Source organism: Aptenodytes patagonicus, chromosome 1, assembly GCF_965638725.1.
Source record: "Aptenodytes patagonicus chromosome 1, bAptPat1.pri.cur, whole genome shotgun sequence".
In the NCBI taxonomy this organism is placed as follows: domain Eukaryota; kingdom Metazoa; phylum Chordata; class Aves; order Sphenisciformes; family Spheniscidae; genus Aptenodytes; species Aptenodytes patagonicus.
The window spans coordinates 98,736,638-98,805,802 of record NC_134949.1 but is presented as its reverse complement, the minus strand read 5'-3'; the positions used below and the strand labels follow the sequence as shown (position 1 = coordinate 98,805,802).

Here is a 69,165-nt window from a genome sequence, read left to right as displayed (position 1 = left end):
CGAGCGTCCCCCTGTGCTCGGCACTGGTGAGGCCGCACCTCGAGTACCGTCTTCGGGTTTGGGCCCCTCGCTACGAGAAAGACACTGAGGTGCTGGAGCGCGGCCAAAGGAGGGCAACGAAGCCGGTGAAGGGTCTAGAGCACACGCCTGCTGAGGAGGCAGCTGAGGGAACCGGGGTCGTTCAGTCTGGAGAAGAGGAGCCTGAGGGGAGACCTTGTCGCTCTCTACAACTACCTGGAAGGAGGTTGTAGCGAGGGGGGTGTCAGTCTCTTCTCCCAGGTGACGGGCGATGGGACGAGAGGAAACGGCCTCAGGTTGCGCCAGGGGAGCTTTAGATCGGCTCTCAGGGAAAAATTCTTCACCGAAAGGGTTGTCAAGCGCTGGAACAGGCCGCCCAGGGAAGTGGTGGAGTCACCGCCCCTGGAGGTCTTTAAAAGACGTGCCGACGCGGCGCTTAGGGACATGGCTTAGCGGTGGACTTGGCAGAGCTAGGTTTACGGTTGGACTTGATGATGTTAAGGGTCTTTTCCCACCTAAAGGATTCTATGAGTCTAACTGGCAGGAAGTTTCGTAAGGTGAAGATAGGTAGGTAGGTGGTTTACGCGGTCTGCTGCACGGTCATGGTTAAGTAAGCACGACTAAAGGAGCCCAGCTCATTGCAAGGAGGAGAAGGACGGCCCCCCCCACCCCCCTACCCCCCAAGGAATAAGGGACACCCCCAGACTACCGAGAGAAGGCCAGCGCGCCGGCCCCTCCAGCACCTCTGCAAAACCCTCCCGTTACCTGGCATCGCAGGGAAGTAACTGTAGCAGGACAGACGCCAGGGACGTTTCGATCAAGAAAGGAGCAGGTGGATGATGACGCCACAGGCTTGGAGTTGCTTTGCAAAACAGCAGTACGTGTGTGTGTGCGTGCCTGCGCGCGCGTTGAGCGGCGAGGGGTCAAATCCTGCCGTACCTGAAGCGCTCGAAAAGCATGAGAACCAAGTGTAAAAGCGCATTCGGAGCGCCCCAGCTGGAAGGGGCCACCTCGTGCCCAGGAAGAAAGAACTCCTCTTGCCCTGCTCCCCTGCGCAGGGCAGCAGCCTGTCTCCGGGGTGGGCACGGGCCAGCTGGGAAATTTTGGTGACGCTCCGAGGCCCCGAGCGCCCGGGTACCTGGCAGCAGCAGGAGGTGTTGGGCTCTGGCAGCAGAGGAGAAGCTTGCCGGAGGGGGAGGAGCGGGCAGGGAAGCGGCGAGGAAGGCGAGGGGCCGTGGCGGTGCCGCCCGGGTGCAGCTGGAGGCGGGGGGGAGCGGGGGGGGTGGGGGCAGGTGGGGTTGGTGTGTGGCTCGAGGTCCCGGGCAGAGCGGGAGAAAGGGAGGCGGGTGCGGCGAGAGGCTGTTGTGCGCGGGGAGGGTGAGGCTGGTGCGCGGAGCGGGGCGTGAGGCGGGCGGCGTCGGGGTGCCGTGGGCGCGGGAGGCGGCGCGCGTCGGCGGGGCGGGCGCGCAGGGCGCGGGTCCGAGCGGCGGGGCGCAGGGCGGCGTGAGGCCTGTAGGGGTCGCTGTGCGGCCGCCGTCGGTGGGGATCTCCGTTAGACGAGCGGCCAGGTCGCGGGACGCTGGGCCCAAGGGCACCGAGTTCGATTCCCCACCACCTTTTGCCCCGCGGGCAGCCCGCCCCGCGCGCCTCGCCTTGCCCCTCGCCAGCGCCTCGCACGCACCTGGGCTCGCGCTCCGCGGGCAGCTCTGGCTTTCCTCGGTAACGTGTCGTCGTCCTGAGCCGGCAGGCTTTTTGCCCTCTTTCTCTTCCCTCCCCTTCCCACGGGAGAGGGCGGGGAGCCACAGGCAGGAGGGGCGCCTGGCTGCTGCCCGGCCTCAGCCCCACGCCAACGGGACAGGAAAGGCTGACGTGGAAAAGAAAGGCAGCGGCAAGGCAAAACCCCGGGGGCTCTGGGCGCAAGTGGAAACCTGCGGCAGCTCCGATCCTCAGGCTGCCTTCCCGAGGTGGGGGGCTGGAAGACTCAGCATGCCCCAACCACGTACCCCTCCTCTGAGCAAAAGCCTCCCTCCCTGACTATTGTACCAACTGGTCTTTAGCTACTGTACCAATCCCTCTTTAAGCTACGGCATGCTGCAGCCGACACCAAGCCGGGCGGGAGCGTTGATCTGCTGGCGGGCAGGAAGGCTCTACAGAGGGCTCTGGACAGGCTGGATCGATGGGCCGAGGCCAGCTGTGTGAGGTTCAAGCAGGCCAAGTGCCGGGTCCTGCACCCGGGTCCCAACAACCCCGTGCAACGCTACGGGCTTGGCGAAGAGTGGCTGGAAAGCTGCCCGGCGGGCAAAGGACCTGGGGGTGTTGGTCGACAGCCGGCTGAACGTGAGCCGGCAGCGTGCCCAGGTGGCCAAGGCGGCCAACGGCATCCTGGCTTGTATCAGAAATCGTGTGGCCAGCAGGACTAGGGAAGCGAGCGTCCCCCTGTGCTCGGCACTGGTGAGGCCGCACCTCGAGTACCGTCTTCGGGTTTGGGCCCCTCGCTACGAGAAAGACACTGAGGTGCTGGAGCGCGGCCAAAGGAGGGCAACGAAGCCGGTGAAGGGTCTAGAGCACACGCCTGCTGAGGAGGCAGCTGAGGGAACCGGGGTCGTTCAGTCTGGAGAAGAGGAGCCTGAGGGGAGACCTTGTCGCTCTCTACAACTACCCGGAAGGAGGTTGTAGCGAGGGGGGTGTCAGTCTCTTCTCCCAGGTGACGGGCGATGGGACGAGAGGAAACGGCCTCAGGTTGCGCCAGGGGAGCTTTAGATCGGCTCTCAGGGAAAAATTCTTCACCGAAAGGGTTGTCAAGCGCTGGAACAGGCCGCCCAGGGAAGTGGTGGAGTCACCGCCCCTGGAGGTCTTTAAAAGACGTGCCGACGCGGCGCTTAGGGACATGGCTTAGCGGTGGACTTGGCAGAGCTAGGTTTACGGTTGGACTTGATGATCTTAAGGGTCTTTTCCCACCTAAAGGATTCTATGAGTCTAACTGGCAGGAAGTTTCGCAAGGCGAAGATAGGTAGGTAGGTGGTTTACGCGGTCTGCTGCACGATCATGGTTAAGTAAGCACGACTAAAGGAGCCCAGCTCATTGCAAGGAGGAGAAGGACGGCCCCCCCCACCCCCCTACCCCCCGAGGAATAAGGGACACCCCCGGACTACCGAGAGAAGGCCAGCGCGCCGGCCCCTCCAGCACCTCTGCAAAACCCTCCCGTTACCTGGCATCGCAGGGAAGTAACTGTAGCAGGACAGACGCCAGGGACGTTTCGATCAAGAAAGGAGCAGGTGGATGATGACGCCACAGGCTTGGAGTTGCTTTGCAAAACAGCAGTACGTGTGTGTGTGCGTGCCTGCGCGCGCGTTGAGCGGCGAGGGGTCAAATCCTGCCGTACCTGAAGCGCTCGAAAAGCATGAGAACCAAGTGTAAAAGCGCATTCGGAGCGCCCCAGCTGGAAGGGGCCACCTCGTGCCCAGGAAGAAAGAACTCCTCTTGCCCTGCTCCCCTGCGCAGGGCAGCAGCCTGTCTCCGGGGTGGGCACGGGCCAGCTGGGAAATTTTGGTGACGCTCCGAGGCCCCGAGCGCCCGGGTACCTGGCAGCAGCAGGAGGTGTTGGGCTCTGGCAGCAGAGGAGAAGCTTGCCGGAGGGGGAGGAGCGGGCAGGGAAGCGGCGAGGAAGGCGAGGGGCCGTGGCGGTGCCGCCCGGGTGCAGCTGGAGGCGGGGGGGAGCGGGGGGGGTGGGGGCAGGTGGGGTTGGTGTGTGGCTCGAGGTCCCGGGCAGAGCGGGAGAAAGGGAGGCGGGTGCGGCGAGAGGCTGTTGTGCGCGGGGAGGGTGAGGCTGGTGCGCGGAGCGGGGCGTGAGGCGGGCGGCGTCGGGGTGCCGTGGGCGCGGGAGGCGGCGCGCGTCGGCGGGGCGGGCGCGCAGGGCGCGGGTCCGAGCGGCGGGGCGCAGGGCGGCGTGAGGCCTGTAGGGGTCGCTGTGCGGCCGCCGTCGGTGGGGATCTCCGTTAGACGAGCGGCCAGGTCGCGGGACGCTGGGCCCAAGGGCACCGAGTTCGATTCCCCACCACCTTTTGCCCCGCGGGCAGCCCGCCCCGCGCGCCTCGCCTTGCCCCTCGCCAGCGCCTCGCACGCACCTGGGCTCGCGCTCCGCGGGCAGCTCTGGCTTTCCTCGGTAACGTGTCGTCGTCCTGAGCCGGCAGGCTTTTTGCCCTCTTTCTCTTCCCTCCCCTTCCCACGGGAGAGGGCGGGGAGCCACAGGCAGGAGGGGCGCCTGGCTGCTGCCCGGCCTCAGCCCCACGCCAACGGGACAGGAAAGGCTGACGTGGAAAAGAAAGGCAGCGGCAAGGCAAAACCCCGGGGGCTCTGGGCGCAAGTGGAAACCTGCGGCAGCTCCGATCCTCAGGCTGCCTTCCCGAGGTGGGGGGCTGGAAGACTCAGCACGCCCCAACCACGTACCCCTCCTCTGAGCAAAAGCCTCCCTCCCTGACTATTGTACCAACTGGTCTTTAGCTACTGTACCAATCCCTCTTTAAGCTACGGCATGCTGCAGCCGACACCAAGCCGGGCGGGAGCGTTGATCTGCTGGCGGGCAGGAAGGCTCTACAGAGGGCTCTGGACAGGCTGGATCGATGGGCCGAGGCCAGCTGTGTGAGGTTCAAGCAGGCCAAGTGCCGGGTCCTGCACCCGGGTCCCAACAACCCCGTGCAACGCTACGGGCTTGGCGAAGAGTGGCTGGAAAGCTGCCCGGCGGGCAAAGGACCTGGGGGTGTTGGTCGACAGCCGGCTGAACGTGAGCCGGCAGCGTGCCCAGGTGGCCAAGGCGGCCAACGGCATCCTGGCTTGTATCAGAAATCGTGTGGCCAGCAGGACTAGGGAAGCGAGCGTCCCCCTGTGCTCGGCACTGGTGAGGCCGCACCTCGAGTACCGTCTTCGGGTTTGGGCCCCTCGCTACGAGAAAGACACTGAGGTGCTGGAGCGCGGCCAAAGGAGGGCAACAAAGCCGGTGAAGGGTCTAGAGCACACGCCTGCTGAGGAGGCAGCTGAGGGAACCGGGGTCGTTCAGTCTGGAGAAGAGGAGCCTGAGGGGAGACCTTGTCGCTCTCTACAACTACCCGGAAGGAGGTTGTAGCGAGGGGGGTGTCAGTCTCTTCTCCCAGGTGACGGGCGATGGGACGAGAGGAAACGGCCTCAGGTTGCGCCAGGGGAGCTTTAGATCGGCTCTCAGGGAAAAATTCTTCACCGAAAGGGTTGTCAAGCGCTGGAACAGGCCGCCCAGGGAAGTGGTGGAGTCACCGCCCCTGGAGGTCTTTAAAAGACGTGCCGACGCGGCGCTTAGGGACATGGCTTAGCGGTGGACTTGGCAGAGCTAGGTTTACGGTTGGACTTGATGATCTTAAGGGTCTTTTCCCACCTAAAGGATTCTATGAGTCTAACTGGCAGGAAGTTTCGTAAGGCGAAGATAGGTAGGTAGGTGGTTTACGCGGTCTGCTGCACGGTCATGGTTAAGTAAGCACGACTAAAGGAGCCCAGCTCATTGCAAGGAGGAGAAGGACAGCTCCCCCCACCCCCCCCCCGAGGAATAAGGGACACCCCCGGACTACCGAGAGAAGGCCAGCGCGCCGGCCCCTCCAGCACCTCTGCAAAACCCTCCCGTTACCTGGCATCGCAGGGAAGTAACTGTAGCAGGACAGACGCCAGGGACGTTTCGATCAAGAAAGGAGCAGGTGGATGATGACGCCACAGGCTTGGAGTTGCTTTGCAAAACAGCAGTACGTGTGTGTGTGCGTGCCTGCGCGCGCGTTGAGCGGCGAGGGGTCAAATCCTGCCGTACCTGAAGCGCTCGAAAAGCATGAGAACCAAGTGTAAAAGCGCATTCGGAGCGCCCCAGCTGGAAGGGGCCACCTCGTGCCCAGGAAGAAAGAACTCCTCTTGCCCTGCTCCCCTGCGCAGGGCAGCAGCCTGTCTCCGGGGTGGGCACGGGCCAGCTGGGAAATTTTGGTGACGCTCCGAGGCCCCGAGCGCCCGGGTACCTGGCAGCAGCAGGAGGTGTTGGGCTCTGGCAGCAGAGGAGAAGCTTGCCGGAGGGGGAGGAGCGGGCAGGGAAGCGGCGAGGAAGGCGAGGGGCCGTGGCGGTGCCGCCCGGGTGCAGCTGGAGGCGGGGGGGAGCGGGGGGGGTGGGGGCAGGTGGGGTTGGTGTGTGGCTCGAGGTCCCGGGCAGAGCGGGAGAAAGGGAGGCGGGTGCGGCGAGAGGCTGTTGTGCGCGGGGAGGGTGAGGCTGGTGCGCGGAGCGGGGCGTGAGGCGGGCGGCGTCGGGGTGCCGTGGGCGCGGGAGGCGGCGCGCGTCGGCGGGGCGGGCGCGCAGGGCGCGGGTCCGAGCGGCGGGGCGCAGGGCGGCGTGAGGCCTGTAGGGGTCGCTGTGCGGCCGCCGTCGGTGGGGATCTCCGTTAGACGAGCGGCCAGGTCGCGGGACGCTGGGCCCAAGGGCACCGAGTTCGATTCCCCACCACCTTTTGCCCCGCGGGCAGCCCGCCCCGCGCGCCTCGCCTTGCCCCTCGCCAGCGCCTCGCACGCACCTGGGCTCGCGCTCCGCGGGCAGCTCTGGCTTTCCTCGGTAACGTGTCGTCGTCCTGAGCCGGCAGGCTTTTTGCCCTCTTTCTCTTCCCTCCCCTTCCCACGGGAGAGGGCGGGGAGCCACAGGCAGGAGGGGCGCCTGGCTGCTGCCCGGCCTCAGCCCCACGCCAACGGGACAGGAAAGGCTGACGTGGAAAAGAAAGGCAGCGGCAAGGCAAAACCCCGGGGGCTCTGGGCGCAAGTGGAAACCTGCGGCAGTTCCGATCCTCAGGCTGCCTTCCCGAGGTGGGGGGCTGGAAGACTCAGCACGCCCCAACCACGTACCCCTCCTCTGAGCAAAAGCCTCCCTCCCTGACTATTGTACCAACTGGTCTTTAGCTACTGTACCAATCCCTCTTTAAGCTACGGCATGCTGCAGCCGACACCAAGCCGGGCGGGAGCGTTGATCTGCTGGCGGGCAGGAAGGCTCTACAGAGGGCTCTGGACAGGCTGGATCGATGGGCCGAGGCCAGCTGTGTGAGGTTCAAGCAGGCCAAGTGCCGGGTCCTGCACCCGGGTCCCAACAACCCCGTGCAACGCTACGGGCTTGGCGAAGAGCGGCTGGAAAGCTGCCCGGCGGGCAAAGGACCTGGGGGTGTTGGTCGACAGCCGGCTGAACGTGAGCCGGCAGCGTGCCCAGGTGGCCAAGGCGGCCAACGGCATCCTGGCTTGTATCAGAAATCGTGTGGCCAGCAGGACTAGGGAAGCGAGCGTCCCCCTGTGCTCGGCACTGGTGAGGCCGCACCTCGAGTACCGTCTTCGGGTTTGGGCCCCTCGCTACGAGAAAGACACTGAGGTGCTGGAGCGCGGCCAAAGGAGGGCAACGAAGCCGGTGAAGGGTCTAGAGCACACGCCTGCTGAGGAGGCAGCTGAGGGAACCGGGGTCGTTCAGTCTGGAGAAGAGGAGCCTGAGGGGAGACCTTGTCGCTCTCTACAACTACCCGGAAGGAGGTTGTAGCGAGGGGGGTGTCAGTCTCTTCTCCCAGGTGACGGGCGATGGGACGAGAGGAAACGGCCTCAGGTTGCGCCAGGGGAGCTTTAGATCGGCTCTCAGGGAAAAATTCTTCACCGAAAGGGTTGTCAAGCGCTGGAACAGGCCGCCCAGGGAAGTGGTGGAGTCACCGCCCCTGGAGGTCTTTAAAAGACGTGCCGACGCGGCGCTTAGGGACATGGCTTAGCGGTGGACTTGGCAGAGCTAGGTTTACGGTTGGACTTGATGATCTTAAGGGTCTTTTCCCACCTAAAGGATTCTATGAGTCTAACTGGCAGGAAGTTTCGTAAGGCGAAGATAGGTAGGTAGGTGGTTTACGCGGTCTGCTGCACGATCATGGTTAAGTAAGCACGACTAAAGGAGCCCAGCTCATTGCAAGGAGGAGAAGGACGGCCCCCCCCACCCCCCTACCCCCCAAGGAATAAGGGACACCCCCGGACTACCGAGAGAAGGCCAGCGCGCCGGCCCCTCCAGCACCTCTGCAAAACCCTCCCGTTACCTGGCATCGCAGGGAAGTAACTGTAGCAGGACAGACGCCAGGGACGTTTCGATCAAGAAAGGAGCAGGTGGATGATGACGCCACAGGCTTGGAGTTGCTTTGCAAAACAGCAGTACGTGTGTGTGTGCGTGCCTGCGCGCGCGTTGAGCGGCGAGGGGTCAAATCCTGCCGTACCTGAAGCGCTCGAAAAGCATGAGAACCAAGTGTAAAAGCGCATTCGGAGCGCCCCAGCTGGAAGGGGCCACCTCGTGCCCAGGAAGAAAGAACTCCTCTTGCCCTGCTCCCCTGCGCAGGGCAGCAGCCTGTCTCCGGGGTGGGCACGGGCCAGCTGGGAAATTTTGGTGACGCTCCGAGGCCCCGAGCGCCCGGGTACCTGGCAGCAGCAGGAGGTGTTGGGCTCTGGCAGCAGAGGAGAAGCTTGCCGGAGGGGGAGGAGCGGGCAGGGAAGCGGCGAGGAAGGCGAGGGGCCGTGGCGGTGCCGCCCGGGTGCAGCTGGAGGCGGGGGGGAGCGGGGGGGGTGGGGGCAGGTGGGGTTGGTGTGTGGCTCGAGGTCCCGGGCAGAGCGGGAGAAAGGGAGGCGGGTGCGGCGAGAGGCTGTTGTGCGCGGGGAGGGTGAGGCTGGTGCGCGGAGCGGGGCGTGAGGCGGGCGGCGTCGGGGTGCCGTGGGCGCGGGAGGCGGCGCGCGTCGGCGGGGCGGGCGCGCAGGGCGCGGGTCCGAGCGGCGGGGCGCAGGGCGGCGTGAGGCCTGTAGGGGTCGCTGTGCGGCCGCCGTCGGTGGGGATCTCCGTTAGACGAGCGGCCAGGTCGCGGGACGCTGGGCCCAAGGGCACCGAGTTCGATTCCCCACCACCTTTTGCCCCGCGGGCAGCCCGCCCCGCGCGCCTCGCCTTGCCCCTCGCCAGCGCCTCGCACGCACCTGGGCTCGCGCTCCGCGGGCAGCTCTGGCTTTCCTCGGTAACGTGTCGTCGTCCTGAGCCGGCAGGCTTTTTGCCCTCTTTCTCTTCCCTCCCCTTCCCACGGGAGAGGGCGGGGAGCCACAGGCAGGAGGGGCGCCTGGCTGCTGCCCGGCCTCAGCCCCACGCCAACGGGACAGGAAAGGCTGACGTGGAAAAGAAAGGCAGCGGCAAGGCAAAACCCCGGGGGCTCTGGGCGCAAGTGGAAACCTGCGGCAGCTCCGATCCTCAGGCTGCCTTCCCGAGGTGGGGGGCTGGAAGACTCAGCACGCCCCAACCACGTACCCCTCCTCTGAGCAAAAGCCTCCCTCCCTGACTATTGTACCAACTGGTCTTTAGCTACTGTACCAATCCCTCTTTAAGCTACGGCATGCTGCAGCCGACACCAAGCCGGGCGGGAGCGTTGATCTGCTGGCGGGCAGGAAGGCTCTACAGAGGGCTCTGGACAGGCTGGATCGATGGGCCGAGGCCAGCTGTGTGAGGTTCAAGCAGGCCAAGTGCCGGGTCCTGCACCCGGGTCCCAACAACCCCGTGCAACGCTACGGGCTTGGCGAAGAGTGGCTGGAAAGCTGCCCGGCGGGCAAAGGACCTGGGGGTGTTGGTCGACAGCCGGCTGAACGTGAGCCGGCAGCGTGCCCAGGTGGCCAAGGCGGCCAACGGCATCCTGGCTTGTATCAGAAATCGTGTGGCCAGCAGGACTAGGGAAGCGAGCGTCCCCCTGTGCTCGGCACTGGTGAGGCCGCACCTCGAGTACCGTCTTCGGGTTTGGGCCCCTCGCTACGAGAAAGACACTGAGGTGCTGGAGCGCGGCCAAAGGAGGGCAACGAAGCCGGTGAAGGGTCTAGAGCACACGCCTGCTGAGGAGGCAGCTGAGGGAACCGGGGTCGTTCAGTCTGGAGAAGAGGAGCCTGAGGGGAGACCTTGTCGCTCTCTACAACTACCCGGAAGGAGGTTGTAGCGAGGGGGGTGTCAGTCTCTTCTCCCAGGTAACGGGCGATGGGACGAGAGGAAACGGCCTCAGGTTGCGCCAGGGGAGCTTTAGATCGGCTCTCAGGGAAAAATTCTTCACCGAAAGGGTTGTCAAGCGCTGGAACAGGCCGCCCAGGGAAGTGGTGGAGTCACCGCCCCTGGAGGTCTTTAAAAGACGTGCCGACGCGGCGCTTAGGGACATGGCTTAGCGGTGGACTTGGCAGAGCTAGGTTTACGGTTGGACTTGATGATCTTAAGGGTCTTTTCCCACCTAAAGGATTCTATGAGTCTAACTGGCAGGAAGTTTCGTAAGGCGAAGATAGGTAGGTAGGTGGTTTACGCGGTCTGCTGCACGGTCATGGTTAAGTAAGCACGACTAAAGGAGCCCAGCTCATTGCAAGGAGGAGAAGGACAGCTCCCCCCACCCCCCCCCCGAGGAATAAGGGACACCCCCGGACTACCGAGAGAAGGCCAGCGCGCCGGCCCCTCCAGCACCTCTGCAAAACCCTCCCGTTACCTGGCATCGCAGGGAAGTAACTGTAGCAGGACAGACGCCAGGGACGTTTCGATCAAGAAAGGAGCAGGTGGATGATGACGCCACAGGCTTGGAGTTGCTTTGCAAAACAGCAGTACGTGTGTGTGTGCGTGCCTGCGCGCGCGTTGAGCGGCGAGGGGTCAAATCCTGCCGTACCTGAAGCGCTCGAAAAGCATGAGAACCAAGTGTAAAAGCGCATTCGGAGCGCCCCAGCTGGAAGGGGCCACCTCGTGCCCAGGAAGAAAGAACTCCTCTTGCCCTGCTCCCCTGCGCAGGGCAGCAGCCTGTCTCCGGGGTGGGCACGGGCCAGCTGGGAAATTTTGGTGACGCTCCGAGGCCCCGAGCGCCCGGGTACCTGGCAGCAGCAGGAGGTGTTGGGCTCTGGCAGCAGAGGAGAAGCTTGCCGGAGGGGGAGGAGCGGGCAGGGAAGCGGCGAGGAAGGCGAGGGGCCGTGGCGGTGCCGCCCGGGTGCAGCTGGAGGCGGGGGGGAGCGGGGGGGGTGGGGGCAGGTGGGGTTGGTGTGTGGCTCGAGGTCCCGGGCAGAGCGGGAGAAAGGGAGGCGGGTGCGGCGAGAGGCTGTTGTGCGCGGGGAGGGTGAGGCTGGTGCGCGGAGCGGGGCGTGAGGCGGGCGGCGTCGGGGTGCCGTGGGCGCGGGAGGCGGCGCGCGTCGGCGGGGCGGGCGCGCAGGGCGCGGGTCCGAGCGGCGGGGCGCAGGGCGGCGTGAGGCCTGTAGGGGTCGCTGTGCGGCCGCCGTCGGTGGGGATCTCCGTTAGACGAGCGGCCAGGTCGCGGGACGCTGGGCCCAAGGGCACCGAGTTCGATTCCCCACCACCTTTTGCCCCGCGGGCAGCCCGCCCCGCGCGCCTCGCCTTGCCCCTCGCCAGCGCCTCGCACGCACCTGGGCTCGCGCTCCGCGGGCAGCTCTGGCTTTCCTCGGTAACGTGTCGTCGTCCTGAGCCGGCAGGCTTTTTGCCCTCTTTCTCTTCCCTCCCCTTCCCACGGGAGAGGGCGGGGAGCCACAGGCAGGAGGGGCGCCTGGCTGCTGCCCGGCCTCAGCCCCACGCCAACGGGACAGGAAAGGCTGACGTGGAAAAGAAAGGCAGCGGCAAGGCAAAACCCCGGGGGCTCTGGGCGCAAGTGGAAACCTGCGGCAGCTCCGATCCTCAGGCTGCCTTCCCGAGGTGGGGGGCTGGAAGACTCAGCACGCCCCAACCACGTACCCCTCCTCTGAGCAAAAGCCTCCCTCCCTGACTATTGTACCAACTGGTCTTTAGCTACTGTACCAATCCCTCTTTAAGCTACGGCATGCTGCAGCCGACACCAAGCCGGGCGGGAGCGTTGATCTGCTGGCGGGCAGGAAGGCTCTACAGAGGGCTCTGGACAGGCTGGATCGATGGGCCGAGGCCAGCTGTGTGAGGTTCAAGCAGGCCAAGTGCCGGGTCCTGCACCCGGGTCCCAACAACCCCGTGCAACGCTACGGGCTTGGCGAAGAGTGGCTGGAAAGCTGCCCGGCGGGCAAAGGACCTGGGGGTGTTGGTCGACAGCCGGCTGAACGTGAGCCGGCAGCGTGCCCAGGTGGCCAAGGCGGCCAACGGCATCCTGGCTTGTATCAGAAATCGTGTGGCCAGCAGGACTAGGGAAGCGAGCGTCCCCCTGTGCTCGGCACTGGTGAGGCCGCACCTCGAGTACCGTCTTCGGGTTTGGGCCCCTCGCTACGAGAAAGACACTGAGGTGCTGGAGCGCGGCCAAAGGAGGGCAACGAAGCCGGTGAAGGGTCTAGAGCACACGCCTGCTGAGGAGGCAGCTGAGGGAACCGGGGTCGTTCAGTCTGGAGAAGAGGAGCCTGAGGGGAGACCTTGTCGCTCTCTACAACTACCCGGAAGGAGGTTGTAGCGAGGGGGGTGTCAGTCTCTTCTCCCAGGTGACGGGCGATGGGACGAGAGGAAACGGCCTCAGGTTGCGCCAGGGGAGCTTTAGATCGGCTCTCAGGGAAAAATTCTTCACCGAAAGGGTTGTCAAGCGCTGGAACAGGCCGCCCAGGGAAGTGGTGGAGTCACCGCCCCTGGAGGTCTTTAAAAGACGTGCCGACGCGGCGCTTAGGGACATGGCTTAGCGGTGGACTTGGCAGAGCTAGGTTTACGGTTGGACTTGATGATCTTAAGGGTCTTTTCCCACCTAAAGGATTCTATGAGTCTAACTGGCAGGAAGTTTCGCAAGGCGAAGATAGGTAGGTAGGTGGTTTACGCGGTCTGCTGCACGGTCATGGTTAAGTAAGCACGACTAAAGGAGCCCAGCTCATTGCAAGGAGGAGAAGGACAGCTCCCCCCACCCCCCCCCCGAGGAATAAGGGACACCCCCGGACTACCGAGAGAAGGCCAGCGCGCCGGCCCCTCCAGCACCTCTGCAAAACCCTCCCGTTACCTGGCATCGCAGGGAAGTAACTGTAGCAGGACAGACGCCAGGGACGTTTCGATCAAGAAAGGAGCAGGTGGATGATGACGCCACAGGCTTGGAGTTGCTTTGCAAAACAGCAGTACGTGTGTGTGTGCGTGCCTGCGCGCGCGTTGAGCGGCGAGGGGTCAAATCCTGCCGTACCTGAAGCGCTCGAAAAGCATGAGAACCAAGTGTAAAAGCGCATTCGGAGCGCCCCAGCTGGAAGGGGCCACCTCGTGCCCAGGAAGAAAGAACTCCTCTTGCCCTGCTCCCCTGCGCAGGGCAGCAGCCTGTCTCCGGGGTGGGCACGGGCCAGCTGGGAAATTTTGGTGACGCTCCGAGGCCCCGAGCGCCCGGGTACCTGGCAGCAGCAGGAGGTGTTGGGCTCTGGCAGCAGAGGAGAAGCTTGCCGGAGGGGGAGGAGCGGGCAGGGAAGCGGCGAGGAAGGCGAGGGGCCGTGGCGGTGCCGCCCGGGTGCAGCTGGAGGCGGGGGGGAGCGGGGGGGGTGGGGGCAGGTGGGGTTGGTGTGTGGCTCGAGGTCCCGGGCAGAGCGGGAGAAAGGGAGGCGGGTGCGGCGAGAGGCTGTTGTGCGCGGGGAGGGTGAGGCTGGTGCGCGGAGCGGGGCGTGAGGCGGGCGGCGTCGGGGTGCCGTGGGCGCGGGAGGCGGCGCGCGTCGGCGGGGCGGGCGCGCAGGGCGCGGGTCCGAGCGGCGGGGCGCAGGGCGGCGTGAGGCCTGTAGGGGTCGCTGTGCGGCCGCCGTCGGTGGGGATCTCCGTTAGACGAGCGGCCAGGTCGCGGGACGCTGGGCCCAAGGGCACCGAGTTCGATTCCCCACCACCTTTTGCCCCGCGGGCAGCCCGCCCCGCGCGCCTCGCCTTGCCCCTCGCCAGCGCCTCGCACGCACCTGGGCTCGCGCTCCGCGGGCAGCTCTGGCTTTCCTCGGTAACGTGTCGTCGTCCTGAGCCGGCAGGCTTTTTGCCCTCTTTCTCTTCCCTCCCCTTCCCACGGGAGAGGGCGGGGAGCCACAGGCAGGAGGGGCGCCTGGCTGCTGCCCGGCCTCAGCCCCACGCCAACGGGACAGGAAAGGCTGACGTGGAAAAGAAAGGCAGCGGCAAGGCAAAACCCCGGGGGCTCTGGGCGCAAGTGGAAACCTGCGGCAGCTCCGATCCTCAGGCTGCCTTCCCGAGGTGGGGGGCTGGAAGACTCAGCACGCCCCAACCACGTACCCCTCCTCTGAGCAAAAGCCTCCCTCCCTGACTATTGTACCAACTGGTCTTTAGCTACTGTACCAATCCCTCTTTAAGCTACGGCATGCTGCAGCCGACACCAAGCCGGGCGGGAGCGTTGATCTGCTGGCGGGCAGGAAGGCTCTACAGAGGGCTCTGGACAGGCTGGATCGATGGGCCGAGGCCAGCTGTGTGAGGTTCAAGCAGGCCAAGTGCCGGGTCCTGCACCCGGGTCCCAACAACCCCGTGCAACGCTACGGGCTTGGCGAAGAGTGGCTGGAAAGCTGCCCGGCGGGCAAAGGACCTGGGGGTGTTGGTCGACAGCCGGCTGAACGTGAGCCGGCAGCGTGCCCAGGTGGCCAAGGCGGCCAACGGCATCCTGGCTTGTATCAGAAATCGTGTGGCCAGCAGGACTAGGGAAGCGAGCGTCCCCCTGTGCTCGGCACTGGTGAGGCCGCACCTCGAGTACCGTCTTCGGGTTTGGGCCCCTCGCTACGAGAAAGACACTGAGGTGCTGGAGCGCGGCCAAAGGAGGGCAACGAAGCCGGTGAAGGGTCTAGAGCACACGCCTGCTGAGGAGGCAGCTGAGGGAACCGGGGTCGTTCAGTCTGGAGAAGAGGAGCCTGAGGGGAGACCTTGTCGCTCTCTACAACTACCCGGAAGGAGGTTGTAGCGAGGGGGGTGTCAGTCTCTTCTCCCAGGTGACGGGCGATGGGACGAGAGGAAACGGCCTCAGGTTGCGCCAGGGGAGCTTTAGATCGGCTCTCAGGGAAAAATTCTTCACCGAAAGGGTTGTCAAGCGCTGGAACAGGCCGCCCAGGGAAGTGGTGGAGTCACCGCCCCTGGAGGTCTTTAAAAGACGTGCCGACGCGGCGCTTAGGGACATGGCTTAGCGGTGGACTTGGCAGAGCTAGGTTTACGGTTGGACTTGATGATCTTAAGGGTCTTTTCCCACCTAAAGGATTCTATGAGTCTAACTGGCAGGAAGTTTCGCAAGGCGAAGATAGGTAGGTAGGTGGTTTACGCGGTCTGCTGCACGGTCATGGTTAAGTAAGCACGACTAAAGGAGCCCAGCTCATTGCAAGGAGGAGAAGGACAGCTCCCCCCACCCCCCCCCCGAGGAATAAGGGACACCCCCGGACTACCGAGAGAAGGCCAGCGCGCCGGCCCCTCCAGCACCTCTGCAAAACCCTCCCGTTACCTGGCATCGCAGGGAAGTAACTGTAGCAGGACAGACGCCAGGGACGTTTCGATCAAGAAAGGAGCAGGTGGATGATGACGCCACAGGCTTGGAGTTGCTTTGCAAAACAGCAGTACGTGTGTGTGTGCGTGCCTGCGCGCGCGTTGAGCGGCGAGGGGTCAAATCCTGCCGTACCTGAAGCGCTCGAAAAGCATGAGAACCAAGTGTAAAAGCGCATTCGGAGCGCCCCAGCTGGAAGGGGCCACCTCGTGCCCAGGAAGAAAGAACTCCTCTTGCCCTGCTCCCCTGCGCAGGGCAGCAGCCTGTCTCCGGGGTGGGCACGGGCCAGCTGGGAAATTTTGGTGACGCTCCGAGGCCCCGAGCGCCCGGGTACCTGGCAGCAGCAGGAGGTGTTGGGCTCTGGCAGCAGAGGAGAAGCTTGCCGGAGGGGGAGGAGCGGGCAGGGAAGCGGCGAGGAAGGCGAGGGGCCGTGGCGGTGCCGCCCGGGTGCAGCTGGAGGCGGGGGGGAGCGGGGGGGGTGGGGGCAGGTGGGGTTGGTGTGTGGCTCGAGGTCCCGGGCAGAGCGGGAGAAAGGGAGGCGGGTGCGGCGAGAGGCTGTTGTGCGCGGGGAGGGTGAGGCTGGTGCGCGGAGCGGGGCGTGAGGCGGGCGGCGTCGGGGTGCCGTGGGCGCGGGAGGCGGCGCGCGTCGGCGGGGCGGGCGCGCAGGGCGCGGGTCCGAGCGGCGGGGCGCAGGGCGGCGTGAGGCCTGTAGGGGTCGCTGTGCGGCCGCCGTCGGTGGGGATCTCCGTTAGACGAGCGGCCAGGTCGCGGGACGCTGGGCCCAAGGGCACCGAGTTCGATTCCCCACCACCTTTTGCCCCGCGGGCAGCCCGCCCCGCGCGCCTCGCCTTGCCCCTCGCCAGCGCCTCGCACGCACCTGGGCTCGCGCTCCGCGGGCAGCTCTGGCTTTCCTCGGTAACGTGTCGTCGTCCTGAGCCGGCAGGCTTTTTGCCCTCTTTCTCTTCCCTCCCCTTCCCACGGGAGAGGGCGGGGAGCCACAGGCAGGAGGGGCGCCTGGCTGCTGCCCGGCCTCAGCCCCACGCCAACGGGACAGGAAAGGCTGACGTGGAAAAGAAAGGCAGCGGCAAGGCAAAACCCCGGGGGCTCTGGGCGCAAGTGGAAACCTGCGGCAGCTCCGATCCTCAGGCTGCCTTCCCGAGGTGGGGGGCTGGAAGACTCAGCACGCCCCAACCACGTACCCCTCCTCTGAGCAAAAGCCTCCCTCCCTGACTATTGTACCAACTGGTCTTTAGCTACTGTACCAATCCCTCTTTAAGCTACGGCATGCTGCAGCCGACACCAAGCCGGGCGGGAGCGTTGATCTGCTGGCGGGCAGGAAGGCTCTACAGAGGGCTCTGGACAGGCTGGATCGATGGGCCGAGGCCAGCTGTGTGAGGTTCAAGCAGGCCAAGTGCCGGGTCCTGCACCCGGGTCCCAACAACCCCGTGCAACGCTACGGGCTTGGCGAAGAGTGGCTGGAAAGCTGCCCGGCGGGCAAAGGACCTGGGGGTGTTGGTCGACAGCCGGCTGAACGTGAGCCGGCAGCGTGCCCAGGTGGCCAAGGCGGCCAACGGCATCCTGGCTTGTATCAGAAATCGTGTGGCCAGCAGGACTAGGGAAGCGAGCGTCCCCCTGTGCTCGGCACTGGTGAGGCCGCACCTCGAGTACCGTCTTCGGGTTTGGGCCCCTCGCTACGAGAAAGACACTGAGGTGCTGGAGCGCGGCCAAAGGAGGGCAACGAAGCCGGTGAAGGGTCTAGAGCACACGCCTGCTGAGGAGGCAGCTGAGGGAACCGGGGTCGTTCAGTCTGGAGAAGAGGAGCCTGAGGGGAGACCTTGTCGCTCTCTACAACTACCCGGAAGGAGGTTGTAGCGAGGGGGGTGTCAGTCTCTTCTCCCAGGTGACGGGCGATGGGACGAGAGGAAACGGCCTCAGGTTGCGCCAGGGGAGCTTTAGATCGGCTCTCAGGGAAAAATTCTTCACCGAAAGGGTTGTCAAGCGCTGGAACAGGCCGCCCAGGGAAGTGGTGGAGTCACCGCCCCTGGAGGTCTTTAAAAGACGTGCCGACGCGGCGCTTAGGGACATGGCTTAGCGGTGGACTTGGCAGAGCTAGGTTTACGGTTGGACTTGATGATCTTAAGGGTCTTTTCCCACCTAAAGGATTCTATGAGTCTAACTGGCAGGAAGTTTCGCAAGGCGAAGATAGGTAGGTAGGTGGTTTACGCGGTCTGCTGCACGGTCATGGTTAAGTAAGCACGACTAAAGGAGCCCAGCTCATTGCAAGGAGGAGAAGGACAGCTCCCCCCACCCCCCCCCCGAGGAATAAGGGACACCCCCGGACTACCGAGAGAAGGCCAGCGCGCCGGCCCCTCCAGCACCTCTGCAAAACCCTCCCGTTACCTGGCATCGCAGGGAAGTAACTGTAGCAGGACAGACGCCAGGGACGTTTCGATCAAGAAAGGAGCAGGTGGATGATGACGCCACAGGCTTGGAGTTGCTTTGCAAAACAGCAGTACGTGTGTGTGTGCGTGCCTGCGCGCGCGTTGAGCGGCGAGGGGTCAAATCCTGCCGTACCTGAAGCGCTCGAAAAGCATGAGAACCAAGTGTAAAAGCGCATTCGGAGCGCCCCAGCTGGAAGGGGCCACCTCGTGCCCAGGAAGAAAGAACTCCTCTTGCCCTGCTCCCCTGCGCAGGGCAGCAGCCTGTCTCCGGGGTGGGCACGGGCCAGCTGGGAAATTTTGGTGACGCTCCGAGGCCCCGAGCGCCCGGGTACCTGGCAGCAGCAGGAGGTGTTGGGCTCTGGCAGCAGAGGAGAAGCTTGCCGGAGGGGGAGGAGCGGGCAGGGAAGCGGCGAGGAAGGCGAGGGGCCGTGGCGGTGCCGCCCGGGTGCAGCTGGAGGCGGGGGGGAGCGGGGGGGGTGGGGTCAGGTGGGGTTGGTGTGTGGCTCGAGGTCCCGGGCAGAGCGGGAGAAAGGGAGGCGGGTGCGGCGAGAGGCTGTTGTGCGCGGGGAGGGTGAGGCTGGTGCGCGGAGCGGGGCGTGAGGCGGGCGGCGTCGGGGTGCCGTGGGCGCGGGAGGCGGCGCGCGTCGGCGGGGCGGGCGCGCAGGGCGCGGGTCCGAGCGGCGGGGCGCAGGGCGGCGTGAGGCCTGTAGGGGTCGCTGTGCGGCCGCCGTCGGTGGGGATCTCCGTTAGACGAGCGGCCAGGTCGCGGGACGCTGGGCCCAAGGGCACCGAGTTCGATTCCCCACCACCTTTTGCCCCGCGGGCAGCCCGCCCCGCGCGCCTCGCCTTGCCCCTCGCCAGCGCCTCGCACGCACCTGGGCTCGCGCTCCGCGGGCAGCTCTGGCTTTCCTCGGTAACGTGTCGTCGTCCTGAGCCGGCAGGCTTTTTGCCCTCTTTCTCTTCCCTCCCCTTCCCACGGGAGAGGGCGGGGAGCCACAGGCAGGAGGGGCGCCTGGCTGCTGCCCGGCCTCAGCCCCACGCCAACGGGACAGGAAAGGCTGACGTGGAAAAGAAAGGCAGCGGCAAGGCAAAACCCCGGGGGCTCTGGGCGCAAGTGGAAACCTGCGGCAGCTCCGATCCTCAGGCTGCCTTCCCGAGGTGGGGGGCTGGAAGACTCAGCACGCCCCAACCACGTACCCCTCCTCTGAGCAAAAGCCTCCCTCCCTGACTATTGTACCAACTGGTCTTTAGCTACTGTACCAATCCCTCTTTAAGCTACGGCATGCTGCAGCCGACACCAAGCCGGGCGGGAGCGTTGATCTGCTGGCGGGCAGGAAGGCTCTACAGAGGGCTCTGGACAGGCTGGATCGATGGGCCGAGGCCAGCTGTGTGAGGTTCAAGCAGGCCAAGTGCCGGGTCCTGCACCCGGGTCCCAACAACCCCGTGCAACGCTACGGGCTTGGCGAAGAGTGGCTGGAAAGCTGCCCGGCGGGCAAAGGACCTGGGGGTGTTGGTCGACAGCCGGCTGAACGTGAGCCGGCAGCGTGCCCAGGTGGCCAAGGCGGCCAACGGCATCCTGGCTTGTATCAGAAATCGTGTGGCCAGCAGGACTAGGGAAGCGAGCGTCCCCCTGTGCTCGGCACTGGTGAGGCCGCACCTCGAGTACCGTCTTCGGGTTTGGGCCCCTCGCTACGAGAAAGACACTGAGGTGCTGGAGCGCGGCCAAAGGAGGGCAACGAAGCCGGTGAAGGGTCTAGAGCACACGCCTGCTGAGGAGGCAGCTGAGGGAACCGGGGTCGTTCAGTCTGGAGAAGAGGAGCCTGAGGGGAGACCTTGTCGCTCTCTACAACTACCCGGAAGGAGGTTGTAGCGAGGGGGGTGTCAGTCTCTTCTCCCAGGTGACGGGCGATGGGACGAGAGGAAACGGCCTCAGGTTGCGCCAGGGGAGCTTTAGATCGGCTCTCAGGGAAAAATTCTTCACCGAAAGGGTTGTCAAGCGCTGGAACAGGCCGCCCAGGGAAGTGGTGGAGTCACTGCCCCTGGAGGTCTTTAAAAGACGTGCCGACGCGGCGCTTAGGGACATGGCTTAGCGGTGGACTTGGCAGAGCTAGGTTTACGGTTGGACTTGATGATCTTAAGGGTCTTTTCCCACCTAAAGGATTCTATGAGTCTAACTGGCAGGAAGTTTCGCAAGGCGAAGATAGGTAGGTAGGTGGTTTACGCGGTCTGCTGCACGGTCATGGTTAAGTAAGCACGACTAAAGGAGCCCAGCTCATTGCAAGGAGGAGAAGGACAGCTCCCCCCACCCCCCCCCCGAGGAATAAGGGACACCCCCGGACTACCGAGAGAAGGCCAGCGCGCCGGCCCCTCCAGCACCTCTGCAAAACCCTCCCGTTACCTGGCATCGCAGGGAAGTAACTGTAGCAGGACAGACGCCAGGGACGTTTCGATCAAGAAAGGAGCAGGTGGATGATGACGCCACAGGCTTGGAGTTGCTTTGCAAAACAGCAGTACGTGTGTGTGTGCGTGCCTGCGCGCGCGTTGAGCGGCGAGGGGTCAAATCCTGCCGTACCTGAAGCGCTCGAAAAGCATGAGAACCAAGTGTAAAAGCGCATTCGGAGCGCCCCAGCTGGAAGGGGCCACCTCGTGCCCAGGAAGAAAGAACTCCTCTTGCCCTGCTCCCCTGCGCAGGGCAGCAGCCTGTCTCCGGGGTGGGCACGGGCCAGCTGGGAAATTTTGGTGACGCTCCGAGGCCCCGAGCGCCCGGGTACCTGGCAGCAGCAGGAGGTGTTGGGCTCTGGCAGCAGAGGAGAAGCTTGCCGGAGGGGGAGGAGCGGGCAGGGAAGCGGCGAGGAAGGCGAGGGGCCGTGGCGGTGCCGCCCGGGTGCAGCTGGAGGCGGGGGGGAGCGGGGGGGGTGGGGGCAGGTGGGGTTGGTGTGTGGCTCGAGGTCCCGGGCAGAGCGGGAGAAAGGGAGGCGGGTGCGGCGAGAGGCTGTTGTGCGCGGGGAGGGTGAGGCTGGTGCGCGGAGCGGGGCGTGAGGCGGGCGGCGTCGGGGTGCCGTGGGCGCGGGAGGCGGCGCGCGTCGGCGGGGCGGGCGCGCAGGGCGCGGGTCCGAGCGGCGGGGCGCAGGGCGGCGTGAGGCCTGTAGGGGTCGCTGTGCGGCCGCCGTCGGTGGGGATCTCCGTTAGACGAGCGGCCAGGTCGCGGGACGCTGGGCCCAAGGGCACCGAGTTCGATTCCCCACCACCTTTTGCCCCGCGGGCAGCCCGCCCCGCGCGCCTCGCCTTGCCCCTCGCCAGCGCCTCGCACGCACCTGGGCTCGCGCTCCGCGGGCAGCTCTGGCTTTCCTCGGTAACGTGTCGTCGTCCTGAGCCGGCAGGCTTTTTGCCCTCTTTCTCTTCCCTCCCCTTCCCACGGGAGAGGGCGGGGAGCCACAGGCAGGAGGGGCGCCTGGCTGCTGCCCGGCCTCAGCCCCACGCCAACGGGACAGGAAAGGCTGACGTGGAAAAGAAAGGCAGCGGCAAGGCAAAACCCCGGGGGCTCTGGGCGCAAGTGGAAACCTGCGGCAGCTCCGATCCTCAGGCTGCCTTCCCGAGGTGGGGGGCTGGAAGACTCAGCACGCCCCAACCACGTACCCCTCCTCTGAGCAAAAGCCTCCCTCCCTGACTATTGTACCAACTGGTCTTTAGCTACTGTACCAATCCCTCTTTAAGCTACGGCATGCTGCAGCCGACACCAAGCCGGGCGGGAGCGTTGATCTGCTGGCGGGCAGGAAGGCTCTACAGAGGGCTCTGGACAGGCTGGATCGATGGGCCGAGGCCAGCTGTGTGAGGTTCAAGCAGGCCAAGTGCCGGGTCCTGCACCCGGGTCCCAACAACCCCGTGCAACGCTACGGGCTTGGCGAAGAGTGGCTGGAAAGCTGCCCGGCGGGCAAAGGACCTGGGGGTGTTGGTCGACAGCCGGCTGAACGTGAGCCGGCAGCGTGCCCAGGTGGCCAAGGCGGCCAACGGCATCCTGGCTTGTATCAGAAATCGTGTGGCCAGCAGGACTAGGGAAGCGAGCGTCCCCCTGTGCTCGGCACTGGTGAGGCCGCACCTCGAGTACCGTCTTCGGGTTTGGGCCCCTCGCTACGAGAAAGACACTGAGGTGCTGGAGCGCGGCCAAAGGAGGGCAACGAAGCCGGTGAAGGGTCTAGAGCACACGCCTGCTGAGGAGGCAGCTGAGGGAACCGGGGTCGTTCAGTCTGGAGAAGAGGAGCCTGAGGGGAGACCTTGTCGCTCTCTACAACTACCCGGAAGGAGGTTGTAGCGAGGGGGGTGTCAGTCTCTTCTCCCAGGTGACGGGCGATGGGACGAGAGGAAACGGCCTCAGGTTGCGCCAGGGGAGCTTTAGATCGGCTCTCAGGGAAAAATTCTTCACCGAAAGGGTTGTCAAGCGCTGGAACAGGCCGCCCAGGGAAGTGGTGGAGTCACCGCCCCTGGAGGTCTTTAAAAGACGTGCCGACGCGGCGCTTAGGGACATGGCTTAGCGGTGGACTTGGCAGAGCTAGGTTTACGGTTGGACTTGATGATCTTAAGGGTCTTTTCCCACCTAAAGGATTCTATGAGTCTAACTGGCAGGAAGTTTCGCAAGGCGAAGATAGGTAGGTAGGTGGTTTACGCGGTCTGCTGCACGGTCATGGTTAAGTAAGCACGACTAAAGGAGCCCAGCTCATTGCAAGGAGGAGAAGGACAGCTCCCCCCACCCCCCCCCCGAGGAATAAGGGACACCCCCGGACTACCGAGAGAAGGCCAGCGCGCCGGCCCCTCCAGCACCTCTGCAAAACCCTCCCGTTACCTGGCATCGCAGGGAAGTAACTGTAGCAGGACAGACGCCAGGGACGTTTCGATCAAGAAAGGAGCAGGTGGATGATGACGCCACAGGCTTGGAGTTGCTTTGCAAAACAGCAGTACGTGTGTGTGTGCGTGCCTGCGCGCGCGTTGAGCGGCGAGGGGTCAAATCCTGCCGTACCTGAAGCGCTCGAAAAGCATGAGAACCAAGTGTAAAAGCGCATTCGGAGCGCCCCAGCTGGAAGGGGCCACCTCGTGCCCAGGAAGAAAGAACTCCTCTTGCCCTGCTCCCCTGCGCAGGGCAGCAGCCTGTCTCCGGGGTGGGCACGGGCCAGCTGGGAAATTTTGGTGACGCTCCGAGGCCCCGAGCGCCCGGGTACCTGGCAGCAGCAGGAGGTGTTGGGCTCTGGCAGCAGAGGAGAAGCTTGCCGGAGGGGGAGGAGCGGGCAGGGAAGCGGCGAGGAAGGCGAGGGGCCGTGGCGGTGCCGCCCGGGTGCAGCTGGAGGCGGGGGGGAGCGGGGGGGGTGGGGGCAGGTGGGGTTGGTGTGTGGCTCGAGGTCCCGGGCAGAGCGGGAGAAAGGGAGGCGGGTGCGGCGAGAGGCTGTTGTGCGCGGGGAGGGTGAGGCTGGTGCGCGGAGCGGGGCGTGAGGCGGGCGGCGTCGGGGTGCCGTGGGCGCGGGAGGCGGCGCGCGTCGGCGGGGCGGGCGCGCAGGGCGCGGGTCCGAGCGGCGGGGCGCAGGGCGGCGTGAGGCCTGTAGGGGTCGCTGTGCGGCCGCCGTCGGTGGGGATCTCCGTTAGACGAGCGGCCAGGTCGCGGGACGCTGGGCCCAAGGGCACCGAGTTCGATTCCCCACCACCTTTTGCCCCGCGGGCAGCCCGCCCCGCGCGCCTCGCCTTGCCCCTCGCCAGCGCCTCGCACGCACCTGGGCTCGCGCTCCGCGGGCAGCTCTGGCTTTCCTCGGTAACGTGTCGTCGTCCTGAGCCGGCAGGCTTTTTGCCCTCTTTCTCTTCCCTCCCCTTCCCACGGGAGAGGGCGGGGAGCCACAGGCAGGAGGGGCGCCTGGCTGCTGCCCGGCCTCAGCCCCACGCCAACGGGACAGGAAAGGCTGACGTGGAAAAGAAAGGCAGCAGCAAGGCAAAACCCCGGGGGCTCTGGGCGCAAGTGGAAACCTGCGGCAGCTCCGATCCTCAGGCTGCCTTCCCGAGGTGGGGGGCTGGAAGACTCAGCACGCCCCAACCACGTACCCCTCCTCTGAGCAAAAGCCTCCCTCCCTGACTATTGTACCAACTGGTCTTTAGCTACTGTACCAATCCCTCTTTAAGCTACGGCATGCTGCAGCCGACACCAAGCCGGGCGGGAGCGTTGATCTGCTGGCGGGCAGGAAGGCTCTACAGAGGGCTCTGGACAGGCTGGATCGATGGGCCGAGGCCAGCTGTGTGAGGTTCAAGCAGGCCAAGTGCCGGGTCCTGCACCCGGGTCCCAACAACCCCGTGCAACGCTACGGGCTTGGCGAAGAGTGGCTGGAAAGCTGCCCGGCGGGCAAAGGACCTGGGGGTGTTGGTCGACAGCCGGCTGAACGTGAGCCGGCAGCGTGCCCAGGTGGCCAAGGCGGCCAACGGCATCCTGGCTTGTATCAGAAATCGTGTGGCCAGCAGGACTAGGGAAGCGAGCGTCCCCCTGTGCTCGGCACTGGTGAGGCCGCACCTCGAGTACCGTCTTCGGGTTTGGGCCCCTCGCTACGAGAAAGACACTGAGGTGCTGGAGCGCGGCCAAAGGAGGGCAACGAAGCCGGTGAAGGGTCTAGAGCACACGCCTGCTGAGGAGGCAGCTGAGGGAACCGGGGTCGTTCAGTCTGGAGAAGAGGAGCCTGAGGGGAGACCTTGTCGCTCTCTACAACTACCCGGAAGGAGGTTGTAGCGAGGGGGGTGTCAGTCTCTTCTCCCAGGTGACGGGCGATGGGACGAGAGGAAACGGCCTCAGGTTGCGCCAGGGGAGCTTTAGATCGGCTCTCAGGGAAAAATTCTTCACCGAAAGGGTTGTCAAGCGCTGGAACAGGCCGCCCAGGGAAGTGGTGGAGTCACCGCCCCTGGAGGTCTTTAAAAGACGTGCCGACGCGGCGCTTAGGGACATGGCTTAGCGGTGGACTTGGCAGAGCTAGGTTTACGGTTGGACTTGATGATCTTAAGGGTCTTTTCCCACCTAAAGGATTCTATGAGTCTAACTGGCAGGAAGTTTCGTAAGGCGAAGATAGGTAGGTAGGTGGTTTACGCGGTCTGCTGCACGGTCATGGTTAAGTAAGCACGACTAAAGGAGCCCAGCTCATTGCAAGGAGGAGAAGGACAGCTCCCCCCACCCCCCCCCCGAGGAATAAGGGACACCCCCGGACTACCGAGAGAAGGCCAGCGCGCCGGCCCCTCCAGCACCTCTGCAAAACCCTCCCGTTACCTGGCATCGCAGGGAAGTAACTGTAGCAGGACAGACGCCAGGGACGTTTCGATCAAGAAAGGAGCAGGTGGATGATGACGCCACAGGCTTGGAGTTGCTTTGCAAAACAGCAGTACGTGTGTGTGTGCGTGCCTGCGCGCGCGTTGAGCGGCGAGGGGTCAAATCCTGCCGTACCTGAAGCGCTCGAAAAGCATGAGAACCAAGTGTAAAAGCGCATTCGGAGCGCCCCAGCTGGAAGGGGCCACCTCGTGCCCAGGAAGAAAGAACTCCTCTTGCCCTGCTCCCCTGCGCAGGGCAGCAGCCTGTCTCCGGGGTGGGCACGGGCCAGCTGGGAAATTTTGGTGACGCTCCGAGGCCCCGAGCACCCGGGTACCTGGCAGCAGCAGGAGGTGTTGGGCTCTGGCAGCAGAGGAGAAGCTTGCCGGAGGGGGAGGAGCGGGCAGGGAAGCGGCGAGGAAGGCGAGGGGCCGTGGCGGTGCCGCCCGGGTGCAGCTGGAGGCGGGGGGGAGCGGGGGGGGTGGGGGCAGGTGGGGTTGGTGTGTGGCTCGAGGTCCCGGGCAGAGCGGGAGAAAGGGAGGCGGGTGCGGCGAGAGGCTGTTGTGCGCGGGGAGGGTGAGGCTGGTGCGCGGAGCGGGGCGTGAGGCGGGCGGCGTCGGGGTGCCGTGGGCGCGGGAGGCGGCGCGCGTCGGCGGGGCGGGCGCGCAGGGCGCGGGTCCGAGCGGCGGGGCGCAGGGCGGCGTGAGGCCTGTAGGGGTCGCTGTGCGGCCGCCGTCGGTGGGGATCTCCGTTAGACGAGCGGCCAGGTCGCGGGACGCTGGGCCCAAGGGCACCGAGTTCGATTCCCCACCACCTTTTGCCCCGCGGGCAGCCCGCCCCGCGCGCCTCGCCTTGCCCCTCGCCAGCGCCTCGCACGCACCTGGGCTCGCGCTCCGCGGGCAGCTCTGGCTTTCCTCGGTAACGTGTCGTCGTCCTGAGCCGGCAGGCTTTTTGCCCTCTTTCTCTTCCCTCCCCTTCCCACGGGAGAGGGCGGGGAGCCACAGGCAGGAGGGGCGCCTGGCTGCTGCCCGGCCTCAGCCCCACGCCAACGGGACAGGAAAGGCTGACGTGGAAAAGAAAGGCAGCGGCAAGGCAAAACCCCGGGGGCTCTGGGCGCAAGTGGAAACCTGCGGCAGTTCCGATCCTCAGGCTGCCTTCCCGAGGTGGGGGGCTGGAAGACTCAGCACGCCCCAACCACGTACCCCTCCTCTGAGCAAAAGCCTCCCTCCCTGACTATTGTACCAACTGGTCTTTAGCTACTGTACCAATCCCTCTTTAAGCTACGGCATGCTGCAGCCGACACCAAGCCGGGCGGGAGCGTTGATCTGCTGGCGGGCAGGAAGGCTCTACAGAGGGCTCTGGACAGGCTGGATCGATGGGCCGAGGCCAGCTGTGTGAGGTTCAAGCAGGCCAAGTGCCGGGTCCTGCACCCGGGTCCCAACAACCCCGTGCAACGCTACGGGCTTGGCGAAGAGTGGCTGGAAAGCTGCCCGGCGGGCAAAGGACCTGGGGGTGTTGGTCGACAGCCGGCTGAACGTGAGCCGGCAGCGTGCCCAGGTGGCCAAGGCGGCCAACGGCATCCTGGCTTGTATCAGAAATCGTGTGGCCAGCAGGACTAGGGAAGCGAGCGTCCCCCTGTGCTCGGCACTGGTGAGGCCGCACCTCGAGTACCGTCTTCGGGTTTGGGCCCCTCGCTACGAGAAAGACACTGAGGTGCTGGAGCGCGGCCAAAGGAGGGCAACGAAGCCGGTGAAGGGTCTAGAGCACACGCCTGCTGAGGAGGCAGCTGAGGGAACCGGGGTCGTTCAGTCTGGAGAAGAGGAGCCTGAGGGGAGACCTTGTCGCTCTCTACAACTACCCGGAAGGAGGTTGTAGCGAGGGGGGTGTCAGTCTCTTCTCCCAGGTGACGGGCGATGGGACGAGAGGAAACGGCCTCAGGTTGCGCCAGGGGAGCTTTAGATCGGCTCTCAGGGAAAAATTCTTCACCGAAAGGGTTGTCAAGCGCTGGAACAGGCCGCCCAGGGAAGTGGTGGAGTCACCGCCCCTGGAGGTCTTTAAAAGACGTGCCGACGCGGCGCTTAGGGACATGGCTTAGCGGTGGACTTGGCAGAGCTAGGTTTACGGTTGGACTTGATGATCTTAAGGGTCTTTTCCCACCTAAAGGATTCTATGAGTCTAACTGGCAGGAAGTTTCGTAAGGTGAAGATAGGTAGGTAGGTGGTTTACGCGGTCTGCTGCACGGTCATGGTTAAGTAAGCACGACTAAAGGAGCCCAGCTCATTGCAAGGAGGAGAAGGACAGCCCCCCCCACCCCCCCCCCCGAGGAATAAGGGACACCCCTGGACTACCGAGAGAAGGCCAGCGCGCCGGCCCCTCCAGCACCTCTGCAAAACCCTCCCGTTACCTGGCATCGCAGGGAAGTAACTGTAGCAGGACAGACGCCAGGGACGTTTCGATCAAGAAAGGAGCAGGTGGATGATGACGCCACAGGCTTGGAGTTGCTTTGCAAAACAGCAGTACGTGTGTGTGTGCGTGCCTGCGCGCGCGTTGAGCGGCGAGGGGTCAAATCCTGCCGTACCTGAAGCGCTCGAAAAGCATGAGAACCAAGTGTAAAAGCGCATTCGGAGCGCCCCAGCTGGAAGGGGCCACCTCGTGCCCAGGAAGAAAGAACTCCTCTTGCCCTGCTCCCCTGCGCAGGGCAGCAGCCTGTCTCCGGGGTGGGCACGGGCCAGCTGGGAAATTTTGGTGACGCTCCGAGGCCCCGAGCGCCCGGGTACCTGGCAGCAGCAGGAGGTGTTGGGCTCTGGCAGCAGAGGAGAAGCTTGCCGGAGGGGGAGGAGCGGGCAGGGAAGCGGCGAGGAAGGCGAGGGGCCGTGGCGGTGCCGCCCGGGTGCAGCTGGAGGCGGGGGGGAGCGGGGGGGGTGGGGGCAGGTGGGGTTGGTGTGTGGCTCGAGGTCCCGGGCAGAGCGGGAGAAAGGGAGGCGGGTGCGGCGAGAGGCTGTTGTGCGCGGGGAGGGTGAGGCTGGTGCGCGGAGCGGGGCGTGAGGCGGGCGGCGTCGGGGTGCCGTGGGCGCGGGAGGCGGCGCGCGTCGGCGGGGCGGGCGCGCAGGGCGCGGGTCCGAGCGGCGGGGCGCAGGGCGGCGTGAGGCCTGTAGGGGTCGCTGTGCGGCCGCCGTCGGTGGGGATCTCCGTTAGACGAGCGGCCAGGTCGCGGGACGCTGGGCCCAAGGGCACCGAGTTCGATTCCCCACCACCTTTTGCCCCGCGGGCAGCCCGCCCCGCGCGCCTCGCCTTGCCCCTCGCCAGCGCCTCGCACGCACCTGGGCTCGCGCTCCGCGGGCAGCTCTGGCTTTCCTCGGTAACGTGTCGTCGTCCTGAGCCGGCAGGCTTTTTGCCCTCTTTCTCTTCCCTCCCCTTCCCACGGGAGAGGGCGGGGAGCCACAGGCAGGAGGGGCGCCTGGCTGCTGCCCGGCCTCAGCCCCACGCCAACGGGACAGGAAAGGCTGACGTGGAAAAGAAAGGCAGCGGCAAGGCAAAACCCCGGGGGCTCTGGGCGCAAGTGGAAACCTGCGGCAGCTCCGATCCTCAGGCTGCCTTCCCGAGGTGGGGGGCTGGAAGACTCAGCACGCCCCAACCACGTACCCCTCCTCTGAGCAAAAGCCTCCCTCCCTGACTATTGTACCAACTGGTCTTTAGCTACTGTACCAATCCCTCTTTAAGCTACGGCATGCTGCAGCCGACACCAAGCCGGGCGGGAGCGTTGATCTGCTGGCGGGCAGGAAGGCTCTACAGAGGGCTCTGGACAGGCTGGATCGATGGGCCGAGGCCAGCTGTGTGAGGTTCAAGCAGGCCAAGTGCCGGGTCCTGCACCCGGGTCCCAACAACCCCGTGCAACGCTACGGGCTTGGCGAAGAGTGGCTGGAAAGCTGCCCGGCGGGCAAAGGACCTGGGGGTGTTGGTCGACAGCCGGCTGAACGTGAGCCGGCAGCGTGCCCAGGTGGCCAAGGCGGCCAACGGCATCCTGGCTTGTATCAGAAATCGTGTGGCCAGCAGGACTAGGGAAGCGAGCGTCCCCCTGTGCTCGGCACTGGTGAGGCCGCACCTCGAGTACCGTCTTCGGGTTTGGGCCCCTCGCTACGAGAAAGACACTGAGGTGCTGGAGCGCGGCCAAAGGAGGGCAACGAAGCCGGTGAAGGGTCTAGAGCACACGCCTGCTGAGGAGGCAGCTGAGGGAACCGGGGTCGTTCAGTCTGGAGAAGAGGAGCCTGAGGGGAGACCTTGTCGCTCTCTACAACTACCCGGAAGGAGGTTGTAGCGAGGGGGGTGTCAGTCTCTTCTCCCAGGTGACGGGCGATGGGACGAGAGGAAACGGCCTCAGGTTGCGCCAGGGGAGCTTTAGATCGGCTCTCAGGGAAAAATTCTTCACCGAAAGGGTTGTCAAGCGCTGGAACAGGCCGCCCAGGGAAGTGGTGGAGTCACCGCCCCTGGAGGTCTTTAAAAGACGTGCCGACGCGGCGCTTAGGGACATGGCTTAGCGGTGGACTTGGCAGAGCTAGGTTTACGGTTGGACTTGATGATCTTAAGGGTCTTTTCCCACCTAAAGGATTCTATGAGTCTAACTGGCAGGAAGTTTCGTAAGGTGAAGATAGGTAGGTAGGTGGTTTACGCGGTCTGCTGCACGGTCATGGTTAAGTAAGCACGACTAAAGGAGCCCAGCTCATTGCAAGGAGGAGAAGGACGGCCCCCCCCACCCCCCTACCCCCCAAGGAATAAGGGACACCCCCGGACTACCGAGAGAAGGCCAGCGCGCCGGCCCCTCCAGCACCTCTGCAAAACCCTCCCGTTACCTGGCATCGCAGGGAAGTAACTGTAGCAGGACAGACGCCAGGGACGTTTCGATCAAGAAAGGAGCAGGTGGATGATGACGCCACAGGCTTGGAGTTGCTTTGCAAAACAGCAGTACGTGTGTGTGTGCGTGCCTGCGCGCGCGTTGAGCGGCGAGGGGTCAAATCCTGCCGTACCTGAAGCGCTCGAAAAGCATGAGAACCAAGTGTAAAAGCGCATTCGGAGCGCCCCAGCTGGAAGGGGCCACCTCGTGCCCAGGAAGAAAGAACTCCTCTTGCCCTGCTCCCCTGCGCAGGGCAGCAGCCTGTCTCCGGGGTGGGCACGGGCCAGCTGGGAAATTTTGGTGACGCTCCGAGGCCCCGAGCGCCCGGGTACCTGGCAGCAGCAGGAGGTGTTGGGCTCTGGCAGCAGAGGAGAAGCTTGCCGGAGGGGGAAGAGCGGGCAGGGAAGCGGCGAGGAAGGCGAGGGGCCGTGGCGGTGCCGCCCGGGTGCAGCTGGAGGCGGGGGGGAGCGGGGGGGGTGGGGTCAGGTGGGGTTGGTGTGTGGCTCGAGGTCCCGGGCAGAGCGGGAGAAAGGGAGGCGGGTGCGGCGAGAGGCTGTTGTGCGCGGGGAGGGTGAGGCTGGTGCGCGGAGCGGGGCGTGAGGCGGGCGGCGTCGGGGTGCCGTGGGCGCGGGAGGCGGCGCGCGTCGGCGGGGCGGGCGCGCAGGGCGCGGGTCCGAGCGGCGGGGCGCAGGGCGGCGTGAGGCCTGTAGGGGTCGCTGTGCGGCCGCCGTCGGTGGGGATCTCCGTTAGACGAGCGGCCAGGTCGCGGGACGCTGGGCCCAAGGGCACCGAGTTCGATTCCCCACCACCTTTTGCCCCGCGGGCAGCCCGCCCCGCGCGCCTCGCCTTGCCCCTCGCCAGCGCCTCGCACGCACCTGGGCTCGCGCTCCGCGGGCAGCTCTGGCTTTCCTCGGTAACGTGTCGTCGTCCTGAGCCGGCAGGCTTTTTGCCCTCTTTCTCTTCCCTCCCCTTCCCACGGGAGAGGGCGGGGAGCCACAGGCAGGAGGGGCGCCTGGCTGCTGCCCGGCCTCAGCCCCACGCCAACGGGACAGGAAAGGCTGACGTGGAAAAGAAAGGCAGCGGCAAGGCAAAACCCCGGGGGCTCTGGGCGCAAGTGGAAACCTGCGGCAGCTCCGATCCTCAGGCTGCCTTCCCGAGGTGGGGGGCTGGAAGACTCAGCACGCCCCAACCACGTACCCCTCCTCTGAGCAAAAGCCTCCCTCCCTGACTATTGTACCAACTGGTCTTTAGCTACTGTACCAATCCCTCTTTAAGCTACGGCATGCTGCAGCCGACACCAAGCCGGGCGGGAGCGTTGATCTGCTGGCGGGCAGGAAGGCTCTACAGAGGGCTCTGGACAGGCTGGATCGATGGGCCGAGGCCAGCTGTGTGAGGTTCAAGCAGGCCAAGTGCCGGGTCCTGCACCCGGGTCCCAACAACCCCGTGCAACGCTACGGGCTTGGCGAAGAGTGGCTGGAAAGCTGCCCGGTGGGCAAAGGACCTGGGGGTGTTGGTCGACAGCCGGCTGAACGTGAGCCGGCAGCGTGCCCAGGTGGCCAAGGCGGCCAACGGCATCCTGGCTTGTATCAGAAATCGTGTGGCCAGCAGGACTAGGGAAGCGAGCGTCCCCCTGTGCTCGGCACTGGTGAGGCCGCACCTCGAGTACCGTCTTCGGGTTTGGGCCCCTCGCTACGAGAAAGACACTGAGGTGCTGGAGCGCGGCCAAAGGAGGGCAACGAAGCCGGTGAAGGGTCTAGAGCACACGCCTGCTGAGGAGGCAGCTGAGGGAACCGGGGTCGTTCAGTCTGGAGAAGAGGAGCCTGAGGGGAGACCTTGTCGCTCTCTACAACTACCCGGAAGGAGGTTGTAGCGAGGGGGGTGTCAGTCTCTTCTCCCAGGTGACGGGCGATGGGACGAGAGGAAACGGCCTCAGGTTGCGCCAGGGGAGCTTTAGATCGGCTCTCAGGGAAAAATTCTTCACCGAAAGGGTTGTCAAGCGCTGGAACAGGCCGCCCAGGGAAGTGGTGGAGTCACCGCCCCTGGAGGTCTTTAAAAGACGTGCCGACGCGGCGCTTAGGGACATGGCTTAGCGGTGGACTTGGCAGAGCTAGGTTTACGGTTGGACTTGATGATCTTAAGGGTCTTTTCCCACCTAAAGGATTCTATGAGTCTAACTGGCAGGAAGTTTCGTAAGGTGAAGATAGGTAGGTAGGTGGTTTACGCGGTCTGCTGCACGGTCATGGTTAAGTAAGCACGACTAAAGGAGCCCAGCTCATTGCAAGGAGGAGAAGGACGGCCCCCCCCACCCCCCTACCCCCCAAGGAATAAGGGACACCCCCGGACTACCGAGAGAAGGCCAGCGCGCCGGCCCCTCCAGCACCTCTGCAAAACCCTCCCGTTACCTGGCATCGCAGGGAAGTAACTGTAGCAGGACAGACGCCAGGGACGTTTCGATCAAGAAAGGAGCAGGTGGATGATGACGCCACAGGCTTGGAGTTGCTTTGCAAAACAGCAGTACGTGTGTGTGTGCGTGCCTGCGCGCGCGTTGAGCGGCGAGGGGTCAAATCCTGCCGTACCTGAAGCGCTCGAAAAGCATGAGAACCAAGTGTAAAAGCGCATTCGGAGCGCCCCAGCTGGAAGGGGCCACCTCGTGCCCAGGAAGAAAGAACTCCTCTTGCCCTGCTCCCCTGCGCAGGGCAGCAGCCTGTCTCCGGGGTGGGCACGGGCCAGCTGGGAAATTTTGGTGACGCTCCGAGGCCCCGAGCGCCCGGGTACCTGGCAGCAGCAGGAGGTGTTGGGCTCTGGCAGCAGAGGAGAAGCTTGCCGGAGGGGGAGGAGCGGGCAGGGAAGCGGCGAGGAAGGCGAGGGGCCGTGGCGGTGCCGCCCGGGTGCAGCTGGAGGCGGGGGGGAGCGGGGGGGGTGGGGTCAGGTGGGGTTGGTGTGTGGCTCGAGGTCCCGGGCAGAGCGGGAGAAAGGGAGGCGGGTGCGGCGAGAGGCTGTTGTGCGCGGGGAGGGTGAGGCTGGTGCGCGGAGCGGGGCGTGAGGCGGGCGGCGTCGGGGTGCCGTGGGCGCGGGAGGCGGCGCGCGTCGGCGGGGCGGGCGCGCAGGGCGCGGGTCCGAGCGGCGGGGCGCAGGGCGGCGTGAGGCCTGTAGGGGTCGCTGTGCGGCCGCCGTCGGTGGGGATCTCCGTTAGACGAGCGGCCAGGTCGCGGGACGCTGGGCCCAAGGGCACCGAGTTCGATTCCCCACCACCTTTTGCCCCGCGGGCAGCCCGCCCCGCGCGCCTCGCCTTGCCCCTCGCCAGCGCCTCGCACGCACCTGGGCTCGCGCTCCGCGGGCAGCTCTGGCTTTCCTCGGTAACGTGTCGTCGTCCTGAGCCGGCAGGCTTTTTGCCCTCTTTCTCTTCCCTCCCCTTCCCACGGGAGAGGGCGGGGAGCCACAGGCAGGAGGGGCGCCTGGCTGCTGCCCGGCCTCAGCCCCACGCCAACGGGACAGGAAAGGCTGACGTGGAAAAGAAAGGCAGCGGCAAGGCAAAACCCCGGGGGCTCTGGGCGCAAGTGGAAACCTGCGGCAGCTCCGATCCTCAGGCTGCCTTCCCGAGGTGGGGGGCTGGAAGACTCAGCACGCCCCAACCACGTACCCCTCCTCTGAGCAAAAGCCTCCCTCCCTGACTATTGTACCAACTGGTCTTTAGCTACTGTACCAATCCCTCTTTAAGCTACGGCATGCTGCAGCCGACACCAAGCCGGGCGGGAGCGCTGATCTGCTGGCGGGCAGGAAGGCTCTACAGAGGGCTCTGGACAGGCTGGATCGATGGGCCGAGGCCAGCTGTGTGAGGTTCAAGCAGGCCAAGTGCCGGGTCCTGCACCCGGGTCCCAACAACCCCGTGCAACGCTACGGGCTTGGCGAAGAGTGGCTGGAAAGCTGCCCGGCGGGCAAAGGACCTGGGGGTGTTGGTCGACAGCCGGCTGAACGTGAGCCGGCAGCGTGCCCAGGTGGCCAAGGCGGCCAACGGCATCCTGGCTTGTATCAGAAATCGTGTGGCCAGCAGGACTAGGGAAGCGAGCGTCCCCCTGTGCTCGGCACTGGTGAGGCCGCACCTCGAGTACCGTCTTCGGGTTTGGGCCCCTCGCTACGAGAAAGACACTGAGGTGCTGGAGCGCGGCCAAAGGAGGGCAACGAAGCCGGTGAAGGGTCTAGAGCACACGCCTGCTGAGGAGGCAGCTGAGGGAACCGGGGTCGTTCAGTCTGGAGAAGAGGAGCCTGAGGGGAGACCTTGTCGCTCTCTACAACTACCCGGAAGGAGGTTGTAGCGAGGGGGGTGTCAGTCTCTTCTCCCAGGTGACGGGCGATGGGACGAGAGGAAACGGCCTCAGGTTGCGCCAGGGGAGCTTTAGATCGGCTCTCAGGGAAAAATTCTTCACCGAAAGGGTTGTCAAGCGCTGGAACAGGCCGCCCAGGGAAGTGGTGGAGTCACCGCCCCTGGAGGTCTTTAAAAGACGTGCCGACGCGGCGCTTAGGGACATGGCTTAGCGGTGGACTTGGCAGAGCTAGGTTTACGGTTGGACTTGATGATCTTAAGGGTCTTTTCCCACCTAAAGGATTCTATGAGTCTAACTGGCAGGAAGTTTCGCAAGGCGAAGATAGGTAGGTAGGTGGTTTACGCGGTCTGCTGCACGGTCATGGTTAAGTAAGCACGACTAAAGGAGCCCAGCTCATTGCAAGGAGGAGAAGGACAGCCCCCCCCACCCCCCCACCCCCCGAGGAATAAGGGACACCCCTGGACTACCGAGAGAAGGCCAGCGCGCCGGCCCCTCCAGCACCTCTGCAAAACCCTCCCGTTACCTGGCATCGCAGGGAAGTAACTGTAGCAGGACAGACGCCAGGGACGTTTCGATCAAGAAAGGAGCAGGTGGATGATGACGCCACAGGCTTGGAGTTGCTTTGCAAAACAGCAGTACGTGTGTGTGTGCGTGCCTGCGCGCGCGTTGAGCGGCGAGGGGTCAAATCCTGCCGTACCTGAAGCGCTCGAAAAGCATGAGAACCAAGTGTAAAAGCGCATTCGGAGCGCCCCAGCTGGAAGGGGCCACCTCGTGCCCAGGAAGAAAGAACTCCTCTTGCCCTGCTCCCCTGCGCAGGGCAGCAGCCTGTCTCCGGGGTGGGCACGGGCCAGCTGGGAAATTTTGGTGACGCTCCGAGGCCCCGAGCGCCCGGGTACCTGGCAGCAGCAGGAGGTGTTGGGCTCTGGCAGCAGAGGAGAAGCTTGCCGGAGGGGGAGGAGCGGGCAGGGAAGCGGCGAGGAAGGCGAGGGGCCGTGGCGGTGCCGCCCGGGTGCAGCTGGAGGCGGGGGGGAGCGGGGGGGGTGGGGTCAGGTGGGGTTGGTGTGTGGCTCGAGGTCCCGGGCAGAGCGGGAGAAAGGGAGGCGGGTGCGGCGAGAGGCTGTTGTGCGCGGGGAGGGTGAGGCTGGTGCGCGGAGCGGGGCGTGAGGCGGGCGGCGTCGGGGTGCCGTGGGCGCGGGAGGCGGCGCGCGTCGGCGGGGCGGGCGCGCAGGGCGCGGGTCCGAGCGGCGGGGCGCAGGGCGGCGTGAGGCCTGTAGGGGTCGCTGTGCGGCCGCCGTCGGTGGGGATCTCCGTTAGACGAGCGGCCAGGTCGCGGGACGCTGGGCCCAAGGGCACCGAGTTCGATTCCCCACCACCTTTTGCCCCGCGGGCAGCCCGCCCCGCGCGCCTCGCCTTGCCCCTCGCCAGCGCCTCGCACGCACCTGGGCTCGCGCTCCGCGGGCAGCTCTGGCTTTCCTCGGTAACGTGTCGTCGTCCTGAGCCGGCAGGCTTTTTGCCCTCTTTCTCTTCCCTCCCCTTCCCACGGGAGAGGGCGGGGAGCCACAGGCAGGAGGGGCGCCTGGCTGCTGCCCGGCCTCAGCCCCACGCCAACGGGACAGGAAAGGCTGACGTGGAAAAGAAAGGCAGCGGCAAGGCAAAACCCCGGGGGCTCTGGGCGCAAGTGGAAACCTGCGGCAGCTCCGATCCTCAGGCTGCCTTCCCGAGGTGGGGGGCTGGAAGACTCAGCACGCCCCAACCACGTACCCCTCCTCTGAGCAAAAGCCTCCCTCCCTGACTATTGTACCAACTGGTCTTTAGCTACTGTACCAATCCCTCTTTAAGCTACGGCATGCTGCAGCCGACACCAAGCCGGGCGGGAGCGCTGATCTGCTGGCGGGCAGGAAGGCTCTACAGAGGGCTCTGGACAGGCTGGATCGATGGGCCGAGGCCAGCTGTGTGAGGTTCAAGCAGGCCAAGTGCCGGGTCCTGCACCCGGGTCCCAACAACCCCGTGCAACGCTACGGGCTTGGCGAAGAGTGGCTGGAAAGCTGCCCGGCGGGCAAAGGACCTGGGGGTGTTGGTCGACAGCCGGCTGAACGTGAGCCGGCAGCGTGCCCAGGTGGCCAAGGCGGCCAACGGCATCCTGGCTTGTATCAGAAATCGTGTGGCCAGCAGGACTAGGGAAGCGAGCGTCCCCCTGTGCTCGGCACTGGTGAGGCCGCACCTCGAGTACCGTCTTCGGGTTTGGGCCCCTCGCTACGAGAAAGACACTGAGGTGCTGGAGCGCGGCCAAAGGAGGGCAACGAAGCCGGTGAAGGGTCTAGAGCACACGCCTGCTGAGGAGGCAGCTGAGGGAACCGGGGTCGTTCAGTCTGGAGAAGAGGAGCCTGAGGGGAGACCTTGTCGCTCTCTACAACTACCCGGAAGGAGGTTGTAGCGAGGGGGGTGTCAGTCTCTTCTCCCAGGTGACGGGCGATGGGACGAGAGGAAACGGCCTCAGGTTGCGCCAGGGGAGCTTTAGATCGGCTCTCAGGGAAAAATTCTTCACCGAAAGGGTTGTCAAGCGCTGGAACAGGCCGCCCAGGGAAGTGGTGGAGTCACCGCCCCTGGAGGTCTTTAAAAGACGTGCCGACGCGGCGCTTAGGGACATGGCTTAGCGGTGGACTTGGCAGAGCTAGGTTTACGGTTGGACTTGATGATCTTAAGGGTCTTTTCCCACCTAAAGGATTCTATGAGTCTAACTGGCAGGAAGTTTCGCAAGGCGAAGATAGGTAGGTAGGTGGTTTACGCGGTCTGCTGCACGGTCATGGTTAAGTAAGCACGACTAAAGGAGCCCAGCTCATTGCAAGGAGGAGAAGGACAGCCCCCCCCCCCCCCCCCCCCGAGGAATAAGGGACACCCCCGGACTACCGAGAGAAGGCCAGCGCGCCGGCCCCTCCAGCACCTCTGCAAAACCCTCCCGTTACCTGGCATCGCAGGGAAGTAACTGTAGCAGGACAGACGCCAGGGACGTTTCGATCAAGAAAGGAGCAGGTGGATGATGACGCCACAGGCTTGGAGTTGCTTTGCAAAACAGCAGTACGTGTGTGTGTGCGTGCCTGCGCGCGCGTTGAGCGGCGAGGGGTCAAATCCTGCCGTACCTGAAGCGCTCGAAAAGCATGAGAACCAAGTGTAAAAGCGCATTCGGAGCGCCCCAGCTGGAAGGGGCCACCTCGTGCCCAGGAAGAAAGAACTCCTCTTGCCCTGCTCCCCTGCGCAGGGCAGCAGCCTGTCTCCGGGGTGGGCACGGGCCAGCTGGGAAATTTTGGTGACGCTCCGAGGCCCCGAGCGCCCGGGTACCTGGCAGCAGCAGGAGGTGTTGGGCTCTGGCAGCAGAGGAGAAGCTTGCCGGAGGGGGAGGAGCGGGCAGGGAAGCGGCGAGGAAGGCGAGGGGCCGTGGCGGTGCCGCCCGGGTGCAGCTGGAGGCGGGGGGGAGCGGGGGGGGTGGGGTCAGGTGGGGTTGGTGTGTGGCTCGAGGTCCCGGGCAGAGCGGGAGAAAGGGAGGCGGGTGCGGCGAGAGGCTGTTGTGCGCGGGGAGGGTGAGGCTGGTGCGCGGAGCGGGGCGTGAGGCGGGCGGCGTCGGGGTGCCGTGGGCGCGGGAGGCGGCGCGCGTCGGCGGGGCGGGCGCGCAGGGCGCGGGTCCGAGCGGCGGGGCGCAGGGCGGCGTGAGGCCTGTAGGGGTCGCTGTGCGGCCGCCGTCGGTGGGGATCTCCGTTAGACGAGCGGCCAGGTCGCGGGACGCTGGGCCCAAGGGCACCGAGTTCGATTCCCCACCACCTTTTGCCCCGCGGGCAGCCCGCCCCGCGCGCCTCGCCTTGCCCCTCGCCAGCGCCTCGCACGCACCTGGGCTCGCGCTCCGCGGGCAGCTCTGGCTTTCCTCGGTAACGTGTCGTCGTCCTGAGCCGGCAGGCTTTTTGCCCTCTTTCTCTTCCCTCCCCTTCCCACGGGAGAGGGCGGGGAGCCACAGGCAGGAGGGGCGCCTGGCTGCTGCCCGGCCTCAGCCCCACGCCAACGGGACAGGAAAGGCTGACGTGGAAAAGAAAGGCAGCGGCAAGGCAAAACCCCGGGGGCTCTGGGCGCAAGTGGAAACCTGCGGCAGCTCCGATCCTCAGGCTGCCTTCCCGAGGTGGGGGGCTGGAAGACTCAGCACGCCCCAACCACGTACCCCTCCTCTGAGCAAAAGCCTCCCTCCGTAACTTTCTGCATCACCTCGGCCGTACGTTGGCCCTAAGGGCGGTGGCAGCCACCGAAGCAGCTGTATATCCTTGATTTCCCCCACTGTTCCCCACGGGGCGGAAGAAGTAGCTCGTTCTGCTTCTCCAGCCGTAACGCGCCACTGCCGAGCGCCGAGGCACGCCCCTCGAGAGCTCCTCCCCACTTCCCTCCCTTTTTAAAGCAAGATGGCGGACGCGGTTTGTCCCGTCATGCTCTGCGGTGTCGTCGGTCTTTTTCCTTTAGTGGATGCTATCGTCAAAATGGTGTCCGCGGGAAATACGAGTGGGGTTTGTTGGTAGCGCGTTTGAGAGGGCAGCTGAGGCGCCATGGATGTCTTGGGTTGCATGAAGTCACTCCTCTTGGCAGCCACGCAGTACCGCGCTGCGAAGACACCGCCAAACGCGGCTCTCCTGCAGCGGAGCCTGGAGGTGAGAGCGGCGCCGGTCGTGGGCCCCCGAGTCGCGGTGGGAGCGGGGTGGCGGGGCAAGGAATGTGGGGCTGGCCACGGTGTTCCCTCGGCCTGGGGCAGGGGTGGCTCTTCTCGGTGCCCGACCTCGGCTGGCTCCTCTGTGTCGCCATCTCTCTGGTCGGCCGCAGCGCGGGCTTTGGAGCAGCCGGGTCCTCGGCCGGCTCCGCTCCGCCGCTGCCCGCAGGCGCCTCTTGAAGCGGGCCCGGCCGGGCCCGCGGCCTTCCCCGTGGCTCAGCGGCCTGAAGCGGGGCAACTCGCCCGGTGACCGATTGCCAGGGGAGCTGGTGGCCGAGGGAGGCCGTAGGACTGAAGAAACTTTTAAGTTTTTAGCAATGTCCCGGGATTATTACAATGTCTTTTATAGTAACGTTTTATGGCGTTTGTGTGTATTTACAGATGCATGCAATATGTTTATATGCACATAGGCTAAGCATATAATGTGCCTTATGAGGGACTTTTTTTTTTTTTTTTCTTTCATCTCCCCTAAATTCTGACCCTCAAGGACGCTTATTTTCACAGCTTTATTAGAGTTTGAATGATGAACTGCTGTTGTATCTGGAGTTTTCCAATTTCATGCAGCACATAATCAAAGGTGTTTGCTGCTAAGGGGTAGGGCTGTCCATTTCCCTGACTTCCAGGTAGAGCCTTGGATACAACCCTGTCAGTGGGCATGCTTGGTATGGTGAGAGATTGACACGTTGACTGAATTGCTTGATCTGCAAGGTACCTTTTTCAAATTCAGATTTATTTTTTTAATTGCTAAAATATTAATATAAGAGTTAGTGTTCAGCTTAGCTTTCTTCTCCATATCCTTTGTAAAGAGGTATACAGGGGATATGCAAAAACATTATGTTGCTCTATTATGCAAGTATAACTCGTGTCTACCTGTATTGACGTGCAGGTGTATCATTTTCAGCATCTTCTTACATAGGCTTCCCTGAACTCAGGTTCCATTTTTTCATCTCAAGCACAGAGTGCTCCCAAAGCAGCACTACCTGTTACTGCTTATCCTTCCTGCAGAGCGGCACCTTTGGGTTCCAGCCCATGCCTTTAGAAAGCAGGCTGTTGGGCTGAGCTGAAGGCTGATTACTAAATGTTTGTGTTGAGCAATCTGTTTGGTTGTTCTTTCAAAATAAATAAACCCCATCTTTCATCTATGCTAAAACATATGTAGGAAGAGTAACCTGGTATTAATTCTGTTCAGTGTGTAAAGAAATACAAAGTGTTGCTCTGCTACAGCTATGAGATTAAAAAGAATGCTGTTACTATGAATGCCATCAGCAAGCAAACAAAAGAAGCCCCAATACGTTATAAATGATCACAGTGTAAAGGGAACACATCCACAGGAATGAAACCCAGATTTTTTTCAAAACTTCTTTCTTTTTTTTTTTTCAGCAAATGTGAATACAGATGTCCTGTTAGAGTGGCACTTACATTCTTGGTTTGTCAAATAGGGCAAAATCTATTTAATACAACTCTGTGCTTTGACTTCTGTGTTAAATACTTCGTTGCAGTTGAGTAATTAAGGTTGTTTTTCTCCCTTCATCTCCAGGTTCTCTCTGGACTGAAGCTTACACGGTTATTTACTTCAAACCAGATTCTACCAAGTGAATGTCTCAGTTGCCTAGTAGAACTCCTTGAGGATGCTAATATAAACCCATCTTTAACCTTGTCTGTGGTTACTTTGCTATCACAGCTAGGTAAGGTTTGCATCTGAACTTTTTATCTTTGGTCTGAGAAAGGGAAGGCAAGACAGGTGCTTATTCAGTGGCATGGGTGACGAACTTTTTGGAAAAAGCGTAAAGTGTGAAAGATGAAGTGCTTTTCATTGTAGTGGAATGCTTGGCTGAGCCACCTGACTGTACGTACAAGGCCAGATAAGATGTTAAATCACCATGAGAAGCAGAGTTCAAGTCATCGCTATGAAATGACAACAATCATGCTTGTCAGAATTTTTCCTCAGTGGGTAGGGTGAGGAATTATTCTCTTGTCCTTGATTTTTGGAGCTTGAAAAGACTATCTTTTTTAATGAAGTGAAGAAACCTGCTTAGGGGATGCAAAGATAGGGAGAAGCCATGTTACATCAACTGTCATCACCTCAGTTTACCTCTCCCATTGGAATGTTTGCTGGGCAGCAGTTTGGGCTCTCCAATGGCCTGGGCCTGTGTGCATCAAGTTTCCCAATTATGAAATAGGTTCTGCTGCCTCTTACTTGTTTCTTGAGATGCATTTTTGGTGGTGGTTTTTTCCATTTCACAGAAGTAGGACTTCATTGTCTAGGGACCTCTGTGCTCACCGTAACCTACATATGTACATTACATATATAGGGAAAAATTATCCCTTCACTGCTTAGTTTCTGATCATGCATGAGTAGTTATTCAAGATTTGAGTCCTTTATGATGACCCCTTGTTTATCTTCTCTGATTCTTGGAGTTTTTAGCCTCTTTGAGCTTCCTTTTAGGTTTTTGAAACAGTTACTGTAAAATTATATTTGTTGCTGGGTTTCTTAACTACCTTTTCCAAGCTGTTGGGTCTGGAAAATTTTAAGACTTAGTCCTCCTCCACCTGATCTATTGCTTTACCTGTCATCCTTGTTTGCTACATCTTTTCCAGGACTGCCTAAGCAGAACTGGCTTTTTTTTTATTTAACTATTGCTGGATAACCCTACAAAGGTATTAGTTTTAGTCTACTTGCCCACCATAGTGTGAAGCAAGAAACTGAGATCGTTCATTTTAAGCTTTAAAGCCTTTTAAGTGCAGGTTTCAAGATCTCAAACAGAACTAAAACTTTGTAGGTAGGAGGTAAGGCCACTCCTTCAATGTCCAAGCATCTTAAGGAAAAGTATTAGTGTTTCAATTAACTGTAAGTTCAGAAGTAAGGTAGAGATGCAAGTGCATAGGAGCTGTGATTTATTCGTAGTTATTTGTGAAATATACATGAAACACTGGTCAAAGACTTTGGTTTCTGCTTAGATTGGTGGCTAATACAACAGTTGCTTTTGCTATTACATAGGGTTTTTTGTTAATAATTCTTAAATTCTAGCTTTAGACAATGAGACTAGAGAAGCTCTTCAGGATACCTACAATCTGACCAGTGTGCTGGCAGGAGTGGTTCATCGAAGTTCTACTAATCTTAGCGACCCAGTCTTATTACAGGTAACAGGAACTAATGCTTAATATTTGGCTACTGTTACATAGTATACGTTATACGGTATGCATATAATAACTCTTTAAAAGCTCTATCCAAAATAATGCATTGAGGGAAAGTTGATCTTAGCTGTGTATTTTATTCGCTGTATGAGGCTAGTATGACAGGATTTTAACACTGCGTAGAGTTCTTATTCTCTCTTTAATCTTGCTTGTGCTTCTCTCTGGCTTTAATTTAAAAAACAAAACAAACCAAAAAAACCAAACCAAAAAACCCCCCAAACTAACAACCAAACAAAAAAAACCTGTTTTTGAAATTATTTCAAGAAATCACTGCTTGAGAGCTTGGAAGGTTATTTTCTGGTTGAGGTATTTAGTTATTTCTCCTAACATTCATAACAAAAGCATGGAGATTGTTTTGTCTAATCAATACTTTGACAGGTGATTGTGAAGGAGTGAAAGGAAAGCTGTGGCTGCCAGTTCTCATGGAAGGTTTGCAGGGCATGTATGCATCCTTCCCTCTGGTCAGTGCTATCTGCCAGTGAATGCAAGGGGGCTGTGCTCATGGAAGGTTACTTTTAGGAGCCAAGTGCAGATTGATTATTGATTTTTTTTTTTAATTATTATTATTTTTGTGAACACATGATCTCTCACAGTCTGACTTCACCAATTTTAACCTATCCTTTCTGTGCATTGAACAGTAAAATTGGGCAAAATTTTCTTTTTTTTTTTTAATATGCACAGGTTTTCTCATATGTGGCTCTGAGCTTTCAGCAAGTACTTGTTGGCTACCTGTGGTCACATCTCTTTTCTGGAGAGGGAAAACCGAAAATGAATTTGCTAGCAGTTCTGTTGCCCTTGATCTGTGGAAGATGAGTCAAACATCCAGTAAAGAACACTTTTCTCACAGTTTGTCTGTTTCTCAAAGCACTAGGAGTACCAGAAGGCTTAGGGATCCAGGTGACTTGCCAGTCAGTGGGAGAGATTTTGTACTCACCAAGTAGATCCAATTATAAGACCTTTAAGTTCTTAGGTATTTATATGGTGAGATTTTGTTTCAGCTGCTATCCTATACTGTGATTTTTGTCATGTTTGAGTATATTAACTTCATATTAACTCAGTTATGTGCCGAAAGAATGCTGTATGAAGGACTTTACTACCATTAGATCTGTTGGCAGTCTTTACAGCAAACCTGTTTTCCTATAAGCATACTTTCCGCCAGAGGTTGCAAAGCGCTTTTTGGATTTTGGTTGAACTTCTAGATCTTTCAGTAGGACAAAGCCCCTTTCTCACTGACAGAATGGAGAACTTGCTGATGCGGCAAAGGGGAGAATTGGATGGGCTAAAAAGGTAACTCCTCTGTCAAAATAAAACCTTATTCATCTGTTTGGACTTTTAATAAGTACATCAGTGTGGTAGGACATTACTCAATGTGCTTGCAGCAGCTTGTGTAATTGTTATGTTAACATTAGAGTCTGAAAATTAATTCAGTTGTGGTGTCTTGTTATTTGTCCTTTCAGTTTCAGCTTTTGTAACTTGTAACATTCTTCAGTGAGATGCTATAGGAAGGACATATGTGAATAGCTTTTTATTTCCTCAGAGTATTCAGTTGCTGCAGAAGCTAACCTACAATGTTCCAGTCTTTTGCGCTGGTGCCAACATCGATGAACTAATTTCATTTCTAATGCATCATGTGTAAGTGTGTACTTAGTTGTCTTTTCCTAATGGAAATATCTAGCTAAGTTTCTAAACTTTCTGAAGGCAATTAGCATATTGCACTAACCTGGTCTCCAGAGTGAGCTGTGGCATTTTTGCTCTGAAGTTAACAGGTTTTTCTTTGAAAACCATGTTGCTACGATTGTCAAATGCAGTGATTATGGGACTTCGGGAGATTGAATATTATTTGGCCTCTTAGCCCACCCCCACACCCCTGGGAGCAGGGAGCTAACAAAGAGAAAAGCCAGGAGAAAATTCATGCTTGTCATTAGGAACAGACTTATATTGATTAATACGAATTTTGTGCAAGTGTCCTTGTAAGAGATCTAATGACTATTAAAAGCACCTGCAATAAAGGACCTTTGATAGTACTGATCTCTGATAACTATGTGCTCAGTTAAAAACTGCCTGCACTATGGGGATTGCAATCTGAATTTTGCTTTGCTTGGAGGAATGGTGTCTAATTACAAAACAAACAAATCCAAAATAAAATGTCCCCCAACCACCCTGCCCCCAATCCACAAATTCTTGTAACTAAATTCTGGATGCTTTAATAAAAACATCTTTGTTTAAATTTCTGGACTCTTCTTTTAAGTCAATCCACTGAAGATGAGTTAACGATACCGTGTTTAGGACTCCTGGCAAACCTCTGTCGTCACAACTTATCTATTCAAACTCAGATAAAATCTTTGGTAAGAGTTTTGTTTTTATTGCATGATTCTCTGTCTTGAGGGCAAAAGAGCATTACGTGATTCTGGGGAATCACCTTAATATTTCTTAGGCACTTTTTTTGCGGCAATAATAACCCTGACCTGTTTGTTCTCCAGAGTTGACGGTTGCTTCTCCTGTATTGGAGAAAATAACCAATAGAACAGGAAGTTGGGTATTCTTTCCTTTTCTATGCTTCTGTGTTGTTGCACTAGCTTATGTTATGCATTCAGTTTCTGCAATTGTTCTCTGCAAATGAAAGATTAATTTAAAATTTGAGCATCCTTTGTTTAAAGAAAAATTAAATGTTGTTAATATATAAAGACTGTAGTTGGATTTTTGGCAAGCTGCATTAACTTTTGCCAAGAAAGAGCTCTGCCTTTCAAAAGATAAATCAGTAAAATACCACTGATTTTTATGTCAGCTCAGGGCCCTTATCCTTAAATACACATCCATATCTGAGCTGCTTGGTTCCTGTCTCTTCATAAATCAGTGCAAACATAACTTATTTTTCAATTCAGAAATACAAATTCACCTACATGGCAGTGAATGTTGTACTGTTTACCTTGGAAGAAAGGCGGGGGGGGGGAGGAGGAACAACTATTGTCAGATCTGATCACTGAGCAGGGAAGGGATGGGGGTCAGTTTTCAGTGGTTATTCTCTATTGGAGACTTTAGCAAAATTACTTTCTCATCTTTCTTTAAAATAATGATGGAATTTCTTCCTCTTGTTGGTTTTCTTCCCTCCATTTTTCCTTATACAAGTTCAACAGAGAATTTAGTCATTGACATCAACACCAGTATAGTGCAGTAGAACACTAAAATAGATTTCCTAGAGAACAGTTATCATTCTAATATATTTTTTGTATTATTATTCATGATTTTATGGCTTATTTATAAATATGTACAATTTATAAGTTTGATATTTTTATAGAACAGAATAAAATGTATAATGCCTATGTTTCTCCTTTTTGCTTTAGAATAGTGTGAAGAGTTTCTATCGTACCTTAATAAGTTTCCTGGCCCATAGTAGTTTGACTATGGTTGTATTTGCACTTTCAGTATTATCAAGCCTTACTTTAAATGAAGAAGTAGGAGAAAAAGTAAGTGATACTTTGAAGTCTGTTCTATTATTAAGTTGTAGATAAAACTAATAGTCACACTGGCAAAATAAAATTCTAATGCCAGGTAGATTCAATAAGCAAGATACCCAGCAAAGTAAGTATATGCCCATACATAACTTTCTTCTTCCTTTCAGCTCTTTCACGCTCGAAACATTCATCAGACATTTCAGTTAATATTCAATATTGTCGTAAATGGAGATGGTACTCTAACAAGAAAATACTCTGTTGATCTACTCATGGATCTTCTGAAGAACCCTAAAGTTGCAGATTATCTTACCAGGTATGTCTTCACTTCCTAAAAGTACAGGATATTTTTCCTAAGCTCTTGTTCAGTTCCTTTGCTGTATGCTATTTGTATTCTGAACCAAACATTGGAAAAATATCCCTAGATGCTTTTTGAATGTTACTGGTTGATTATAACTGCTGTACCTGAAACTAAAGGATTCTTCTGTTACCAGTTTCACACAGAAGCATGAATCAAAATCTGTGGGTTTTTTTGTCACTTAAGGAATATTTAATAGTTGCGTTCAGTAATTCTTTGTCTGGACAGTATCGGTGGTCGGACCGCTTGATGAATAGCTATCTTGCCTTTTACAGGCCTATATTATCTTGAAGTGGAATAGTATGGTTGAAGTAGTAATTTTACTGGAGGGCATTACAGAGTAGTTCTGTGGAGGGCTTGACTAGTCGTTCTGCAAATTCAGCTAGCAGAATTTAGTTGCTGAATTTGAATCTAAATCTAGTAGTAAAAATAGCTGGAAAATCTTGGCTTATTTTAAGGAATTTGCTTTCATTCTTAGAATATTTTTAAAGCTTAGTCTATGTTAAAAAGAAATTACATTATCAAAACTATCACTGTACTTGAAGTGTTTGGGGGTAAGGAGGAGAATAGGGCACTTGCATTCATCACTCGGTATAAATGTCTGAGTGTTGAAATTCCAATTTTTTTTTCTCCTCCTCTATGTATGCTGTAGGTATGAGCACTTTACCTCATGCCTTGGTCAAGTATTAGATCTTCTTCATGGAAGGAATCCCAATTCATCATCTAAGGTATTTATACTTTTTCAGTTTAAGCCTAAGAAAGTATGACTTCTAATCTAGTTCCACTTCTGTAGTTGTAAGTAGGCTCCTTGTGTATGAGGGTTGATAATGAAATACATTGACTTCAGGACTCTTAAGTGACCTATGATATTCATCAAGCTTATGTCTTCTAGTTGTTCAAAAGGCTGTTAGGTTGAATTTGTAACGGTTGGGTTTTTTGCCAGATTATGCGTGCCTGCTTTCAGGCAACAGACATAAAGGCAGAAAGCCAACATAAACACTTTCTGTGCTTTGGCTAATAAGAAATTTTAAGATCTACCAGAAATGCAGTGTGTACCCCACTTCATTGGCTAAAACCTGAATTAATACTACTCAGACTTTGAACTGATGATCAGGGAACCATGATGCCAATTTCAAAGACTTAGGAGTAAGTTCTTTCATATTAGTTGAACAAATTGATGCCACGTTCGGTTAAGCAGTGAACTGTAACATTCAACTTTGTCTCACTGCCACCTTACATAAATGAAACATTGGCCAGCTGTTGCTAAAGGCTAAAATATGATATGTGAAAATATTTGGGCTAAATACATCTGTGAAATGAATCTTAAGCTTTTTTATGAATGTGTTTCCCATCATAGTAAATGATAAATGCTAATGTTTCTGTGCGTGTGGTTGTTGTTGTTGTTGTTTATTGGTTTTATTTAAAAAGACATTGACAAGGAGCTTTCCTCTTCGTCTCCGAGTATGCACATGTGCATCCATTTGTGTTTCAGAATATTTTCCCTTCCATAGCTTTCTTCATTCTGACCGTATACACATTTCTACTGCTTATTAGATCGCTAGCCAACAATCATGCTTCTTAAAAAAGAAGGGAAAGCAATACACTGAATACTAACTGTCACAAGCCTTCACCAGTCTAATGAACTGTATTTCTGCTGCTGACTTGGCTTTAAGGGAAGAAAACTATTCTTCAGGAAACTTCAAAGTGCTAAAAGGAGTTGCATAGAACTTACATATCTCTTTAGACTTGTGCTATGGGAGTTGCAATTTCGTATAAGTACTTGATGTAAAAGCATTTGAACTCTCATTCACTTCTCACAGATCTTAGAACTGCTGCTTGCCTTCTGTTCTGTGATAGAACTGCGTCACACCCTGCGGCAGGCAATACTGGAACCATCTGGCTTGCCAGTCTCTGGAAATACCAGATTTGTGACTTGCTCAAAGACTTTTGAACCATCCGTTGCATTGGTGCACTTGTCAAACCAACCATTGGAAGGCTCTGAAGACTGTTCAGTTCTAGCATTGCAACTATTCAAAGAGATTTTTGAGGTACCAAGACTGATAATTGAGTTTAAAGAGCTTCTTAGCAGCTATATTTTTTTTAATTGATTTTTAAACAACTATTAGCATTTTCTTTGAAAAATAGCATGTAAAAATATACCTGAAATAAAATTCTTCCTGTGCTAGAATTCATATTTTGTAAACCAACTTTTCTTTTAAAGACATGTTGTATTTTAGAAATATGTCTGCATTGAAAGTTAAGTGGAAGATACGGCAGTTCATGAAGTCATGAGGTAGTACAAAGCTATCAAAGAATTGCTTTCTAGGACTTGTAGAAGTGAGGAAATTTCTGCTGTTTCTGTGCTCTTTGTTAAACTTCCTCATCCAGTATGATACTGATCAGCAGTCTTAAATGTGAAATAGCAGGAGGCTGGGAAAGCTAGAAGACAGGCTGGTGGAGGAAGAGGTAGAATAGGCTTGGCTTCCTTGTTCTGTAGTTTTAAATATTGACATAAAATAAAAATGTGTTTATTACAGGATGTTATTAATACTGGGAACAGCACCTCAGCTGAACACTTTGTGGATCTTTTGCTGCCTGTTCTTCTTGATCATCTTCGGATGCCGGAACAGATTATAGATGAGCTATTAGTGAAGAAAAAGCATGAAAGAATGATCAAGGCTATTAATGTCCTGACAAATATCCTTTTATGTGCCTATTGGCAGTTAATTTATTATTCTTCCACCATGATTTGCTCTAAGATGTTAGAAGAAATGTCCATCTTGGGTCACTTTAATAGCTTTTAGTGACAATAACTGCCCTAATTTTACTTAGGACTGTCATCTTGAAAGACCTTAAGTAGCTTTCTAATTGTTGTGAAATTATTGTGTAATACAATGGTGCAGGATAAAATGCGGTGCTTATTCAATGGTATAGAAGCACTTTGCAGATCAAAAATGAAGATGAGTGTTTTCTGTTGAAATTGAAAGGGGAGTTTGGGTGGCCGTCTTCTTGGTCAGTAAAGTATTTTCACCTAGCTAAGTCAAGTGCTGCTCCCAGCCAAATATGATATAAATTTAGATCGGTGAAACAAGCAAAAATAATGTGGAATGATACAGTTTTACACTCCTCTTAGAGTCCTTAGTGTCCACAGTGTCATGTAGTAAGGAGGACATGACTGGAGGACGTAGTCCTGCATCTAAGCTGCTTTCTATGGAAAAAGTCTCTCTGCTAATTCACTCCTAGAGAACTAGTTCTTGTATTAGAGACTGATTGTTCACTGCCTTTTGTTCATTATCTTTCTTTATGCCACTCGTTGTGGTTTCCCTTAGCTGTCTGTTTCCAACTAAGTGTGTGTTTTAATAGAAAAATGAAGTTAAGCTTATTGGCTTGTGAGTTAAGCATGACTTAAGTGGTTTATGTAGTTGGGTTTTAAAAGCATTTTTGGAAGCTCTTGTGCTTTGATACACTAACTTTGTGTCCTTTATTATTAGAAAATGTTGCTTTTTGGTGCCAATATCTAAGCATAGGTATATTAGTTTATTCTTAACTCGGTCTACTGGTCTGTAGAGATGACATACTGAAAATGCATGCCTCGAAGGTACTGACTGCCAGCCAATGCATATCTCTAATAGAACACCAATTTACCTATAGTGGGATTGATACTGGTTTTGGGACAAAAGCAGTGGACTCTAAAATGTGGTGAGCACACAAATTTATCTAAAATCTAATTTAGCAAGACTCATATGACAGTTGTGATAGTGTTCCAATGAAAAGTATATTGTAGTTGAAAGTACCATTTAAATGCATGTAAATCAGCACTGTTTTTAAATCAAACAGTATTTTTGTGGCAATAGAAAGTAATGTTGCTGGTCAGTTCAATAAGTAAAACCTAGCTTAAACATTCAGATAATTGGTTTTGGCATAAGCTGGAGATCCACTTATGTGGAACAATGACCTTAAACCTCGTGTAGTAGTTCAAGCTTATCCAAGTTGAAGCTTACCAGAACTGTTCATGGCACCTAATTTTTCATTTTTATTTTATGCAATCAGAGTTCAAAAATATCACATGTTGGGAGGGGGAGGGAATTATTGCACTGAAAATGGAAATACATTCCTTCAGTGTCATTAACCTGAATGTCAATATAACTAAGAGTTATGTGGCCAAAAAACAGTGAAATATAATTGGACCTACTATTAAACCCTCCTCACTTTCAACTTGAAAGTGTTCTTTTGGTCTTCACTGTTGCCATCCTTGGCATGCTGGAGAAGCTCAGCAGCATGTCCAAGGAACTCAGTGATTTTTCTTGGGGTTGGCATTGTTGCCTTGCTAGACATATTTAATTTCTTTGTGAAGGTATTTATTAATTTTTTTAAAATTGAATTTATTTATCAGTGCTGATTTGACCAAGCTCAGTCTACCTTTTTTTCCCCTCCCTTTTTGCTCTTCTATTTGTATGTTTAAAAGCAAACTTGCTGCTGATATTATTTTGAAAACACTTGATCTTATGAGCAGACTGAAGCAGGATGTACCTGGTATGGAGGTCAGCTTCTACAAAACTTTACAGGTATGATTTTAAAAAGCCTTATGTAGTGTATCTGTGAAGGAAAGTGTCATTGCACTACAATAGTTTTAGTTCTGAATGTTTTGCATACTTATCTCTGGAGTGGTAAAACTTCTTCTAGGAAAATATAGTTCCCTGGGCACAATTCTTAAAGGTTGTTTCATTGTTAATTCTTCTAAAATAAGAGCAGTTTGCTTTTACTCAAATCATTTTATTTCAGTAACGCATGTGAAATCATACTTCAGCTGCCTGGTTAGAATTATCCTTTTAAGACTGCATTAGGACTGCAGTTTAAAGGTAACAAACTAGAAAAAAGTTATCTCAACCATATAATTATTTGTGGGGTTGGTTACTATTAAATATATACATCTAATTTGTGACTTTGTGTGGTCAAAACAGCTCCTGGTAACTATTGGTTAGATGGTACCTTAACAATTTACTTTGTAGGTAGAAAAGTAATCCAGATAGTCAAATACTTCATGCTGTTTTGGAGGGTTTTCTTTCAAGAACGGGAATTGTGTAATTTAATGGGTAGCAATAAGAGTTTTGCAGTCCTCAAGAAATCCTTACAAAACTTAAGCTTTTCACACCGATGATGGAAATCAAGCACTTGAAAACTTGAAGGAATTAAGTAGTCTCTTTACCTGTTGCGTTGGCTTTAATGGGAAAACATGTTTCTACGTACTCCAAAGTGTAAACTATTTTAAAATCACTTCTCTTCCATTGACTTCAGGCTCAGAAACTTAGAAGCACAAACTTTAAGAAGGTAGCTTAAGTTTTGAATAAAACATTTCCATGCTCATAGGCCTTGATATTGTGATATCTGGGTAGGTTTTTTTGTTGTTGACTGTTATATCTTGTTTTGACCAAAGTAGTTTCTTTTTTAGGATCAACGCTTGATTATGCCTTTGACATTTGCTTTAACATCAGACCATAGAGAGCAAGTCAAAGTGGGACTTGGAATACTGTTTGAGGCTGCACCCTTACCAGATTTTCCTGCCGTAGTGTAAGTTTATTTTTGTGGTAGTCTGGTAGGATTTGACATTTTTATGGGCTTAGTGATATTCGTGTTTCTTGCCATATTACTTTCAGTTCATCAGAGACAGAAACTTTAAAAAAAAAAATGTTTCTTCTTTATCTGTAGTTAAGAGACAGTAATGATCTTGGAGGCCAGAGGAAGTAGTTCAAATGTTGATGGTATTCAATTAACATCAGATCCTAGAGAGCATGGTCGTGACTGACTTCTGTCCCTCAGGGTTCATTTGTCTGAAGTCTGTTCTTGAAACTCTCTACCTGGAGTGCGTCTAATATTATGACTGTCAGATTTCTCTCTCTACTGAACTGTCACATATGTCTCTTCAGTTCCTAAAGTTTTGCTTACCCTTTTGCAGTAACTTGCAAGAAAGAGCAGAATAGGATAAGACACAGGTAGATGGCAGTTCAGGTAGTATTTAAGGTGGTCTAAGTAGGGAGAAAAAAATACTGAGAAACTATTTGATGGAGTCCTTATTTCTGTAGATGTAATAAAACAGGAAAAAAAGATCTTAAACTGTATCATGGTCTTCGCAACCTAGAAAACCAATCTGAAACTTCTTCCCCTTTTGTTAGCAGAGCTTTTTTAAAAACAAAAATGGGAATTGTTTGAAAGGATTTCCAGATCAGATGCCTTTTTGGCATTTGAGCTGCTTTTCTCAAGTGAAAGATTTGTAACATGACTAGCTTTTCTTGAAACAGTGACTGAATTACTACTTATATGGGGGGGGGAAGTAAAGGAGGATGACCTAACCAAATCATGGTAATTTGCCTCATTGTGGTTTTTTGGTTGTTTTTGAGAAGGCTTGTGAAGATAGTGGCATCTACAGGAACTTTAAAAAAAAAAACAAACAAACAAAACTAAACAAACTCCCCACACCCTAGGGAATCATACTCTTTTCTATCATAACCCAAAAGTAGGCCAGTGACAAGAACACAGTAGTAAGAGTCTAAAACTGTGTTCATCCTGAAAACATCAGTACTGGTTTTATGATTACCAAGGACTACTATTTACCAATAATATCAATATATCTAGTTAGCTGTAGGCTTCAGAGAGAAATGCGGGGTGGGGGAGCGGGGGGTGTGTTGTTTAAGTAGAGGAATGTCTGTAAAACCATCAAAATGGGTACAAAATAAATTTTGAAAGCTGAAGCGCCAACCCAAATAGAGTTTCAGAAGAGTTAGGCAGCTCCGGAGGTCTTGGGCTGCAGGGAATGTTTGGGACCTCTTACTAAGGCTGGGGCAGTAGGAGGTGGTCTTCTAGCCTGCAGGAGGTGTGCAGTTGCTGAAGATCTGTGGTGTCAAGTAAAGGAGCTACAGGAGGTCAGCAGCCTGTGAGTATCGGAGATGATGAGGAAGACATTGACCAGATCCTTCTTCAAGACCTTGCAGTTTCAAGTGCCTGAGACCCCAGATGTACCAAAGGAGGGGCAGACAGTCTACGCCTATCGGGTTAGGAAACAGACTCCTATGATGGTGATGGCTGGAAGCCATGGGGGCACAGGTGATGTTCCCCTCGATTCTGCCAGGGAGAGGGGAAGGGCTTGAGGAGGAGTGGACAGATTCTGTAGGTCAACAATTGGTTGTGCATCCAGTGTCAGAAACAGTTTTGGTTTGGTTTCCATGACCACGAGACTGAGAATCAAGGACTGACCAACCTGATGAGGAGACCTTTAAACCAGAAGTGACAAGGGAGGGGAAAAGACCAACAATCAAGTGAGGAAGTGGTAGACTGGGTTGGAAAACAAAGGGTCTGGGTTTATGTGAACAGGAGGAACCTTACAATCAACACAATAGGGCTAAAGCTGGGTCACCCCAATATGCACATAAATAAGAGATTGCCTACAGGACAGTATTGTGGGGGAAAAGCCCTCATACTCTTCCTGGGAAATCAGCAAGATGGGGTGCATCTCTGAAACGCCTGCAAAATAATGCACACAGCATTGGGAAGAAACAGGAGAAACTGAAAGTCTGCATGCGGTTACAGGGCTATGGAGTCACAGACCTGTGGTGGGATGGCACACATGACTGGAGTGCTGCAATGGATGGATACAGGATCTTTAGGAAGGATGGGCCAGGAGGGTGAGGAAGGAGAGTTGCCCTTTTTGTGAGAGAGCAGAGGGAATGCATGGAACTCTGCCTTGGGACAGATAAACCAGCTGAGAGTTTGAGTTAGGATTAGGAGGCAGACCAAAATGGGCAATGTTGTAGTGGGTGTCTGCTGCAGACTGCCAGCTCAGAAAGAAGTAGTAGATGAAGCCGTTAGACAACTGGAAGAAGCCTCACATTCACAGGCTGTGGTCCTTATAGGAGACTTTAACCACCTTGATATCTGCTGGAAAGGTAACACAGTAGGGCACAAGCAATCCAGGAGGTTTCTGAAGCACGTTGATGACCACTTCCTAACAGAGGATTGAGGAGCTGATGACAGGAGACATTCTGCTGGACCTGATTATTACCAAACAAGGAAGAACTGTTTGGGGGTGTGAAGGTCAGTGGCATCCTTGGTTGCAGTGACCATGAGATAGTGATGCTCAAGTTGCTGAGAGGAGGGAACACGGCAAAAAGTAGGATCACAACCCTGGACTTCAGGAGAGCAGATCTTGGCCTCTTTTTCATTATCTGCTTGGAAGAATCCCATGGGATGCAGCCCTAGGGAGAAGAGGGGTCAAGGAGAGCTGGTTGGTTGATTTTTTTTTTTTTCTTTTTCCCCTCCTGCCCCATCCTCTTCACCCCTCTTCCCCAAAGGATCATCTTCTTCAAGGCCTTAATGGTCCATTCCAACGAACAGAAAATCAAACAAACATGGCATATTCATACACACATGATTCAAGTGTGCATACACACAAAATTCAAGTATGAAAAGGAAGCATACGAGAGGTAGAAGCAGAGACAGATGACTTGGGAGAGAGTGTCCAAGTATACAGGGATGGGGTTAGAAAAGCCAGAGCTCACCTAGAGTTGAACCTGGTGACACGTGAAGGGCAACACGAAAGACTTCTACCAGTACATCAGCAGCAAAAGACAGACTATGAAAAATGTGTGCCTTTCTGCTGAATGGGACAGGGGACCTGATGACAATGGACATGGAAAAGGTTGATGTACTCAATGCCTTATTCACCTTTGTCTACACTGGTATGATTTGCCTTTGGGAATTGTAGGTCTCTGAGAGCAACGGGAAGGTCTAGAGGAAGGAAGACTTACCCTGGGTGGCAGAGGATCAGGTTGTGGAACATTTAAACCAACTGGACATATACAGAAGTCCATGAGACCTGACAGGATGCATTCATGAGTGCTTGGGGAGTTGGCTGATGTCATTGCAAGGCCATCCCAGGTTATCTTTGAAAAGTCATGGTGATTGGGAGAGGTTCCTGAGGACTAGAAGAAAGCAAATGTAATTTCCGTCTTCAAGAATGGCAAAGATGATCAATAGCACCCTGGACTGCATTACGAAGAGCATTGCCGGCAGATTGAAGGAGGTGATCATTCCCCTCTGCTCAGCCCTGGTGAGACCACATCTGGAGTGGTGTGTCCGGGTCTGGGCTCCCCAATACAAGAGATATGCAGACATACTAGAGTGAGTCTAGTGAAGGGCCATTAAGATGTTTGAGGGACGAGCATGTGTCAACAAGGTGAGACTGAGAGAGCTGAGATTGTTTAGTTTTGAGAAGACTTTGGGGGGACCTTATCAATGTGTGTAAATGTCTGATGGAAAGGAACAAAGATGGAACCAGAGTCTTCTCAGTAGTATCCATTGACAGGACGAAGTAGGCACAAACTTGAAATATAAGGGAAAAAAAAACCTCTTTAATTTCTTTAAATATAAGAAAAAACCCTTTTACTGTAAGGGGAAGTCAAATACTGGAAAAGACTGCCCAGAGAAGTTGTGGAGTCTTCATCCTTTGAGATAGTCAAAACTATTGGATGTAGTTCTGGGCAACCTGCTTAGAGCAGGAGAGTTGAACTAAATGATCTTTAGAGGTCCCTTTCAACCTCAACTATTCTATGATCACATGATTTTGTGGATATAGGAAACACTTTTGTAATGGCCAGTAACAAATACTCTGGCTGCGAGAATGAAAGATCTGTACAATCCAATATGTCTGGAGTTGTACAATAGAATAGCCAAATAACTTGTTTATAAATGCAAGTTAAAAATAGGCTCTGTTCACTTAGGAAGCAATTGAGACAGCCCTTCAGTGAAGTGGTTGGGATAACTTAGTAATTAAGGAATTTATCGAGAAGAAAAGATTTTTTTTGAGTGGTGCCTCAAAAATCAGCTCTTTGACTTCTCGTTCTTTCTGATTTGGAACATGTCATTAGTAGCTGCCTTGAAAATACCAACCACAAGTTACATACACTGGAATATAGGTACTGTAATTACTTATATCTAAGCTTTTGTGTTCTCTTCCTTGTACAAATTTTAACCGATTGCATTTTTGTCTGCATACTTAAATTTTGGTTAAAACTTACAAAATGAAATGTGCTGTACTCAATACAGTATTGTAAAATAGCATTGCAGTCAACGAAAAAAACTAAGGTTTACTGGTAGCACTCTGCCTTTTCATGATTCAATCTTCTTATTTTTATGCCCGATAAAATCCTTACTAAATACCTTCTCAATCTTCCTACTTAAAAGAGTGGCCTAGTTAAGTTGAATAATGACATGTGAAATAAACTGTTTCTCAAGCTAATAAGAGACATGATCTGATCTCTTCTGCTCAAGAAGAGCTGAACACCATGCCCTTTCTGGCGAGATACTGCATTTGTTTCTAAAGGCTAGCCATGACAGGCTTTTGGTTTTTTTCTACTTTCCATATCTCTGGACAGTTTGGGCACGTGTCTGATACTACATCTTAATGTTGTGTGATAATGCAAATGTGACTGTTCCCAGTAGTCTCTTTTCAATGAAAGAGAAGTTAATTATATTATGAAATTGTTCTCATCTTCAATCCTTGCAAGGATATTTGTAGCAGGTTGTTTCATTAATAGCCTCTATGTTTATACAGACTTGGTGAAAGCATTGCAGCAAATAATGCTTACAGACAACAAGAAATGGAGCATGCATCAAAAAGAATCCAAATGCAGTTACCTGTGACCAGCGTTACTTCGGTGAGGTGTTCTTCATCCTGTCCTTCAAGTGATGAATCCACAACTTCAAATATTCAGGAATTAATACAAAAACTTCATTCTGGACTAGAGGTTAGTAGAATTTATATACTGTTGTTAAATATTTGACACTTTTACTGGGTGGGATGGAAGTTAAAATCCAAGTGTCAGGTTATACCGCATGTATCAATTGAGTTCAGTTTAGATTCCTTACCTATTTAGAATGTGATCCTTTTACTAAGTTCCTTAGGAGAATTCAATGATGATTCTTCATGCTACATCAGAAGCTGGGGTCCTTCTTGAGATGCCTTTCTCCAGTGGGGTTGCCCACACTCTTCTAGCTGTCAGATGTGGAGGCAGGTGTCAGATATAACTGCAACTGCCTAGACTTGCTGGGACACATACAAGGAGCCTCCTCCCCCCTTTCCTAAGAAACAGCCTGTGATAAAATAGAGATGATATGCTGCTTTATAAGTATGATGCATCTCTTGTATGCCTAAAGAGGCATACAAACATTTTCCTTTTCTTGCCTGTAACTGACTCTTTAGCATTTGCAGTTCAATTTTTATGGCCTTCTTGAAGAGGTACTATTATTACTTCAGAAGAAAGTGGTTTGTTTTTTTTGCTTCCCTCTGCAGCAGCATGCATTGTGAATGAGACACTCAAACAGGAACCACATACAGTGTGCTTCTTTGCGAGCCATACTGTCAGATACTGAGTATTTCCTTTCTCTTCTGTTCAAAGCAAGTTAGTTGCTTTGTAGCTGCTTTAGACTGAGCGATGGATTATTGCTTCTATTTTCTTTTGGCTTAAAAGAACAGTATGCAAATTGGGAAAATTAACAGAAAGTGCCTGATAACGGCTTGATATCTGTATTAGTGGCATTGCCTTCAGCCTTAGCTTTGCAACCCTCCTCTCTTTGTTATAACTGATAAGAATGCAACTCAGCAAGCTACTAGTTCCAGTCAGCTGCTAGAATAATAGTGAAAAAGGTCAAGCGAGTCTTCATTGGCTTACTTAGTACTCTGCCACTGGATGCTCCCATTGATCATCCTTTTCAGGACTGCATGTGACAGTCTGTAGGTGTACTGCTGTGTATATATGTAAGTCAAAGCAGCCACAGGTGCCTAACAGCACTAGTGCAGCAGCTTCCAGTAATGTGACAGATTGTAAAGCTGCTTCAATTTTTGAGGGGAGAAAGTTGTTGATGAATTGTTGAGTGAATCTTCTCTTAGACCTTCTAATTAGTAGAACTTTCCTTGAAAAATCAATATATACACATTCACTTAAAATATCCAGTACTTCATCTCTGTGTGCATTCATATGTTGTGTGAAGCTCAAATGTGTGTAAAAACATAATCGAGAAAACACTTTAAATACTATTACTATACAGAGAGAGTGAAGGGAACTTACAGAAGCTTTTCTTATAGCAGTAATATTTAAAAGGACATAGAGATGACAAGTTTGCAAGCAGGAAAAGAAACTACTTGTTTCCTACTTCAGGGACAGGAAAATGAGCTGAGAACTGGATCTGTGTGGGGGCTACTGTTAATATGCAAAAAAATTCTTACATAATTGTTCAAAATGGTGCAGAGATGGTAGCTTTTCAGTAGGTGTTCATTGTATGAACAGGTGGGATAGCTTGCACTTGGTCATGCATCAGCATATATGAACAGCTGCTCAAAACTGGTGTTATAATAGCCCTGCCTAAGAAAAAATATCCTGAAATCGCCAAGTAGCATTCTCACTTGACTTGGGCATATATTTTAATAAACACTTAGGACTTGTTGTGCCATATATGGTAAATAAATTTCCTCTAGTAAGTCAATGTGTTAACATAATACATTCTGTTCTGGATAGTATCCTTTCAGAACAACTTTCCTGGGCCTTTTCTGATAATCTGTATGTTGAGAAGGCCACAGAGTATGAATAAGGATTTTTAGCCATGTGCATTTTGTGTTAATATTAGGGCAAATTCCTTTAGGTGTCCTGTGAGGGGACTTCTAATTCTCCAGGAAAGATGAGACAAAGGGGAACCATTTTAGAGTGGTGATGTTACCTTTTCATAGTGCTGGACTGATAGTCTTCTGCAGATGAATCCTATTCAGCCTAAATAGTTCAATTATTCACCATCTTTCCACAAAAGTCAGGTGGATGCATTTGAGCAGACAGTCTCAGGTGTATAAATAAGAACTTAAAAAGCTAGTGGACAGATGGAGTTCACAAAACTACTGAGCTCTTTAGGCACACATTACCTAAGTAAATAGAAATTTACAGTAGCAGTAATTGGAAAACATTTCCACAGATGAAGGAGCCAATCACTGATATGAGGATATCTGACATAATGGATGTCTATGAGCAGAAGCTGTCAGCTTTAGCGGTGAGTACAACCTAATGTGTATGGCTACATTGCTGTCTGTACATCCAGAAAATGTTAATGAAAAATGTTCTTCCCATGTACAGTCTAAAGAAACAAGGCTGCAAGACCTTCTGGAAGCAAAGGCACTAGCTCTGGCTCAGGCTGATAGGCTGATAGCTCAGTACCGATGTCAGAGAGCCCAGGCTGAGTCCGAGGTAAGTAGCAGGAGCTTCCTTTTGTGTCTCGGGGGTTGGGCTGAGTAATAATTTTCTGGGTAGCTTTAACTGTGATTGCATGTGTGGAAACTCTATACTGCTTAGCTGTAAGCTATGCTTGCAAGTTAGGGCAGTCTTAATTTTAATCATAAACATCCTGTTTTCTTCTGGATTGTTCTTTGGAACAGTTTTCTTTAATGTCCTTTCCCTTATAGGAAGTCAACAAAACTAACCTACTGTACTGATTATTGTTTGTTAACCATTAGTGTTAATTTAATGGTAGTAATCTTGAAAATGAATAAAGCTACTTACTAGAATTCTCTATAGAATTTGCTGCTATATGAAGAACTGTTTCCTGTTTGTGCCTTTAATCACTTGTCAGAGATGAACTTTCAAATAAAGCTTGCTTCTGTGGGCTATGTATTTGAGGTGTGCATTGAAAACTCAGAATTGTTTCTATTCTTCAAAGGTTATAATAAAGATTGGGCTGCAGATTACTAAATCCATAGCTAAAAAGCATCATCTTATACTTTCTTCTTCGCTTTTCCCTCACACTGTCTATAAAGGGAGCTAAAGGAATTTAGTGAACAAATTTGTAGTTAATATTAGGTGAGAGAAATCCTTTTCTTAACGTAGCTGATGGGATTTTAGTGTTAGATCTATGACCTCAAATGTGCGTATTACAAAGCGACTTGTGAAACAGAATTGCTCGTAACTGTGGTTTGGTTTTTTTTTGGGTGGGGGGTCTTTCCACTCAAAGGCAAGAACTCTTGCTGCAATGTTGAAGGATGCAGAACGAAAAAATGAAGAACTTAATGATTTGCTGAAAGCTCAGCAGGTAGAATCTGAAAGAGCACAGACTGACATTGAACAGCTCTTTCAACACAACAGGAAATTACAAACAGTTGCTGAAGAACATGAAATACTGAAAAAATCCTCTGTCGATCTTCTTCAGAGGTAAGGGACATAAGTTCTCTAAGCAAATACTTCGTGTTCAAAGAGTGATTAAGCCCTTTACTGGGCTAAGCACATTAAAAGGGCAACCTTACATGCTACTTCATGTTTTTAAGTGAAAAATTCATTATTTTTTTTCTTCTACATGCTTGTCAATGAGGTTAACTTAAGTCATTCAAGAAGTTAATAAGTTCAATGGAGTGAGAACTGAAGTTGTAGATGTTGAAGGTCCCATTCAGGAAACAGCATGAACTTTGTACAAAAGGGAGCATTGTTCTCTAAGAAACAGAATTAACAATGCTTAGTTTCTATTAGTATTACACCATACTCTTAGCTTCTTTCTTTGATCTTATATGCTGTCTTGATGACATGCTATAAATAGTCTGGAGAAGCAGCCAATGCAGTATGTCTGTATAAGGTAGGAGCTTCCATATTTGATCACTTCTGCAGCAAATTTGACTGAAATTAGGTAAAATTGAGGTAGGGAGGAAGGAGGTACCTTGTGTGTCCTGAATTATTTATAAGCATTATTTCTTTAGGATCTTAAGCTAAAAAAGGACATGTGAGGCATGTCCTACCAAGAAGTAGGTAGAGATAGAAACTATTTATGAAAATAGAATATGCTTTGGAAGAATAAAGCCTTAAAAGAGCTTTGGCTTTTCAACTCACGTGAGCTGGTCTCATCACTAGGTGTCAGCAGGGCAAAGAAGCTGATAAAATTGAGAGCAAGTTTCTTGCTTAATAATGGGAGCAGGCATTATATTAGACAATTTTGAAGTCATATTGCTGCCAGTAAGGGAGTCATTGAGGGAGGGAAAATGTATAAAACTTTTGTCCATTATGGGGTTTCTTGAATAAGTATCTAATATGGTCACTGTGGAAGTGCCTTCTTTTTTGCTTGAACTGTATGCAGCCATACACTCTGTGAATATGTATTTGACTAATTTATGTGAAATGAAACAGCCTCAATCTAGTATCTAGCAGTTGTAAATTCTCCAAAGTAGGAATACAGTAGCTTTCTGATCCTTACAATGTGTTTCAAAAGCAAAAACTTGCTTTCTAAACAATCTGTACACTTTAAATATACTGTTCCTTAAAAACAATCAGATAAGTGACATCACGGGAAAGAATTTTCCTTTTGGTAGGAAAGTAGGAAAGCATTTGCTTAGAGCATGAGATCTGCCTCCTAAACTTGTATTAAATGCACATTGCGTTGTCTTCAGTATGTTCAGTTTTTAGTATCGCCAGACAACTGGAGGTCATAGACTGACTCAAAGGGTCCCTTAAAAGATGGCTGCAAATAGCTAATTTATAACAGTTTGTGTATGTCAAATTTCTTAAGGCATCTGTATGTTTTGTCAGTTCCTAAGAGTTTTTCTACTGGAGGAAGGTTGCTTCCTGATCATTAATAATTAGGTGTATGTAAGGGATCCACTAAAGCTTGGCTTGGTTTTCTTTTTCCTTCCTCCAAGTATGTTCGTTTAAAAAACCAAAAAAACACCACCCAAACAAACAACAAACTACCACCAAAAAATCCTCAACTGACCACCCCCCCCCCCCCCGCCAAAACCTCTTGCTTTTAGCTTGAGTGGGATGATTGCACAGATGATATCAAGTATTTTTATTGGACAAACTATTAAAGTAAAAGCTCTTCAAAAGCGCTTATACTCTTCAAACATAACCCCTAATTCATTTGTAGGTATGAAACAACTGAAAGACAATATAAAGATCTACAGATTACATGCAATTCACTAAATAAACAAATGGAAGCAATGAAGAAACTAAGTGAATCACTCAAGCAGCAGAATGACAGGTAAGTTCAATTCAGGCTTTTTAAAGCAAATTAAAGATAACAGTAAAACTAAATAGCACTTTAGTCTCAATTTTTCAATTGTGCTTTAAGAAACATCTGAGAAGTGGAGGTAGAGGAAGCAAAAGATGCTTCAGTGTTGCTTTATATGTGTATGTTAGATGAAAATCCATAGTAGTGACTTTTGGTTTATTTTGTTTCCTCCTATATTGGTTGGGGGTGGGGAGGAATACCCACAGACTTCAGCAACAGTAGGAATTAAAGAGCAATGAAGACAACCCAATTCTTGGGTGCATTTGGGGGGCTGGGGAGGTATTTTTTTGGTGGTTGTTGAATTCTTAAATGCTGTTATCACCCAAAGATTTTTCACATACTCCCTTTTAGCCTGCAGGGTTTCTCTGTAATGTTATCAGATCAGGAAAACAACAACCCTACTAAACTAATACATTTAAAAATTATATTAGAAATAGTGATGGTTGGTATTCTGTCTATGGTATAAAACATCATTCCTCAACCATAAAACTAGCATTACTTATGTCTTCTTGAGGACTAATTGTAATTTTTTCCTTTTTGGTGGCTTAAAATAGAGGTCTGATGTACCTTCCACCAATGTAACTAAGGGAATAGGGTTCCTATTTGAGAAACTTTATTTAATACTTAATTTTGCAGAAGATATCTTTAAAATATGCTCATAGTCAGGCCTTGTATTCAGTTTAGAAATAAAGTGCTATTCTTGGTTTTACTTGCAAAGTTCACTTCATCCTTCCAGGCTCTTGCCTTGTCAGTAATCAGAGCAGTCCAAATCACTGCCTTGAGTTCTGATTCAAATGGAAAAATTTTCATACCGATACATTAGTTTGCTACTGAATAAATTTGGATGCTTACTTTCACTGGTGCAATATGCAGCTCAGTGTAATTGGGGAGATATTGTGACGAAAGCTGCCCCTTTTTAAAGGCAGGTGGGGGGAGCAGTTATTGTATAGATATTCTTGAACTGCCAGAAATAAAATGGAGACCATAGAAGTACACTTCCCCCCCCGCCTCTTGCTAGAGGCTGCAGCATAGAAACTGGTAGATAGGAAGTGAATAAACAAGTAAGCAAGAGTGAGAGCAGATGCCATCTAGGCAAGGCAAGTGGCAGTTAGAGTATGCCTTAGAAATTAGGCTAGCTAGTAATGGAAAAAGTAGATTAGCTTCACAGAGTATAAAGTGCTCTGGTTACAGCTATAATGCTGGTAGATGACAGTACCTATATATTAAATGATTGTGGAAACTAAATATTATCCTAACTAGTGAGGACTGCAGCAGACCTATATATGGGCTATGGTGATATCTTATGAAATGGTCGTTTTTGAGTGTTGTGTGACAATCTGGAAGATGTTCAGAATGGTACTGGAAAATCTTTATGCATAGATGTGCTTGCATGGATGATACCTGAAACAGGTTTTACTAATGGTATTGTCGATTCAGGAGCATACTAAGAGCTAAAAACCCAGCATACTCAATCACTAATGGCAGAGAATTTTGATTCAGGTTGAATGACAATTTCAGTTCTGTCCTGGTATTTTGAACGCTTTGTGGCTGTAATCAAAGGCAACAGTTTCTGGTGTTTAAGCTCCAGGTATGAACCTTTTCAGGAGTTTCAACCATGTGTCCGTGATCAGAGAAGGGAAATGACTGTTTCACGGGGGAAAAAGAAAATAAAATCTGTCTGTACTCACACCCTGCAAATTCATAGGTTTGTTGATTTGAAGCTCCTGACAGCAATTGGAAATGGTACAAAACTCATTCTAGCTTCTTAGGACAAAGAAATAGTGGCATATCTCCCTTTGATCATTAAAATTTGTCTGCAATTTTAGGACTGCTGCACAGTTGGTAGAAACCGAAGATCACAGAAAAGAATTACAGCAACAGCTACAGGAGAGAGATGGCAAAATGGCGAGTAAGTCACTTACCTAAAGGTCACTGAACCTAGAGAACTAACTGGATTAACTAGATGTTGTTAAGTGCTCTGGATGAGCAGCTATATCTTACTTGTAACTTGTGAATCTTAAAGTTAGCCAGGGATATGTAATTTAACAGTTGAATGAAATAAATATAGATTTTTATTTTTTTGAAAGGATACATAAATGTGATTTCCCAGACTATATGGACTTCACTGAATCTCTGCACAGCATCATATGTCCCTTCAGGATCTTTTTGCAGCATATCCATTAGAACTATTTTCTGTAGGAACTGCAAATTACAAGAGCTTAATTTAACTCATCTGCAAATGACTGGAAGCAACCACTAAAACTTAGCAGTAGGTGGCACTACTCAGTAATTAAATTATTTGCAGCCATGTTGAGTCTAAAAAAGGGGGGGGGGGGAGAAGTACTTGTTTCCCAGGCAATGCAGTACCTCTTTTCTAAGTTTGGCAACCCATCTTTTAATGTGTTCGTTTTCTTAAGCCTTGCAACAGAAAATAAAAGTTCTGGAAGAAAAACTGAAAGCTCAGCAGAAAGAAAAAACAGATATTGAACAAACTATAGGTACTCTTAGAAAAGAATTAAGTAAAACGGAACAAGCAAGGAAAGAACTGAGTATCAAGGTAAGGAATTATTTGCACCTGCGTTCTAGGGACTGGAATTTTAGATATCTACATAACTGGCAGAGTTCGTAAATCAACATTTCAGTGATAAAGTGGCTAAAGAAACTAGAGCAGTCTATGTAGTGGACAAGAACAAATTATCTCAGCTTTAATTGTATACCTTTTGAGTTTTGAGTAGCTGAGCTTGCATTTAAGAGAAATGAAGTTAGGGTCAGGTTCTAATGAGGCTATATAAGGCATGGTGTGTGAGTATATAACATTTGGCAGAAAAACACCTGTAGTGCAATATTAAATAAGAGAATGTAGCATGCTCTTCAGTAGTTTTCACTACTGTAAAATGTGGGTTGGCTTACTTTCTCCCTTTTCTTGTGTCCTGAATTAAGGTACACGTGCTACATATATATGCACCGAAATGCATCTGACTTTCTTTTGATCTTTGAAATTCTAATAAAATATCTATTTTTATCTCTAACAAAAATAGTGTCTTTTTTCAAAACAGAGACCAGTTTAGCTATACCAAGTTAACTGGGTAATGTTTAAAAAAAAAAAAACCAAAACAAAATTCCCAAAACTTCAGTGCAGCCTATATGTCCTTGCCTGTTAAACTCACAAGGCAGAGATTCATTTTACATGCAAACTGATCAGCAATCACAAAGTGTGCAGTCTGGCAAAGCACTTGCTGCGTTTCTGTCCCTGGAAGCAAAGTCGGATCTCTCCAGGCAATATTATCCAGTATATAGCAAATATTTCCCTTGTTGGTAAATGTTTACCGGTGTGGGGCTTGAAATGTGGATGGCTTAACTGTAAACACTTCTGCTTAAATAGGAGAATGATAACATGGGGGTTGGTGCTTTCCCATGGTATCTAACATTTTGAAGTGTGGCAGTAGCTGTAATCATTCATGTGCACCAAATGTATAGCTGAGAGATATTTCTGAAACAAGCTTGTAGCTTTAAAACTGTGCTTTTAATTACTTGCTTAAATTCACCACCAGGCCACTCGGCTTTCACTGTATTGTGTATGTTTTTCAGTTGATAATGGAGGAAATGATAACATTTTGTTTGTTTCTGCAGGCATCTTCTCTGGAAGTTCAAAAATCCCAGTTGGAAGGACGCTTGGAAGAAAAAGAAGCGCTTGTGAAACTGCAGAAGGAAGAATTGAACAAACACTCCAATATGATTGCAATGATTCACAGTCTAAGTGGTGGCAAGTTAAGTGCAGAAACAGTGAACCTCACTTTATAGGGCTCTGTTATTAAGGTTTTAGCATTTTATACATATGTATGAATATATGTAAAGATTTTTAAACTTGAAGCTAGCATACTATCTGGCTAAAAAAAATCTAAAATTAAAGTAGCTTAACTATCAATTGAGAAGAAAAAGTAGTAATTGTGGAAGTTTTGGTCTAAAAAAAAAAAACAAACCCCGAGCTACTGTATAGCAAATAGGTCTTCTGATGGTCTTGGTAGATCTGTTATCATCTGTATTGGGAGCTGAATGCAACTTTTGTTGGTGATTAACCTTCCTAAATATATATAGGGAAACATAAGCCAAAACAGGAGTCACTGTCAACTTTTTTGTCTGTGTATTTTTCTATTGGCTGTCTGGCAAGCAGCGTGCTTCATAGGTTAAGACTTTCATAGTTTAATCTTGTTAATTTTGACTCTTCTGAATATCGTTATTTGTGCAATGTTGCTTCCTGATGTCTAAGGTACAAACATAAAAATAAAATGGATTATATCAATTAGAACATGTTACACTGAAAGCTGTATTTATCAGCGTATTGGTGCAAGTGCTTCATGTAGTAAATATGTGGAGGCGTTTCTAATTATGAGGAGATATGAATTTGAGCAAGCAGACCACCACATCTGAATGACTTCTCAGCAAATAGTGTCAATTAGGTAAAGCATGCTAAAATGAAATACATGAATGTACCAATATTTCTTAAATACTAGATAATACTTTCCTAATCCTACAACACTTCCTTTCATTCTTTAAAAAAGATCTGCACTTTTTTGACGGTCCTATCTGGTGCATGCTAGCTATTGTCAGCATTGTCACTTTCTGCTGTACACCAACAGGATTTCATATATTGTTCATTGTATAACTATTTCGGTAATTTTGTTTTTTAGAAAAATGTACTTTCATATGAAAGACTAGTACTAGAATTTGATGCACATTTTTGAGTGGCAGAACACTGTCCTTAATTTACATGTGACATGAATAACATGTTTTAGCAGTTGGCAGAATTATTTCATTAGCATCTGTATTTTGATGGAACTACCGGAGTTTTGGGTGATCTAATATTTATCTTTTTCTGTAGCATTACTGCCTTTATTTGTATCTAATCTGTAATGGCTAGATTTTAAAATACTGAGATTCTTTGTTTTTTTCAGTTGTGTAATAGATGTGTCTTACTGAATCTGTTCAACTCATGTCTAAGTACTGCCTTGTACATTCTGTTGCAATTATACAATTCATCTGATGTTGTATCTATTTTAACCTGTTCCTGAAATATATTTTATAACTTAACCACAGGTAAGATTTAGAGACATTGTTCTGGTCTCTGTGAAGACCAAGGGAATAATAAAAAAAAAAAATCGCTCTATTTTCTGTGTTTTATGTATTCTCCTAAGTGAGGTAAATTATAGGGATGACTGCCAGCTTTGTGCACAGTATATGCCATTTGCTTGCCCTTTTGCATAAAATGCAGTTACTGCTTAGGAAGGTCCAAAAAAAAAGTGTTATCAGAATTGCTGAGGTGAGGGGTTTTGTTAGTTTTGCAAACTCAATTGGGAAAGAAAGCTTCATTAACAATAAATTTTTACTTCAGTCTAATGGGTTAAGAAATTTGAGTGTCAAAGTAAATTTGCAGACATGGGTTCACTTCTATTTAAGTCTCTTGGTCATGGGGAAAGGGTAAGTAAATAAGTTGTTTGTTTCTCCCTTTCTGCCAGAAACTGCTCATGTAAAGAAATTCAAGTAGGAAATGTCAAGCATGTTACTAATTAAACTGATAAATGCTGGTCTGACTTTGTTTTCAAATGGTGGAGTGGGAGGGCAAAAACGTCAAGCTGCTCACCAGAGTAAGGTTATGCAGTAATAAGGTTCATGTCTCCAGAAAATGGTAAATGAATCTTTGGCGTTTACATGATAGAATACACAGTAATGAGCATGGTGTATTAATACTGATTCCCCACCCCCCCCCAGCCCCTGGAAAAATGTGCTGCTTCAGTATGCTGTTCTAAGCCAAGTGTTGCTGAATTCTGTTGGGTTGCATAGCAAATAAATGCATGGACACATCAAGCTACTTTGACAGCATTTCTGTGTTCTTTCCTGGCAGTGCTTTTCCAATTGGTAATGAATAGTGGCTAATGGAACTAGCAAATAAATTGTTGTCTGTTTAAAATTTGGTTCAAAACATACAGCTCTTTTCACTGTAGAAAACCCTGTAGACTTTTACACTTAATTCATGCAGAGAAATAGCTGTGTTCTGGGGTTTTGCTTTTAGATGTCTTGATATTATCAGTGTTGAAAATAGTTCTGTAATAAGGTTCCCTGTGCAGTTTTAATATTCTTGCTACACGCTGTATCCAATATGCTATTGGACTTTTTTCTTTCCCCACAGGCTCCCTCATTTAGTGCAGAGAGTAGCTGGCACCAGCACAACGAATAGCTCTTCAATAGAGTCGATTTTTAATTATCTGTGTATTATGTCAGGTTGTCAATTGCCTGTTTTACAAGTGCAGAGACTCTTGAGCTGTCTTAGTTCAGAGCAACCTCATGTCTCATATCGGGCACTCTAGTACTTCTTATCTGGAAGTAGCTGCCTTTTATTCTGCATAATCTGGAGAAAGTTTCCCATTCAGCATGTGGTTCTATACAGCTTTGTATATTATTTTGATCCTGCTGTAAAAACAGTATTTCTTTTTCTGTAGTATGTGTTTTCTGTGCTCTCTAGTTCATTTTTGGTGTACTTTTTGGTGATAATGAGATGGTAAACAGTTTGGAGTTGATGCTCTTCAATTCATCATGTTGTATGTTGTCTTCATCTTACCACTCCCCTTCTCTTTGGTCTCGATTCTGCGTTCTTTGATCTCTTTCTGCTTCCTTGCTAGTGGTTTATTTTAGGCTTTGACTTTCCCCTACTTCTGCATCTCTCCAGCTCTTTCACCACTGATTCCAAGTGACAGTGCCTACCGCTTGCTCTTGCCTGGTGAAGTCTGTCTTGTATTCAAATTAGGAAGCTTTTCTTGTGTGCTGTTTGGATCTAGTAGTGGAGTCTTTCCCACCTCTGGGATAAAACAGGCTGCGGAATCGAACTCTGACTTTTGAATTAAGTGCAATCGATCATCCTTGCCTGCACAGAAG

The 69,165-nt window shown here is 53.5% G+C and overlaps 1 protein-coding gene across 5 annotated transcripts; it reads left to right on the top strand.

Moving 5' to 3' along the window:
* Positions 1-38,877: 38,877 nt before the first annotated feature.
* On the top strand, positions 38,878-68,193 carry CIP2A (cellular inhibitor of PP2A). 5 transcript variants are annotated; one of them, XM_076350525.1, is made up of 22 exons: positions 38,878-39,106; positions 40,700-40,847; positions 42,191-42,303; positions 43,594-43,644; positions 43,895-43,989; positions 44,606-44,702; positions 45,699-45,821; positions 45,977-46,122; positions 46,817-46,892; positions 47,985-48,212; positions 48,702-48,861; positions 49,722-49,863; positions 50,630-50,729; positions 51,614-51,732; positions 56,768-56,960; positions 59,173-59,247; positions 59,331-59,441; positions 60,202-60,398; positions 62,095-62,208; positions 64,065-64,147; positions 64,656-64,795; positions 65,869-68,193. In XM_076350525.1, exons 1-22 carry the CDS (start codon positions 39,005-39,007, stop codon positions 66,037-66,039), a joined length of 2,784 nt encoding a protein of 927 aa, XP_076206640.1. In that variant the 5' UTR covers positions 38,878-39,004; the 3' UTR covers positions 66,040-68,193. The 5 variants fall into 5 exon arrangements, with proteins under 5 accessions (XP_076206640.1, XP_076206634.1, XP_076206659.1 ...); XM_076350519.1 differs by having other exon boundaries at positions 50,579-50,729; XM_076350544.1 differs by lacking the exon at positions 43,594-43,644.
* The last annotated feature ends 972 nt before the right edge of the window (positions 68,194-69,165 follow it).

Coding starts and splice junctions, on each gene's coding strand:
- CIP2A (XM_076350519.1), top strand. CDS start 39,005: ATGGATGTCTTGGGTTGCATGAAGTCACTCCTCTTGGCAGCCACGCAG. Junction 42,304..43,593: donor GCGACCCAGTCTTATTACAG/GTAACAGGAACT, acceptor TCTCACTGACAG/AATGGAGAACTTGCTGATGC. Junction 46,123..46,816: donor GTTGCAGATTATCTTACCAG/GTATGTCTTCAC, acceptor TGTATGCTGTAG/GTATGAGCACTTTACCTCAT.